This window comes from Protopterus annectens, chromosome 1.part0 (genome assembly GCF_019279795.1).
Source record: "Protopterus annectens isolate FY-2018-M chromosome 1.part0, PAN1.0, whole genome shotgun sequence".
Classification (NCBI taxonomy): Eukaryota; Metazoa; Chordata; order Ceratodontiformes; family Protopteridae; genus Protopterus; species Protopterus annectens.
In genome coordinates this window covers 414,428,856-414,500,944 of record NC_056725.1, presented here as the reverse complement: position 1 = coordinate 414,500,944, position 72,089 = coordinate 414,428,856, and positions in this window count along the sequence as shown.

Sequence of the window (72,089 nt, the reverse complement as noted above, 5' to 3'; positions counted from 1 at the left end):
TGCAGTAACAGAAACCTGGTTCAAGGCTCCCGGGAGCACCCCAGCACTACCAGGTTATACCTCATACCATGCTTTTTGGCCCCAAAACTTGGACAGAACCACAAAAGGAGGGGGAGTATCAATATTCGTCAAAGATACCCACACCTCCAGGTTGGTGGCACAGCACGAAGCATCAGAGACTATCCATGTGCAACTAACAGTGGGTAAAACTGCCTTCCAGTTTATAGCCTGCTACAGACCACCCTCCCAAACCCAGGAACCCCACTCGGCCTTCCTGAGAACAATGGAAAATATGAAGGTCTCTCCAAACACCATTATATTGGGCGACTTCAACTACCCAAACATAGACTGGGAGCATTACTCTAGCTTCAACACCATAGCCCAAAGATTCCTAGAATTTATAAACTCAAATGCTATGGAACAACTTGTTACCACTCCCACAAGAGGAGAAAACCTACTGGACCTGATCATCACCAACATGGGGACTCTATGCTCCAGACCAGAAGTGTATCCCTCATTGGTAAGACCAGACCATAAACTAATCTCACTGGATATTCACATCCCGACTCCACCCCCTGCCCTGAAAACCACAGTGAAAAACTTCTCTAATGCAAATTTCACACTCCTCAAAACCGAGGTGGAATCCTTCAAAGCCCCTGGGCCTGTGGAAAATACGGCCCAGACCGCAGAATCCTTTATAAACGCATTCTATGAACACCTTCAGGAATGCATGGATCATGCAATCCCAAATAAAACCAAGTCCCAATCCTCCAAAGGCAGACGTCCTGTCTGGTGGACCCCAGCCATAAACAAACTACACAATAGAAGGAGGAAGCTACTACATGATAGAGCAAAATCCCAAAAAGGGAAGGCATCACTGATCAGTATTAGCAAAAAACTACGGGCACTCATAAAATCGTCTAAGGCCAGCTTCGAGAGAAAAATTGTACAGGACACTAAGGATAATCACAAGGCTTTCTTTAATTATGTTAGGAACCTGGGTGGGAATTCCCAGATATGCTCAGAATTAGTCCAAAATGACAAAAAATACACCAAACCCACAGACATTGCCAACATCTTAGCTGACAGGTTCAGCGCAAACTACTCCCCCCCTTCCCACCAAAAGGGCAAATATCTATCCCAGCAGAGTGCTGACCCCCTGACATCTCAGATGCTCAGGTAAGAGCTGCCCTCTCCAAAGCAAAAAACACAGCATCAATGGGACCAGACGGTGTCCCAGGCTGCATCCTACATGAACTCCAAGAAGAGCTAAACCCAAACATAAAACTACTGTTCCATCTCAGCCTTACTACAGGATATGTACCCAAAGAGTGGCGTACAGCAACAGTGGTCCCTCTCCACAAAGGTGGTGACTCAACGGATCCTGGAAACTATCGCCCCATAAGCCTGACTAGCTTGGTCTGCAAAGCTATGGAAAGGATCATCATGGACCTCATAAATAAAGATATTGGGGACCTACAGACACTGGATCCTACCCAGTTTGGCTTTGTTAAGGGCAGATCCTGCCTCTTAAACCTGGTTGATTTCTTTGAAACAGTCACTAAGGCCATTGACGAGGGGAAGGTGGTCCACACAGCCTACCTGGACCTCGCAAAAGCCTTTGATACAATACCCCACTTGGGCATTATAGATAAGCTCACCAGCTTAAATATAAACCCCTATGTCACTAGATGGGTTGCAAACTGGCTCAAGGACAGAACCCACATGGTTAGAATTGCTGGAGCCATGTCAGACTCCAAACCAGTTACAAGTGGCATCCCACAAGGCTCAGTCCTGGGACCTCTCTTGTTCGGTATATATTTCTCGGAGGTACAGGCCAACACAGGAGGACTGTGGCTGACCAAGTTTGCAGATGACTGCAAACTGGGCGCCATAATCGACACTCCAGCCAACACAAGCATCTTCCAAAAGGGCCTCATAGAAACAGACAACTGGTGCCAGAGCCATGGCCTCAAGCTAAATGCCAAAAAGTGTATAGTCATCCCCTTTGGCAAAAACAAAGTGCCCCAAATTACCACATAGGTGGTAATCCATTAAGTACAGAAGAAGTAATTAGGGACCTGGGGACCCAAGTTGATAGCAATCTCTCATTTGACAACCACGTGGCCAAAGTGGTTAGAAAAACATTTTATATAGCCCACCTAATCATGAAGGGATTCACATCTAGATCAGGGGAGGTCATCGTGCCTCTTTACTCATCCCTCATCAGGCCCATAATTGAGTACAATGCCCCTTTTGGGGTGTACCTTACCAGACACCTGCAGCAACTGGAAAGACCCCAAAAGTACCTCACCAAGAGGATCAAAGAGCTCAAACAGATGCCATATGCTGCCTGGTTAAAGAAACTCCAGCTCTATTCAGTGGCATACCGCCTGCTCAGAGGCGATCTGTGCCTGACGTATAAAGCCATGTCCAACCCGGAATTAATGGACATGCTGCATCTCAGAAAATCCAAATCCCATCGAGCTACGCGCACGAGAGACTTGAACCTCAGCACTGAAATAAATAGGACATGCTGGAGGGACAGATTCATAACCCAGAGGCTCCCTTCACTCTGGAATAAAATCCCAGTCCAGGTTAGGCAGAGTCCCTCATTGACTCTCTTCAAGAGGAATCTTGATGAGTGGATGGGAGATCGTAGGTTTACCCCGGGTATCACTTCTGTGTCACTGTTAGACAGAGGCACAGTATACTAACCTCGAAAAAGGGTATAGCAAAATTATTTTAAAATGGATGGCGAAAGCCAAACACACTCTGGCTAGGCTTATAAATGCCCTAGGGCAGATAGCCTAGTATGAACCTATGAACCTATGAACAATCGCAACCACCTAACCCTAATCATAGCAATAATCTCAGCTCTAGTATTTGGGACTTGGGTGACATATAGAGACGGGGTTTGACAACATCAAATGCAAGTGTTTCATGGATGCTTGTTACAGTGTGTTATGATGTATGTGAAACAATGCAGTGCTGTATATATTTTGGTCACTTTCGGAAATAGCAGTGCTATCAGTTCAGCATTTATAAACTACTGCACATGACAAATCCTACCACATATTTCAGCTTGCCTTTTCTGAATTTGGATTATTATAATCTTTGTTACATATTAGTTTTATTATTCGCACATTTTTTTTTAAAATTGCACTATTGAATGTTACTGCTGTTTAATTATTGCTGTTTTATTGCAAATGCTTACCTCTTAAGTATTAAATTCTAAATAGATGCATAAATACAAGACAGTGAAATGTGTGCTATTAGGGACAGAATCAGCTTGTCATTTACAGGAACTGCAGTTGTAACTGTCAAATAAATGACATCATCATTATTATTATTATTATGATTATTATGATCATTATTATTATTATCATTATTATTATTATGATTATTATTATCATTATTATTATTATCATTATTATTATTATTATTATTATTATCATTATTATTATGATTATTATGATCATTATTATTATTATCATCATTATTATTATTATGTAAATTTACTAGTGTGCAATTGCTGCACACTGTCAGTCTGTGCATTACACAGGTATGTTGCAGGGCTTGAGTAGTTGAACTTAATTAAAGTGGGTGAAAGTGATTGTTTACAGAGTTACGGGAGTGAAGAGCAGTACAAATATTACCAAATCTTGTAGGAGCAGTATAGTCAGAGAAGCTGTTTGGTCTGGCATTGTGCCTAAAACAGATACTGCTGTGTCTCTCAGTGACAGCAGAATCCTGCCGTTCATTATTAACATTATCATTTATGGTGTAAAATCATTACTCACTACATTGTTATCATTTATAGCCTAAATTATCATTTACAATCTAAAATACACACTACATTATTTATAGTATAAAATGATCATTTACGGTCTAAAATTATTATCCTGTACATTATCATTTATAGTGTAAATTATCATTTCCATTATCATTTACAGTGTAATATTATTATCTTCTGTATTGTTATAATTTACATTGTATAATTGTTGTATAGTGCAGATCACACTCCAATATTGGGGAAAGGATAAACTTATTAAGCACTTATCTAGAGCAACACCTGATCATAACACCACTTAGGGGGGTGAAACAATTGTTCCACACCCCTAAGAGCTGTGATGATTGAGTCTCATGTTAGGGACTGTGACGACCCACCACTGCCACTCAATATGTGACATGGATATCCCACCTCTGGGCCAGTAATCAAAGATCCTCAATTCTCACCACTGGCACCTGGTGGGGGACATTCACTGGGACGATAACAGGTACACACACAATATTTCCAGATGCAGTTTTCTGAATCGAGTGCAATTTCCCCTTAAGAGCATGCAGAGATCACAGTCAGTCCAGGGCTGGTTCCTCTCTCTTTCTCCAGATCCTCAATAAGACTCCTCACTCGTACAGCTATAGAGTTGAGTCCTTAGCCAGGGTTCCAAGCCAAGTCCTCCAACACTCTCTCTGTGCAACCAGTGCTTCGTGTCCTTGCCCAAGTAGCTGATACACACACTGTTTGAAATTTGATTTGCACACACACACACACACACACACACACACACACACACACACACACACACACACACACACACACACACACACACACACACACACACACACACACACACACACACACCTGGGAAGGGCTGGCACAGGTTTACTAGCTATGGCCCCTTTTGCCCAGACTATAAGGTAGTTACCACTGTGACCAGAACCCCCTGACAGCTACTTTAAGGCCCTTAACAAAGGATGTCCAATCTTACTGTTTAATATTAATATTAATACAAATGGTACTTTTACCAAGAGCAAGACTGTTAGGAGAGGCCCACACAATGTTGCCAAATAAATATGCAAGTACTCTCAAAACTTAAATATCCTTACAAGATCAGCCACAATGAGATATTTAAATATATTTAATAATAAATGATAAAAGAACAACACAATACTAGATATATATTCACAGTGAAATCAGAGTTCAGAATTATAGGAAATATTCAAAACAAAATTGCAGGACAGGCTCAGACAAATGAAGAAAAATATCTAAACTAAACTTCAATATTCCTGACTGAATCTAGGAGAATTATACTATTCCCTAGTAATGTACTAATAGAGAAAGGCAGATAATGTGGTGAGTGGTTATTGTTGTCAGGTCCAAGACAGAATACAGAATGCTCTATCTCACTATAAGAGACTTCTCAAAATAATAAAATATTACTGCTGGCATAGCTTGCAGAATGACATTATTTCCATACCTCTCAACTGTACAGGTTTTCGTAGAATGTCCAGATTTTTGCTGCATATTTTTGGTGTGTTCCGCATAAAATCTGCTCCTTTCTGGCAAATAGCTGAGGATTGAAGTAATTAAATAATGACAAACATTTGAGTTTAAGACTCCACCTCCTACAGAAAATTCATGCTAATGCAAAACCTATTATTCTATCAACTTTCCAGTTTGTAAGGGTAATATTGAAAATCTGTCTTATTTGTCCCCCTATCATTTTAGGCTTTGTCCAGATTTTTTGCTCTAAGAGGTTGAGAGGTATGATAATTTCTGATCATCTAACTTCTAGTTCTCATGCAAACCCCCATTGCTGACAGCTGGCAGGACTTGGCACCGGTGGCAGCTGGTGACTTCAAATCAAAGGGGGGCTGCAGGAGATGGCTGAATGGGTGGGGTCAATGGGAAGGGGTGTGGCCAACTAGAAAGGGGAGGAGCTATGCTCAAAACCACAAAAACTAACTAAATACACTGTTGTGGGTGCCAAACCGTCATCATAAGAGTCCAATCAAGACAAAATGAAGTGTAGAAGAATAAAAATATTTCAATGCATTGGCTGCATGACAGCTTACTTAATAACTAGATGGAAACAAAAAAGGTTGTGAGGCATGAAGAAATAAATTTTTAAATACATTAATGGAATGCCAGTCAAAATCAAGTATAAGAAAAACAAGCAGCACTCAACTCAAACCACTTCTTGCACTGCAGTTCTAATTATAATTTATATTCAGCTTTAATAAAGTACCAAGTAACATGCTGAAAGTAGAAATCTCTGATGCCCCCACTTGTAAAAATGTTCCTTATCCAAAAAAAGACCTGCTGCCTGACAACTATCTACTTGTTTCATGGGGAAAACATGATCAAAGTAAAAAATGAAAAGCAAACAAGAAATAAGCTCAAGATATATCGCTTAAAAGGATTACTGTACAGGTTATGGACCACACGATTGGCATTCTGTTTAGTTTACGGGTAAAGCCTGCAGAGATGACTGGAAGTCTCCAAGTGTAATGAGCTTCTTAAAATAATGTAATCCTGTCCTTTATTACAAATACTGTCATATGCATTTCAGCACCCAAGGCTTATACATTATCTAGTTAATTATTCTCTACATGGCAACAACAGAAAGGCTTTCAATGTTGGCAATTCTTTAACAATATGCTTATTAAAGCTTACTTGCATCTTACAATCTCAGCCAAGCTTACCTGATGGTCATTAAAAGTATTGCTACTTAAACACAGAGCAACAGGCACTTTGAGTAATAAACATAAATCAACAGTACAAAAAATATGACAGAAACCAGACCATTCTGCAAAAATCAAGGACAGATGAAAAGCCACTCTAGTACTTGTGTCTAGCTTGGATAGGGGGATACTCTGCACATTTACACTACATAACTACTCCTTGCCTTGCTTTGACACATCCAGAGTCACTACATGGGGGAGTGGGGTGCAACAAGTATGTCACAATTTGAAATGTCTCTGGCTGACTGTGATGACTCTGACACATTTGTCATACCTCTCAATCTCAGAGCAAGAAATCTGGACAAAGCCATACAAAGAAGTGGGACAAAGGCCCAAAAATAAGGACATTTTTTAAAATATTTCTCTTATAAACTTAGAAAGATAATAGAATAGGTCTTGCATTAGTTTGCATTAGTATGCATTTTCTGAATGGTATGAAATCTGAAACTCAAATGTCTGTCATTATTTTCTAACTTCAGTCTTTAATGATTTGTCACTAATTTGCCAAAAAAACACAATTTTATGAAAAATGGACCAAAAATGTGATGTAAAAATATAAAATAGCCACACAATACAGCTGGGAACCTGTCAAAGAAGGGACACTTTAATATTAGTACTGCTAACTTGAGCAGCTGACAAAATAAAAGAATCTACATGCATTTCTGAAATAAAAGTAATCTATAACTCTAATTATTACAGTTATTTCTTAATTGTAAACCCTCCATGTTTTCTTCCAAAATTGCTATTTTGCGGAGGGATTATTAAGGGAAGAGCAGCATTTTGAGTCAAAATCAGGGAAAGTTGAGAGGTTTGGCTATGGAAGTGCACTAAGGTATAGTGCATGAAAGCGCTAACATTAAATTCGTTTGTGGATTGGATTGCGTTTAGCCATCTTTATTTCTTTTCTAGTTTTGGTTCTTGTTTGTTTTTATGAGAGGTTTGGCTATGCCTAATTCTATAAAGCAATGTATTTGCATGTACCTCTCAACCTGTTAATGCAATAAATCTGGACAAGGCCAAATATATCGGGGGAACATATAAACAGTACTAAAAATTGCTCTTGTATAAACTGAGATAGTTGATAGAACAACAGGTCTTACTTTAGCATGCATTTTTCTGAAGGTTATGAAGTAAGCCACCCAGTTTTTACTCTGCAACCAAGTAATACTGCCATCAGTAGGTGTCTGATCAAATCAGAATCATTGAGCTGTCTCTGCTGAAAGAGACATCTGGGTTTTATTAGATTTCCCCATCCATTACCCACAGTCATAAACAGAAATATATGTGTAGGCCCATAGCCAACATTTGGAAAAGAAACAAGATAATGGAGGTAATCACACGAATACCGACACTCCTAGACTAATGAGGCTCATCTGCTTTAGCGCCTGTTTTTGTTTGGTCCAATGAGATCAGTGCACCCAGGTAAACAACCAATATGGCTGCAATGTACTTATGTTATTGTTTTAGTCACATACCAAAGGCAGCCTTTTAAAGTCTGAAATGTCATAAGACTACAGAATAAAATTTTAATAAATGAGAGACTTTACAGGTTAACAAACCAACACGAGAGAAGTGCACTGTAGAAATGTAAGCTAACTGTAAGGTATGTTCTCCAGCTCTGACAGGTTTTATGTACAGGAGGACAGCGTGATGACCTGTTCCCTAGGTATAAGGGGAAGGCGGCAGGTACTGGGGATGATCAATTACCTCAAACATAAAAAAGCAGCTGCTTTATCCTGTTTGAGCTGTGTAGCTTTCCACTCCCCTTGTACCTCATAAAGAATTGTCAGACAGCAAAATGTACAACTTTAGAAGAGTCATTGCAAACAACTATACACAGAAGCAAGTCTTGTCCAAGAGTATTCCAGTACCAATCCAGTTACATACTATAATGCGACACCCATTAATAATTACTTTTATGGTAGTGGTGCAAGCCCCGCACAAACCTCAAAAAGTAGAATAAAATAAGTAGCAGGGGCACAACAGCCCTTGTACATAAGTGAAGGGGGTTCATGCCCTCCAAAACATTTGTTAAAATCTTGTCAATCATCTCATTCATGTCCATTGTGGGAATGACCCCTGGGCCACATCAAAACAAAAGGCTCATGCCTAAACTTGTGCAAACAAGAAATTGCAATGAAAGTATGCCAACCAACCCCAATTACAAAACAACTAGTGGGAGGAGGGACAAATCACAATTTCCATGGTAATTTGGGAATCTGAAACTCCCCTTTTAAATAATTATGCTTTCAAGTGTTTTTATTTTATTTGTATTTGTTAAATGGGATGTATTCCAACAGCCTCAACAACAGATACAGAATAAATAAAAAAATGTTGTTATGAAAGCTTATTCAACTTCACAGCTTCCCAAGCTTGCATAATGATATAATACTTTTCTTCATCACCAAAGGGCAAAATGTATACACAGAATGAAACGTGTCTCCCAACAGGATCGTATATGCTCCACGGTCTAACAGCTGGAAAGCTTAGTACCTGCAATACTTTGTTTTCCAGTTGCAGGCCTTCTTTACTATCGTGCCAAAGCTGTTGTTACATTAACAATGTCTACACTAACAGCCATACGAGGGGTGGAGCAAGCATTAGCAACAGAACACACAAGGCAGATGCTCTTAAAAATTGGATTACAGACTATATTTACAAACTGTAAAATACTTTTGTAGTAGTTACTGACCATACCGCATGTTTTGTCCCTACAAAACGATTTTGCAAACTGCCCGCCAGATACGCCAAGTACTTCAAGTACAACATAGACAGTACATCAACTTTATTACTATTACTACTGCTGTGATCATAGAATATCATTCCAATGTGCAAATGGCCCACAATAAACAGATACATGCATGAAATTGCAGTTTAGTCTTTTCAAAAACATAAAAGTAAACTTTAGAAATGACTTACTGCTCAACACACGAAATAAGCAAATGTGCTCAAATTCTGCAGTAGGGAAAAGCGCTCCATGATCTAATAAAGCCTACACACCCCTCAGAGGTATATGCTTAGTATGTCAAAACACTCTCAAAAAATCTGATGAAAGAAAATAGTTTCCAGTGCTACCATGCATGTTTAATTATGCATCTAAGAAAAACATTAAGGGAAATGTCAGCCATACCTCAAACATTAAATAGAAAATCTTCCACTCCAGGGTACAGGCTGTTCAGTAATAACGCCAAACTGTAACAACACACCAAGTTATCCTGGTGCATTTTTTTGCCCTTGGTACAGTTCTGCTAATGCCGATATAATCTGTGACCAAGCTATAAATGTACACACACAGTCTGACCATGTCTGCACCTACCTGTGAACATATCCGAAGCCAGCGACCGACCTGCAGGGAAGCCACATAATCCAGCCAACAGAACCGATCGCTCTACACGATGCCCGCGCACCAAAATCCCTGCGAGAGCTGAGAGAGAGAGCTCTCAGCTCACTCCTCATTGGCCCTGACTGCAAGGGAAGCAGTCCGGAGCTCCTCTGTTCTGTGCGGTCATCGACCGCACAGATTTCTGGATATCCAACAGCACAGGTTGCTGGGTACCTGTTTCTCTGCATTCGGACTGCCAATAAAGGCAGTCTGAATGGATTTTTTGTTTCACGGATTGTTTTTCTTGTTTTTCTTGTAGGTGGGAGGGCTGCAGACCGGCAGTCCGATAGGACGAGCCGCCCCTGCTTGGCACCTACCTGTAAAAATACACACACAAGGGTTTTTGCTCAGATCTTTGGTAGGTGCTGGAAGTCATAAAACAATTGCATTCCTCCACAATTCCAGAGAGTAATTCTTTCACCCTAAAGACAATACAGAAAGCTTCCTATTACAGTCTTTGTGTCTCTGGCTGCATTGAAACACGTGAGATAGCATCTTTATGGCCTAGCCTTTAAAGTTATTTGATTTCAGATATTTTTCGAAGGTTTGCTGGATTGAGGTTAACCCTCCAATTTCCTCTGTTAAAACATATTCATTTAAACAGTTACAATAGTGCATGTACATTTTTGTTCTCTTCCAGTAGGGCACACTGTGGTTACATTTCAAACATAGCACTTTACAAATACCTTTTCAACATATACGTCTATGCAAAGCAGTTTCATATACACAACATACAGTTGTAAAACATTTGTAACACAAGCATCTTGTATAAATCATTTCGATATTCAAAAATGACATATAATTATTTTTAAAAATTCTAGCTAGCTGTGTTGGCAGTATCACCTTTCATCACAGGGACTAACAACTAACAGTGCTGGTTGGCAAAGAACAGCAGCATAAAGTTTGTCTCATATTTTTGCTATGCCCTTTGTAAATTTGTTTGATTTTCTGGTAAATCACCAAGTATTACAGTCAGTCAAAAATATCTGAATTAGAGTTTTATATTTCTTATTGTTGAAAAAATACATGCTGATGTTCTATAAATGTTTTAAGTGCACCACAGCAACATTTAACAACTGTCCCTGATTCTGATCCTTTGTGCCCCCACAATTTGAAAATAAGCTTACAGGTATGCTGCTGTCTGACAATACTTACTAAATGCATTACTGGTTTTCAAAGCCAGTAAAACACTTTGCATTTTTTTTTCTTTTTTTTTTGTAACCGGTGGTACATGGAGTAGACAGAGCTCCATGGACTACAAAGAATTATGATTGAGTCACCATTTATTACATCTCCCCAATATGGATGCCAAGATTCACCTCTTGAGGTGCATTTCTTGGCTTCCATGTTTCAAACACATAATCGGATTGTTATCATCTAAGACCCACTCACAATTCTCTATATCCTCTACATTGTTATAATTTACAATGTAAAGTCAGGCCATTAGTTAGTTTTTAAATGTGACTTACAGATTTTGAGGATTGCAGCATCTTTACCTTTTTTGTGGAAAGTTATGCCTTTCACGCAACTATGACAGCTCCAACAGCACAAAAACATCTTTTTATATATGTTCTTGCAAGTGGGTTGTTGTACAGATATCTGTCATCTGAACAATAAAAGTACCATAATTACTGCTGATACAGCAATGGTTGCTCATATACTAGGAGACATATGATGGCCTCCCTGCAACCTTTTTTAACACCTTTATTAGCTTTATACATTACACAGCAACATAGGTACACATACAGTAGTAGAAAAGAAAGCAAACCATTACAAATATTTTTCCTTTTCATGCATTGCACATACATAATTTAATTTTTCATAGGATCATAGGAACTTACTAGCCTATTGGCCCTGGGGCCCTTACAAGCCTAGCCAAGAATTTAGCCCATGTTTCTGCAAGTCAGCACCCGATGCCCCTGTCCATCAGGGACACAGGTGGAATCCCAGTGGTGTATTTTCTGCTTCCCATCCAGTTATCCAGGTTATGCTTAAAAAGGGTTAATGAGGTACTCTGCTTGACGTGGAGAGGGAATCTATTCCATAAAAGGGGAAGTCTCTGGGACACAAATCTGTACAGCTAACAAGTCCTATTGATGTCAAAGACCAGGTTGAGGTCACGTGTGCAGGTTACCCGAGTGGAGCTTGACTTGCGGATATGCAGCAGTCCCATCAAGGCGGGGTCTGAGATTACTTTGTATGCCAGACAGAGGTCTCCTCTGAAGAGTCTGTATGAGACTGAGTAGAGGGACAGCACTTTTACCCTGTCTGTGTAGGGTAGATGTTTGAGGCCCTGGATTCTCCTGGTGAGGAACTTCTGTGGTCTCTCCAGCTGCTGCATGTGCTTTGTGAGGTACATGCCGAAAAGGGCATTCTACTCAGTAATGGGTCTTATAAGGGAGGAATACAGGAATGTTATGACATACTTGTCTCTGGATGAGATACCCTTACTAATGAGGTGGGCCATGTAGAATGCTTTCTGTACAAAGAAGGCAATATGGTGGTTAAAAGTCAGTTTGCTATCAACCTGGCTGCCCATGTCTCTCACGAATGATTGCATGCTTAGGGCCTTGTTGTTAATGTGATAATTTGTGGGAACGTCACTCTCCCCAAAGGGGATGATGATGCATTTTTTGGCATTCAGTTTGAGTTTGTTTCTGGCTCCAGTCATTTGTTTGGGTGAGACCCTCTTGGAGGATGTCCACATCATTAGGGGAATTGATTACAGTGCCCAGCTTACAGTTATCTGCAAACTTGGTCAGCCACTACCCACTAGTTTTGACCTGCACCTCAGAAAATTATTTCCTAAACAACAGATCCCTGGGGTATACCACTCATTACAGGTCTACTGCTTGAGGTGGCTTCCCCTATTTTGACTAGGTGGGTTCTATTAGTGAGCCAGTTTGCTACCCATCTGGTAACATATGGATTGATGCCTAGTTGAGAGAGTTTATCTATTATACCAGAGTAGGGAATAGTACTGAAAGGTTTGGCCAGGTCAAGGTAGGCGGTATGCACTGTCTTCCCCTCATCCATGGTTTTGGTGACTGTTTAAAAGAAGTTGACAAATTTAACAGGCATGACCTCCCCTTGATGAAACCAGTCTGTGGGGAATCAAGTGTTAAGAGGCTGCCAATGTCCTTGTTAATGAGGTCCATGATAATTCTTTCCATGGCCTTGCAGCTCAGGCTAGTTAGGCTGATGGGTCTATAATTTCCTGGATCGGTGGACGCTCCACCTTTGTGCAAAGGGATGACAGTGGCTGTCCTCCACTCAGCTGGGATGAAGCTGGTGTTTGGGTTTTGGTTGAATAGGGTGACTAATGGTGCTGCAAGTTCCTGCCTGAGTTCATGTAGGATGCAGCCTGGGATGTTATCAGGTTCCATGGAGGCTGTATTTCTTGCCTTTGAGAGTGCAGTGATGACTTGTTCCCTAGAGATAAGGGGAGGGGGGCAGATGCTGGGGATTTCCTGATTTAATGATAGGGGCAGAGGGGTGAAGTTTTCACTGAACCTGTCTGCCACCAGGTTGGCTATATCTTTGGCGTTTGTGTATATGGTCTCCTTGAACACCAGTTCAGAGAAGATCTGAGTACTTCCTTTGAGATTACGGATATATGTGAAGAAGGTCTTATGGCTGTCTTTAGTAGATATAGCCAGTTTGGACTCAAAGTTTGCTTTGGAGGATTTCTCTAGTGCTCTTATTTGCTTGCAGCAAGATTTTCCTTTTATTATAGAGTTTATTTATTGTAGATGTCCACTAGACAGGTTTACTCTTCCTTGAGGAGGATGATTTTGTCGGGTTTTCCTGATTCCATGCAGTGATATAAATGCTTGTATAGTACTTTGGTGTAAGTTTGGACATATGTGCCACTTCCTATGGAGGAGGAGGGGGCTGTAAAACTGTTTATACCTTCCCTCAGGAGGTTATAATCAGCTTTGGAGAAATGTTTTTGTTTGACCCTAGCTGGAGCGGGGTCGGGGGAGACGATGACTTCAAAAGTGACCGCTTTGCAGTCCGATCTTACCAGGGAGGATGACACTGTAGGGATGCTGCAGTGGTTACTCAAGTTGGTTGATACCATGTCCAAGATATTACCACCTCTTGTGGGAGTGTCGACCAGCTGGGCCAAGGCATTTGCACTGATGAAATCAAGGAATTTCTGGGCATTTGTGTTTTGGCATGAGTAGTTTTTCCAATCTAAGGTTAGATAGTTAAAGTCGTCCAGGATCAGGGTAAAGAGTTGAATCTTGATAAATTTGAAGAGGGCCAGGTAGGTTGAGTGGGCATCTTGAGTCAAATTTGGAGGCCTGTAGCTAGCTATGATTTGGATAGAGATCTTGTCAATGGTTAATTGCACTTGGAGTGTCTCCTGTGCATCATACTGTTTGACCAGCCTGGAGGTGTGTATGTCATTAATATATATTGCAAGTCCACCTCCTTTTGCTTTGCTGCCCATGGTTTGGGGTCTGAATGTATGATAGGATGATTAACCTGGTATGGCTGGGGTGTTCTCCACAGCTTTGAACCAGGTTTCTGTGAGTGCACAAATGTCAGCATCTTCCATGGTTAAGAATGCTTGCAATGAGTGCAGTTTAATGTTTAGACTCCTGGCATTTAGCATCATGACCTTTAATTTTCATTTTGATGTAATTTTCATGCTGGTAGTTTTGACCTCATGGCATTGCCTAAAAAAAGCACTATGGGGGAGGCAAGAGCCTTTGCCAGCAGCCTGAAGCCCAAGGGAGACAGATGCAGGCCACCTCTGGCAAAAGATTATGGTCTGTCGATCATGTCTTTCCAGGCTGTCAGATACTGAATCCCCTTGGAATGACACTACAAACTAAGCCAATTGTTAAAGTCAATCATTTTCTGTTTGTATTGAAGCATCATTCTGGGTGATGGTAGAATGCTGCTTAAGGCTAGAACATACCTGCCTGGGACACATTCAGTGAGTCCGATCATGTTTTTCTTCATACAGTCCAGGGAGGTATGTCTCAAGTCATTCACGCTAAGTGGACTATGACAAAGTCATACCAGTACCTGTTGTTGAGAGATGTGAGTGCATGGGTGATATGGTGTATTCTGGCACCTGACAGACAGCTAACCATGACTTTCTCCTTATCCAGCCTGGTGAGGGGTACATCTGTGTGTCTCACAATGGAGTCTCCAATGACTAATATGTTGAGTTTATGTTTAGGCCTTAGTGGCTGTGAGACATAGGTGTGTGGACTATGTGTTGTGTGGTGGGCAGTGGAGTTTGTGTGTGTTTGTACCTCAGAGATCTCTTTCGTTTGGGTATGTTTTTGTTGAGGACCTCCACATATGTGCGTGTGTGTTGTGTAGGTGTGGGTTGTGTTTGAGGTGTGGTGTTTGTGTTGACAACCTTCTCAGTGCCAGATATACTGGCATGTGAGGGAGAGAGCATAGATTCTAAGTTCTTAATGTAATTACATCTCTCACAAATTGTGTTCCTGGGTGGTAGCAATAGAGGGTTGTCCATGTACATGAGGCAGTTGCTACACTGTCTCAGGATGCTCATATCAACCAGACTGGCAGGAGAAACTGTAGGGAATTGTCCATCTATATTTGTCAGACTCTGTGGGAGAGAGACCAGAGAGAGCTAAGGGGGTAAAGAGTGGAGGGTCTAAGATAAGTACTACTAGGTGATCACGCAAGTGCTACTAAGAGAAAATTTGTGGCTGGAATACCTTGTAATAGGTTAAAAACAGTGCAGCTGTGGTGTGTGATGTACAAACAAGCCCAAACCAGCTCAAACATGGGTTTTAAATACCACAAAAACTAGAAAATTCTGGTAACACAGAAATCTAGCCTCTTTGCCCAGAAATGTGCTAAAGATGAGGCACTACATTGTTGGGATGCACTGTATCTAAGGGAAAAATTGTCAAAATGATCTGTTTGGCTGTGGCAGTCCATGGTGCTGGGTGATGAGCAAACAAGCAGAAGCCCACTCAAGGATTGGACATTAAATATCAGAAGAGTAAAACCTAAAATAACTTAAAAAACGCTCAAAACTACCCAATGAGGTGCTTACTCCAAGCCCTAGACCAGCCAACCATTACCAACCAGGGACGGATAAGCACAATCCTCTCACTAAAGTGCAGAAGGGCCCATCCAAGATGGTGTGGAAAATGTGCACAGAACAAACAGCCACTGCAAACAAACAACCAGGCCCAGAAACAGCAACCATGAGTCTGGACTATGCTACAGCTACTAGCTACACTACTTTAGGCAGGAAACACTACAGAAATGTTTACCACAGCAGAAAAACAGCAGTGAGACACTAAATAAGTTTTAAACAAAAAAAGAGCAAGGAGGCTCTAGAGAATGATTTTAACTACAAACAAATCAGTTGTATGATGCACTTCTTGGCAGGAAAATACTGAACAAACAAACCGATGCTTAACAAATGGTGATAATTTCCAGCGAATGCCTTTCAAACAGTGAAATTGGCTAAAAAACCTTTATAAACAGTGAAAACAGTAACTAAAATGATTTAACAGGTCTGGTAAGGCAGAGAGTTGCAGTACAACAGTGCAGTTTGTTTATAGTAATAAAATGCAGTAAAAAGTTGGTAGCAGACAATAAAAAGTGCAATAAATTGTAAGAATAAGCAATAAATAGTATAATAAGCAAGAAAACTGTCAACTTATGGTTTTTAGGAAGCTCAGAAGCCTGTAGTCATATGAAATCTCAGCACAGAGTTGTGACTGTGTGCCTTTTCTCCGTTCAGCTCAGTATGAACAAGCAGAGACCCACTCAAGGGTAGGGGTTAAACACCAGAAGGTTAAAAACTAAAACAGCTTTAAAAAAAAAGCTCAAAAGAACCAATGAGATGCTTACTCCAAGCCCTAGACCAGCCAACCTTTACCAGCCAGGGACCAATAAGCACAATCCTCTCAGTAGAGTGCAGAACGGCCCTTTCTAATCCAAGATGGTCTGGAAAATGTGCTCATAGCAAACAGCTACTACAAACAAACAACCAGGCTCATAAACAGCAATCCTGAGTCTGGACTATGCTACAGCTACTAGCTACACTATTTTAGACAGAAAACACTACAGAAATGTTTACCACAGCAGAAAAAGAGCAGTGAGACACTAAATAAAGGTTTTAAACAAGAGCGAACAAGGAGACTCTAGAGAATGCTTTTAACTACAACAAATCAGTTGTATGATGCACTACTTGGCATGAAAATACTGAACAAACAAACCGATGCTTAACAAATGGAGAACATTTCCAGTTAATACCTTTCAAACAATGAAACTGTCTGAAAAAGCTTTACAAACAGTGAAACCAGTAACTAAAATGGTTTAATGGGCCCAGTAAGGCAGACAGTAGCAGTACAACAGAGCAGTTTGTTAACAGTAATAAAATACAGTAAAAAGGATGGCAGCAGACAATAAAAAGTGCAATAAATTGTAAGAATAAGAAAAAATTGTAAAAATAAATAAGAAAACAGGCAACGTACATTTTTAGGAAGCTCAGAAGCCTCTAGTCATCTGAAATCTCAGCACAGAGTTGTGCTTGTGGCCCTCCTCCATTCAGCTCAGTTTTAACAACTACTATTCAATTTTACACTAAATAGATAACTCAGGTCTTGCCTTCCCTGATTCTCCATGTAATCTTTGATCATTTTTTCCTTCAGTAACTTCTGGTAGCATAAAATATGTGCTTTTCCAGCTAATACCATCACCTCAAAGTATTCCAGTCATGTCCTGCAGTGGTTTATCACATAGTAATTGCACAATATAATAACAGCAGCTGTGATGCATCATTTATAAGAAAGAACAGTATCAGTGGTGACAGACTTAGCAGCAGCAGCAACAACAACAACAGATCCAGCAAAGTATCATGTGAAGGGTGTATTACCTTTACTGAAGTGCTTATAAAACAACATAGACTAAAACAAATCAAACAAGTACAGTAATGACTACTGGTATAAGTAGCTTATGCCAGTAAAAAAATTGTTTCACTGGGTCATCACTGAAAATCAGGTATAATAGGAAAGGTTCACTGAGCTCTTAATGCAGGGGAAGGTGGAGTGCTATGTAATACACAGTAGTAGGAATTTCTACAAGTGTGGACCATGATAAATGAAGGAGATGACACCAGCTGTCTGAAGGTATGGTAATAGCCACCCTCTGGCAGAGTATAAAGACACATGGGGCAGTAATGGAGATAATTAGTTACTTCAAGTAAGAGGGATCCAGATCATGCAGCCATGTAATACCAGGTCTATATTACCTTACTGAACAATGAAAAGAGAGAACGCTCTTTCATTGATCCAAAAAGGTTGAAACCCCTAAAGAACGAAGACGCAGAACAGTGATTTTTTCCCAGGGAAAAAAATTGCTGCTTTTCAAAAAAAAAAAAAAAAAAAAAAACCCACAAAAACAAAAAAAATCAAACACAAAATGAAGTGGGGGCTTCGCCCCACACACCACCCAATGTGGGGGGCTGTGCCCCCACCCCTACACCCCCCTACTTAAATATACCAACTCTGAGATTGCACCATAGTGGAGGAAATGGCAAAGTCCTGAAGATGGTCCACCGATTTTTTTCCCTGGGAAAAAATTGATGGTCCATGTCTTTGCTGTTTAGAGGTTTCGACCTTTTTGGATCGATGAAAGAGCGTTTGCTCTTTTCATCATTCAATAAGGTAATATAGACCCATAATACCTGTGGGTGGAACCCCCTTCCCGAACAGTACCATATGAATGTTTGCTGCACAGAGATACTAATTACTTCACACTTCATGTAGATGCTTTCTGATTCAGAACTTCCTGATGATAGTCTTGTTCTCTGTGTCATGTAGTGTGAGGAATTTTTTTTGTGCTATCCTTAAAACATTGCTCTAACCAACAAACTAAATAGTATCTACTTTCTGCATGTGCACAGTATTGTGTTCATCCATCAATATTGACATTCATCTCTCTCTGCTAGCAATATAACATGGGTGTATTTTTGTATGGAAGTGTAGGTCAACACACCATAGCTTGGACAGAATTAGCAAAATGAGTGATACGATATTACCACACCTAGAAGTACCAGTACTCGCCACTTTCCCAGTTCATTGTAATTGTTGTAGCATCAAAGTCAGACACTAATGAATGAGATCAATGCTTACATCCCCATTTACAAATGCCATCTTGCACTGCATGCCAATGAACCACTTTCTACTTCTTCTGCTTAAACTGAATCATACAACATGGAAAATTCCAGATGGTGAGAAGTTCCTGTATAATGTGAAACAGTGGATATTTATTATGTGTTTCATTCTGCTGCAAAAAGACTTGTTTTTCACTGAATAGATAAATGATTGTGGAACTTGCCAAAAACAGAAGTCAAGGTTTGCACATATTATGATTCAATATTTTATGTCACCCCCCGCCCCCAATCCAGTGGTGGATAAAGTCCACCTTAAGCTCTGGGTGGTTTTCAAATTATGGCTCCTCCACACACTTTTTTTGACAACACATAAATGCATATAGTCTTTTGAACTCATCTTCCTCCTTTTTTAAAATGCATACTTACTACTGGATTGTTTAAAATTATAGTTATTTTTTCAATAAAGCAAAATTTTTTTATTTTTTTTATTTATTTATTTTACATTTGTTGACCGGGCTAGTCCAACTGGATACATGTCCATTTTCAGTGGAGGCCCGAGGAGAAAAGCTCCACCATCTAATGCATAATAACAAAAATACATTCAAAGTACATAGGTAATTTAAGACACAACTAAAACAGGCATTTAAAATTACATAGGGAATTAAGACACAAGTAAAACAGGCATATAGGATTTCCTTTCAGTAAGTTCAAAAAGGTGAATACAGAGACTATCAAATTTCTACAGTACAGGTCAAAGTACATAGATAATTTGAGATTCAAATAAAACAGGCATTCATAATTACATAGGGAATTTAAGACGCAACTAAAACAGGCATTTAGGCTATCTTTTCAGTAAGTTCAAAAGGTGAAAACAGAGACTATCAAATTTCTTCAGTACAGGTATATAAAATGTGAGACAGAAATAATTAAGTAGTTTAAAAGCAAAAGATAGAGTTACTAGAAAATTTTAGTTTGAAGTTGAGAGTCAATTTCTTAGGTAGAGATGAAAAATAAAATGGAGAAATAGAGTTGGGAGACAGTGCAAAGGATGCAGGAGAAGGTAGGAGGTACGTGATCAGCTAGGGTTATTGCAAGAGCAAAGCCAGTGATTGGTTAGAAAATGTTTCAGTTGAGTTTTAAATAGTGTGTGAGAAGTTTGGGCTAAGAGGTCTGTAGGAAGTTGATTCCAAATTTTACCAACTGAGTTGGAAAATATAGAGTCACCTGCTGTATTCTTTGATAGAGAGGTTTGAATCGGTATTTTATTGGAAGAGCGTAGGGTTTTTAGGTTGTTATAGGGTTTTATCAGGGTGGAGAGCATTGGTATCTTTTCTGGGTGGTGAAGGGCTTTATGGGCAGTTGTAAGCTGATAGTATTGAATTAGGTGAGGTAACTCCAGCCACCCTAGGTTAAGGAGGTTCAGGCAGTGATGTGTTTTATATGGAGAGGCAGTGGCAAATTTGGCAATGTTGTTATAGGCTGTTGTAAGCCTATTGATGTTATGTTTAGAAAGATTAGTATATATGGCGGATGCATATAGTAGAGTAGAGATAAGATATGTTCTGGCTATGGTAGTTCTTGCTTCAGGAGTTAAGAAAGATTTGATTCTGTAGAGAGAACCTAATTTTTTGTTAGTTGCTTTTATGATAGAGTTGATATGAAAATCAAATTTTAGTAGGTTGTCAATAGTAACTCCTAGAAGTTTGGTTGTTTGGTCAGGAGAGATAAGGGTGCCATTGTTAGAAGTAAGTGTGAAACTAATAGGGGGAGACAGGTGTGTGGGTGAGAAGAGGAGAAGTTTAGTTTTCTTAGGGTTTAAGAGAAGGCAGTGATTGGAGAACCATTGTTCTATGGTGGTAAAAGTTTTTTGAGTAAGTGAGTGGATTTGAGTAAATTTGTGTGTTTGTTCAAAATATGCGGTGTTGAACATTTATTGGTAAGAAGTAAAACAAAATTTACCAATCATTAATAAAAAATACCAATTTCAGAACATGTTGTTTATACAAGACAACTCATATTACTGTCATTATAATCCCCCAGTGTTCATACCTGTCAATTACATCCACTTAACTGTGCATACCTCAAATGTCTGTGTGTGATAAAATGGCCAGTTAAGTATTCCAATTTTACACAAATGCACACTAGTCCTAAAAGCCAGACTAATGATGGTTAACTTGATGATGACAGCATCTGCAGATAGCGCTGATATCCAGCAATTATAATCCCAGTATTGATTGTGTATACCTCAGATGCCTGATAGCAGTAAAAATAAATAATAATTATGGGCACAGTAATGAATTTCAAATTTGCTTCACATAAGCATAGAGTAGCTAAAATAAAGTGTTCCAACCTATTTCACACAAATATACACTAGCCCTGCAGATCTCAACCATAGAAACTGAGCAAACAAACAAGAGGGTAGGTTGCTTTCATTCACAGAGAAACCCCACCCTGACCCAGACAATTGAGTCACTTTGTTGTGTGCAGCTTATCTGATTATGACAAAAATAAAACCTTAGTACTGCATAGTGCAAGAATCAGTGGCAATGCCAAAAATAATGAGGTACAAATGCTCAAATCTCAGGGACAATTTTAAATAGTGTTCTTATATACTTAGAAAGTTGCTGGAATAACAGTTGTTGCAATACTATGTTTTTTCTAATGCATATAAAGTCTGAAATTCAAATGTCTGTTATGATTGTGTGACTGCAGTCCTCAATAATTTGTCAGGAAAACATAGTTGTTATAAGAAGCAGATCAAAATTATGAAAAGTCAAAAACGTGAAATCAGGGTCAGTTCCAACTTTATTTCACACAAGAAGTATCAAGAAGGTAAAATATTCCATGTTATTTCACACAAATGAACACTAGTATTGCAAAGCCAGTTAAAGTAAAATATATTTCAACATGAGCAGTAGTCTCCAGATAGGAAAGGTTATTATTTATATTACTAGATAATTTGAAGGTGTTAACCACTCCTTCTTACTCAGTAAACTCAGCAAACTTATTTTTTTGCATCAGTTTAATAATGTGGTTTAAAAGCTACCTTGAATATAGGGCATTTCACATTTATAGGAACAACTAACATGAAGACTGCATAAGGATCAGCACTTTGTCCTTTACTCTTCTATTTATAAATGATTTGACAGAATTTGCCACAAGTTAATTTTACTATGTACAAAGGTGGCCTACTGTTTCTTTTTAAATCTAGCAAAAACCTTTCTCATTTACAATAGTCATTATAATGCAAATTTACACCTCTGTGTAACTAGATAAAGGAAAATAGACTAATAATCAGTTCTCTAAAATCCATTGTTATGCTTTTTTTAACCTCCTAAAACTGACACATATAGTAAAATTTATTCTGAAAGGTAACTCAAACACTGTTATACCAAATGTATCTCAACAGAAATACCTCAAAGTCATACTGGATCCTTATTTGTCATTTGTGAGTCACACAGTAGTAAACAAGGTGATTTTTCAATTAAAACCATGCTACAAAATTTCACACCTCCTGTCCCCAAAGGCAAGGAGCATTATCATTATAATTGTACTAATTCTTAAGTTAGAATATGCTCTTCCCAACTAGTAGCAAGCAAAATATGCCACTTTGTCCTGGTAGCAATCATACACACCACTGCATCCTGCTAAAAGACTTGTAATAGCTATCAGTGCAAAGCAGGACCACACATCTACTCAGCATTCATATATTTAAAATTATCATTCATGGCCAATGTCTTCCCTTAAAGACAACTCTCCCAGTAAAAGCACAAACATACTCCCTTAGTGACAGTCAAGATAATAGTATCATTCATTAGCTGTCTCTACAGCTCCACACTAGGAGTAAAAGCTTTCAGTAAGCTTTGCCCAGCTTCTTGGAACTCTTTCTCATCTGTCATTAGATGTGAACAAACTTTGGAAGGTTTCAAAACAAAGGTGAAAGAACATTGTGAGAAATAGGCTATGTGTATACGCTTTCATGACAAAGGCTAACAAAAATATATTAAATACTAATTTTTATACTGTATGTTATTTTTCAAAGTTTGATTACATGATTTATTAAGTTCTTATGTACTTAAACTATATGATTTGCAGATGGTGTAAATAGCACTTGCTTTATTTGTAACTAAGCTGATCTTCCTATAATGTTTATAATGACTGCCACAAATCTAAACTGCTATGTGAAATATTTATGATGACTGTACAGTGTTTATAACATCTGCAGCAGCTTCTTCATACTGTTGCATACCCTCTTCAGGCCTGTTTATCTTTATTTGATACTGTAACATCTACTAAATGCTTGCCGTTTCTTCCAAAGTCTGCATCCTTGTCTTTTTATCATCATTCTGGTTTTTATGAGCTTGGGAGTCTTTTGACCAGTTCACTTACATAGTTATCAAAGCACAATACAACAAAAAAGTAAGAAAATAAACCGACTCCTTAAACCAAGTGAAAGAAAAGAGCATTAGTTATTTACATCCTCAACCAGACCCTACCCGCCATCCAGCAGTTAATAGACAGTTTCCTGGATGTGTACAACTTAACAACTGATTGTAATAAAAACAACAGCCATATAATATATTTCAGCTTTGTTTCACACAAACAGTGATACCATAGTAAAGTATTTTTTTATAAGTTGTTTCACACACATTGCATTAGTACTGCAAAGCCAGCCCAGAAAAAAAAATGCAGCAGTCAGTCATGTTTTATCAACAGACAGCACCTTGTATCAGGGCCAGCAGTTATGTGTTTTTTATAACACCACCTTCCAGTAGAAGATGGGTAAGCAGCAGTGTAAGCTGGCCAGCCCCCCCCCCCCCCCAGGATGGGCATATGCATCTTCTATGTCTCTGCTGTCAAGTGCCTGAACCACTAATCAACTCAGATTATTCTGGGTTATTCTGAGTCTTTATCCCTTTATGCCACTGGAGCAGTCAAAAAACCTAATACTTTGACACTAGCATCTCACTTAAAGTTTACAAGCAGGAGTTCTGTGTAAAAGAAAATGACTGCATGTGCATAGTTAGCATATTCACAATGACTAGGGTAATATTCTGTGCCTCAGGAATATTTGGCTTATATCTTTGCATCCATTTGAAATGTTGCATGAGAGCTATTTAATGACTTTTTGTTTAGGACAGAAAAGAATTTTTGCAGTAATTGTCCCATATTTCTAAGAGCATTGCTATCAGAAAATATTTCTGGTGGTGATATCACACAGATTCTGCATGATCCAGTAAGACTTGGCTGTGCTTCTCTAGGCTGATGCCATAACTTACAGAGATAAGAAAATAAAACTGCACTTTGGCTTGCAGATGGCACACTGCCAGCAATGCAATGGTCAAGCACTGCATCTCATCTTCCATTCCTCAACATTTCTATCATCACCTACACTACCCTTTCCTATTAATTGGGCAGACCTCATCTCTTTCACCTGCAGTCTAGTGCAAAATGCTATTCTTACTGCTGTATTTGCCACACAGAGATACATGGCATTTAATCATGCCTCATTGTAGAAGTTCCTAGAAGGATGTGTTGTTTTTTGCTGCTTAACTTAATTTTGCAGTAAGTTAGTACTTGCCATGAACAAAGGAATCCATACTGTTGAAATGAATCTTTTGTGGCATCTTCTATTTACTGGAAAGATATATTTTTAGGCAATAATGTTTCTATCTTCCCCAGAGACACTGCTATGGCACACAGCGTTGTTTTCTACCCTAAAGTAACAAACAACTATGAATTTGACTATCCCTGTGTAAGAAAAAACATGAGTTGTTCTTAAGTTTTCTCACTCTTTCATTTAATCTATTAAGTCCATACAAGTAGAATAGTTGTTTCTATTAGCTTTCTAATGTCTGTGATAGAGTGTGTTCATCCTGACCTGGTGTGAAAACTGAAGAATCAAGCTCCACTTTTTCTCATATGGCAAACTTCCCTTCTCTTGCATACAACACCCCCAGCTTGTCTCCGGTGGTCTTTTTTTTTTCTAGACCAAAACCAATAGTACTCTTTTTGTGGATTTTGGACAGAAATTCCAGATCTGTGTTTCAAACTTTAGAACTGCCTTCTTCACCAGTGTTATCAGGATTATGCCATGCCTTCTACTTTTTTAAATCTTCCAGGATTACAGTGCTATGCCCAAGTGTAGTAGCTCTGGGTCTCACTGACTGAGTCCCACTCATGGCTGCTCCAGTGCTTTCTTGTGTCATTACTCCACTGTTTAGTGACTGTACTTCAGACTCAGAGTCCTCAGATTGAGGTGATTTCTATTTCCAAACCCTTTACATCATCCCATTTCTTTGACAAAACTATAGTGCATTATTCCTAAATAATAATGGGGGTTAAGGGAGGGGCAGGGTGACAGGGACTTGTGTGCAATTTTCTAAAGTTTTACAGATCAATGTAGTTGGTTAATTGGCTTACATGTGCACTGCTTACCTTGTAGCTATCTTTTTTACTGCATTTCTCATGTGATGGGGGCCTACATATGGTAGTCTTCTCTACCTCAGAGCAATAATCACCACATCTAGCACACACACACACACACACACACACACACACACACACACACACACACACACACACACACACACACACACACACACACGCACTTGTCCTGTCAATTTTTTTATAAGCTGCCTATCCTTCCTGAAAAGTTTGCACACAGATCAGTATACCTATTTGTACTTTACATATTCATCACCTTCCTTATTCCTGGCACCTTGTTTCAATCACACATTACATGATGGAACCCATCAGTTACTTCACCATGTTCAGTTCCTGAAATGTTGTAATTCTTTTTTTTTCATTTAGTATTAATGATCATACCTATGCATTCCTTGTACTACCCTACTATTGGCACAAGAACTGCTCATAAAGAGGCTGTCCCCCAGGCAGCCACAATCTAGTGCAGTCCTAAAGGGTGATATGCACTTCAATTGGAGTGAGAGATTGCAATGTAATTCTGTGAAGTATGTGCATATCAACACATAATCATTAATAACAACAGTGTATAAGCATGGCTTGGCAGGCCCAAGTACATATCACTGTCTCATTCACAGCATGTTGTAACACACAAGCATGTCAGGTCACCAAAGCCAATTTTATAGGTTCATAGGTTCATAGGTAAGCATTACGCTATCGGCCCTGAGGCCTATATAAGCCTAGCCAAAAAGGATCCCTGGCTTTCGCCACCCAAGAAAATTATTTTCCTATGCTCCTGTCAAGCAGTGCTGCAGAAGTGATCCCCGGGGTGAATTTTTTATTTCCCATCCAGTCATCAAGGTTTTTCTTAAGGAGGGCCAATGAGGAGCTTTGCTTGACAGGAATGGGGAGTTTGTTCTCGAGTATAGGGAGTCTCTGGGACAGGAATCTATCTCTTCAGCATGTTCTGTTTGTTGTGGTGACAAGGTTTAGGTCCATGGAGCGTGTGGTATAGAGAGATTAGTATTTCTTTAAGTGTAGCATGTCCAACAGCTCTGTGTTTGACATAGCTTTGTATGTTAGGCAGAGATTGCCTCTGAGTAGGCGATATGCGATGGAGTAGAGCTGGAGTTTTTTGAGATGGTCTGCGTATGGCATCTGTTTGATGCCAGTAATCCTCTTAGTGAGGTATTTCTGTGGCCTCTCCAATTGTTGTAGGTGTCTTTTGCGATACATGCCAAATGGGGCATTGTACTCTATGACTGGTCTAATGAGAGATGAGTAGAAAGGAACAATGACCTCCTTTTTTCTAGAGGAGAACCCTTTTATGATGAGGTGTGCCACATAGAAGGATTTCCTGACTACTATGGTGATGTGGCTATCAAAGGAGAGACTACTATCCACCTGTGTCCCAAGGTCTCTCATTACACTTTTAGTGTTTAGTGAGCTACCGCTTATGTGGTAGTTCATAGGTACCGAGTTTTTCCCAAAGGGGATGACAATGCACTTCTTAGCATTAAGCTTGCGGCCATGACTTTGACACCAAGCATCTGTCTCTGTGAGGCCCTTTTTTAGAATGTCAGCATCATTTGGTGATTCTATTATGGCTCCCAGTTTGCAGTCATCTGCGAACTTCTGTTTTGGCCTGCACTTCAGAGAAGTAGATGCCAAACCGGAGAGGACCCAGGACCAAACCCTGTGGTACTCCACTTGTTACTGATCTGAAGTCGGACTTGGAGTACTGTGTGGGTTCTGTCAGTGAGCCAGCTGGCCACCCATTTTGTGACATAGGGGTTTATGCCCAGTTTATTGAGTTTATCAATAATTCCAGAGTGGGGGATGGTGTTGAAAGCCTTGGCAAGGTCAAGATAGGCTGTGTGCACTACCTTGCCCTTGTCTACGGCTCTCATGACTGTTTCAAAGAAGTCAGTCAGGTTTAGTAGACATGATCTATCTTTTACAAACCCAAACTAAGTGGGGTCTAGGGTTTGGAGGTTACCTATGTCTTTATTTATAAGCTCCAAGATGATATATTCCATGGTCTTGCAGACCAGGCTCGTCAGGCTAATGGGATGGTAGTTACCGGGGTCTGTGGCAGCACCCCCTTTGTGGACTGGGATAACTGTTACTGTACACCATGCAGTAGGCACATAGCCTGAGGTGAGGCTATGATTCTGCATGGCACTTAGGTGGGGTGCCAGTTTGTTCTGTAGTTCGCGCAGTATGCAGCCTGGGATGTTGTCTGGTCCCATGGATGCTGTGTTTTTGGCTTTGGAGAGGGTGGCCTTTACTTGTCCATCTGTGATTACAGGGGCTTTACATTCTTCCAGTATTAAGATGGGCCCTTTGATGGGTGAGAGGGGGGTAAAGTTAGCACTGAACCTATCTGCCAGGATGTTGGCAATAGCAGTTGGTTTTGTATATTTAGTGCCATTGTGCTGCAGCTAAGAGCAGATCTAAGTGTTGCCATTGAGATTCTTGACATAGCTTCAGAATGCTTTGTGGTTGTCTTAGGAATCAGTGGCAATTTTATTTTCATAACTGGCTTCGGAGGATTTTATGAGAGATCTCAGCTTCTTGCTGAGGATGACCAGTGAGTTCTTCCAATCTTGGGTTTTTACTCTTTTTTGCAACAGCTTCTTCCTTCTGTTGTAGAGTTTGTTTATGGAAGGTGACCACCAGATTGGCTTCCTTTTTTTTTTGAGGATAGCATCTTGGTTATGTTGGGGATGGGATGATCCATGCACTCATGTATGTGCTTATGCAGTGCATTTGCGTAAGATTCAGCAGTCGTACTTCTATTATCCATCTGGGTGGCTGTCGTGAACTTTGCCACTTCTGTCTTAAGTAGCATGAAGTTGGCTTTGGAGTAGTTTTTGACTGTGGTTTCCTTAATGGGTGATGGGGGTGAGATATGGATGTCTAGGGTGATTAGCTTGTGATCAGATCTGACCAATGAGGAGTTGACCCCTGGCATGGAACACCGGTTACCCATATTGGTAATGACCAGGTCCAGGATATTGCTGCCTCTGGTGGGGGTGTGGACAAGCTGATCCAAGGCATTGGAGTTTAAGAATTCCAAAAAACGTTGAGCGAATGAGTTGATACATGAGTAGCTTTCCCACTTGATGGTGGGGTAGTTGAAATCACCCATAGTTAAGGTATTGGGTTGTACCTTAATATTTTCCAGTATCTTAAGAAATGCAGAGTGGGAATCCTATGGCATGGTGGGGGATCTGTAACAAGCTGCAACCTGGATTGCAGTCTTGCCCAGTGATAGTTGCACTTGGATAATTTCGGATGCATTATGTTGAGCAACTAGCCTGGAGGTGTGGATATCCTTGATGAATATTGATACACCTCCGCCTTTAGTGCTTTGGTCCAGGTTAGATGGCTGAAAGGTGTAGTATGAATTATAGCCTGGTAATGCAGGGGTGCTCTCTGGAGCCTTGAACCAGGTCTCTGTTACTGCACAGATGTCAATGCTCTCCATTTTTAGGATCGCCTCAAGTGAGTGCATTTTGAGGTTTAGACTTCTAGCATTGAGTAGCATTAACCTCAGAGTTTGCTTGCTTGTACCTGTTATGGTGATGAATTTAGCATTTGAACCTTGCCTAAAAAAAGGCACTATGGGGTGGCAAGAGCCTTAGCCAGTATCTGGAATCTCAGGGGTGACAGGTGCAGACCATCTATGGCAAAGCATTGTGGTCTGTCGGCCATGTCGTCCCAGGCAGACAGATGCTGGATCTCCTTAGAATGACACCAGAAATAATTGTTGAAGTCAATCATTTTCTCCTTGTACTGTGGTATCATTCTGGGTGACAGCAGGGTGCTACTCAGGGCTAGGGTCTTGCCTGACTGGGCTACCAGATCCAAGAGCTCCTTCATGTCTCATTTCATGTAGTCCAGAGAGGTACATCCTAGGTCATTCACACCAACATGGACAATGACAGAGTCATAATTATACCTGTTGTGGAGTGACCTGAGTGCATGTGTTATGTGGTGAATCCTGGCACCCGACAAGCAGCTGAATGTAATTTTCTCTTTATTCAGCCTGGTGACTGGGACATCAGTGTGTATGACTACAGAGTCACCTATGACTAGTGTGTTAGGTACTTTGTTTTGCCTTATGGGCTGTTGCTGGGTGGCACACTGGTGTTTTGGGCTATGTGTTGCTTTGGTTGTATTGGTGGGTGGTGGTTGTTTGTGTATCTGCTTTGGGGGTCTCTGTTTCTTGTTTAGATTTACATTGAGAACCTCCATGTATGTAGGTGCGTGTTTGGCATTGCTATGTGTGGGTATTGGTGGTAAAGGTTTTGAGGGACTATGTATTGAGTGTGGTATTGTGTGGGTGTTGACCTTCTCCTCTTGACTGACTAGTTCAGTCTTGGTTGGAGAGAGCTTGGCTTCCAGCTTGGCTATATAAGTGCATCTCTTGCAGGTTGCAGTGTCGGGTGGTAGGAGGAGAGGGTTTTCTGTGTACATGAGTCAATTGCTACATTGTCCCAAGATGCCCAGATTCACCAGGTGGACAGGAGAAAACACCGGGAGCTGACCCTTGGATATGCCTTGATAAGATAAGTTTATTTAATTTAAGTACTGGAACTGTTTTCCTGCTTACTAGGCAAGGAAGGTTGAGTGCTGCAGCAATTTAAGGATGATATAGTGCTTACAAGTAGCTCTGAGCTATTTCTGGGTACAAAGAGCCAAGTTAGAGTGCTGATACTTGAGAGACTGACTAGATCTTAGGGAAAATTTGAAGAACAGACTTTGTGTCTCCGGTAATAGATTTAACCATGGCTCAGCGGTGCTGCGCGAAGTGCAAACCCCTGCAAACACGGGTTTTAAAGCAGGAAGTTGAAAGGGATAGAAGCAGCCCAAAACAGCCAATAGTACAACAAAACTAGAGCTGTAAACCACTCCCCTAGCGATAAATAGGCTGTTCAGAGCTTACCACTGCCACTGATAGGCTGCAAGACTTCCCTCTATCTCTGCAAGGTCTGGTCCACTCCCAACACAAAACACAGTCCAGAAATCAGCAAATCTGGGATCTGGACTATACTGGTTTAAGGAAAAAGTGGGAAATGAGGATGCAGATAGGATTTTTGCAGTAGCTAGTTTTTTTTTTCAGAAGTAGGGAAGTAAAAAAAAAGCACAGCAAAATACATTAACAAAGCTCTAAAAGGCTAGCACACTTGAGTGTGTAGCCTGTAACAGTAAATACAATTTGAAACAAACGATCTGGTAAAGTGCAATGTACAAAACCAGCAGAAATGCAGTTAAATAATTTAACACAGTAGTAAAACACTTATGACAAGGTGCAGCAGGTAATAAAAGGCAGACTACAGATCTTTTGAAAAATTTAAGTCTCTCTCTCTCTCCTTTCTGCTGCTGTATTTCTCTGCAGGATGCCCAAATGGATCTGCCAAGGTAAAAACAAGCACAAACCCGCGCAAACACGGGTTTTAAAGCAGGAAGTTGAAAGGGATAGAAAGCCCAAAACGGCCAATAGTACAACAAAACTAGAGCTGGAAACCACTCCCCTAGCGATAGATAGGCTGTTCAAAGCTTACCAATGCCACTGATAGGCTGCAAGACTTCCATCTATCTCTACAAGGTCTGGTCCACTCCCAACTCAAAACACAGTCCAGAAATCAGCAAATCTGGGATCTGGACTATACTGGTTTAAGGAAAAGGCAGGAAATGAAGAGGCAGATAGGATTTTTGTAGTAGCTAGTTTTTTTTTTCAGAAGTAGGAAAGCAAATAAAAGCACAGCAAGATACACTAACAAAGCTATAAAAGGCTAGCACACTTGAGTGTGTAGCCTGTAACAGTAAATACAATTTGAAACAAACGATCTGGTAAAGTGCAATGTACAAAACTGGCAGAAATGCAGTTAAATAATTTAATACAGTAGTAAAACACTTACAACAAGATGCGGCAGGTAATAAAAGGCAGAATACAGATCTTTTGAACAATTTAAGTCTCTCTCTCTCCTTTCTGCTGCTGTAATTCTCCGCAGGATGCCCAAACGGATCCGCCGAGGTAAAAACAAGCACAAACCCATGCAAACAGGGGTTTTAAATCAGGAAGTTGAAAAGGATAGAAGCAGCCCAAAACGGCCAATAGTACAACAAGACTAGAGCTGGAAACCACTCCCCTAGCTATAGATAGGCTGTTCAGAGCTTACCACTGCCACTGATAGGCTGAAAGAGTTCCAACTATCTATGCAAGGTCTGGCCCACTCCCAACACAAAACGCAGTCCAGAAATCATCAAATCTGGGATCTGGACTATACTGGTTTAAGGAAAAAGCGGGAAACGAGGATGCAGATAGGAGTTTTGTAGTAGCTAGTTTTTTTTTTTTTTCAGAAGTAGGGAAGTAAAAAAAAAGCACAGCAAAATACATTAACAAAGCTCTAAAAGGCTAGCACAATGTACAAAACTGGCAGAGATGCAGTTAAATAATTTAACACAGTAGTAAAACACTTACGACAAGATGCGGCAGGTAATAAAAGGCAGAATACAGATCTTTTGAACAATTTAAGTCTCTCTCTCTCTCTCTCTCTCTCTCCTTTCTGCTGCTGTAATTCTCTGCAGGATGCCCAAATGGATCCGCCAAGGTAAAAACAAGTGAATATAAAATGTCTGAAGATAGTTTTTTTTCTGAAAATGCATTTGGTGACAGTGGAATTTGCCTTTTTTCCATTGTTATAAATGTATATATAAGTTTGTGGATGTGAGGGCTATCCTGCAAAATGGGAGGTGGAGAGGGATCTTGCTCCCTGAAAAAAAAATTTTGCTCAGACTGCGCACAGACTTTTCACTGAACATTTTTTTAATGTTTTTTTTTGCTCACTGAAACTACCTTCAGTGACTCAAGATGAATCCCTGTCCTACCTGGTCTCCATACAGGTGTTGGCATAGGAGCAGAATGAGACATTTGCTTTCCACCAGACTCACCTATGTTCTAATTTTGGAAGTTCTTTAATTTATTCATTTTTATGTCCCACCAACTGATAATCTGTTCCTGCCCTTACTGACTATACCCATTCTTTCTACAAAACCCTACTGTTGTGGTGAGAGACAACTACAACATAGATATTACTTATGCAGAAATCATGGTTTTCCTGATATTGGCCTAAGCCTGCCCCTTGGTGGGTTGATGTGCATACCAGTTTTAGCCAGTGGCTGCTGTTTCATTCCTCAAAGGATGTGCATGCCCTCACATACATGCAATGATAACTACAGTATATACTCACTACTTGGCAGAGTGATGTTCTGTCAATGCACTGCATATTATGATACCTAGCACTAACTATTTGTCAAAAAGCAGGGGACTGAGTTACCGACTTCCCAGGTATGAAGCCAAGGTCAGCTGCTCAGTCTGACTCTCTCTGTGACCTGCTTCTCCATGAAATGAGTCACTAGCTGATCCTAGGTCATTTCAGGCACAGTCAGGGCTCTGCTCTTCAGGTCTACATAGCATGCTCAATTTCTGAAAGTCTAAATATCTTTCTCTTTCATAGTGTTTTTTTTTCCTTATCACACACATACTCGCACAGACACACACACACACACACACACACACACACACACACACACACACACACACACACACACACACACACACACACACACTTTTCAAACCCAGCTGATCCCTCAGAATTAAAATGAAACATTGTTTACACAGCTGCTTTTTCACCTTCCACAGCTCTGGAAGCCAACAAACAACTCTCTGTAAAGAAAAAAAAAAGCTTCTCCATTTAACAAGAGGCTTGCATATTACTTTTATTGAGGTTTGCACTGCTTTTCAAAATGAAAGTATAGGGCATTGACTCTGGCAGTCACGTTGTATTCAAGGCAGCTCTTGAACCAACCAAGTTCTATTATTTTTAGAATTTAGGAAATGGTTCTGTGATGACCAAGTAAAGATCACTTTAAAAAGCCAAGCTAGCACTAATTCTAATACTTACATTTCAGACTATCCTTCTTCCACTTCACTTCCCAGTGCTACTATGTTTGAAGAAACAGTAAATAATTTACTAGAAACATGTAACAACTTAGATTAATTTACTCATTTTCTTACTTAGCCTTCCTTTTCTGGTTGATTATTAATAGGACTTCAGAGCCGTGGTCAGCTGATCTAATGGTGGCATTATTGGTATGGGCTGATGAATGTCTAGTTTATTTTCTGTAAAAATAGTATATTTCCTTTACCTCGTTTCATGAACTTCACAAAGATTATATGCATTTGTTAGCAAAATAGTAAGTAGATTAAATGGTCAGTGAAGCTATTCTGGAATTCAAGCAAAAAGTTTCTTGAGGCTACATCTTCTGGATTCTTAGTTCTTTTGCTTCATTGCTTCGGTCTGACTTAAGGGACGGTATACAAAGAAGTTTCAGAAATATTTGCAGGACTGGCACCTTGTCCAGAATGAGGTTCAGTACCTTATGCCCAATGGGTGCCAGGGTAGGCTGTGCTGTCCCTGTGACCCTGAAAAAGAAAATGTAGCTTAATAGAAAATGGATGAATGTATAAATGTTATACAGTCTACATTATGATATCAGTTAATTCACAAACTGATATGATAGCAGGAACTGACAGCAGTTTTGGGGGGAGGATGAAAATCATGCAGTCCAACAGCGAGAACCTTTGGTTACGTACCAGGGTAAGAACAACTCCATCCATTCATCCACAACCAATTTCTCCCATTTTTGTACATGGAGTCAGGGTGTCACATCAACAATGACAATAATCTAGAGCCAATGTTCATACCACTGGGTGTCAACACACATACACACTCACACCTATGGCTAATTTAGCGTGTCCAATCCACCTACTACATGTCTTTGAAATGTGGGAAGAAACCAGAGTACCCAGAGGAAACCCATGCGAACACAGGGAGGACATGCAGACTCTGCACAGAAAGCATCCCAGCTGAGAATCAAACAAGAGAACCTCTTACTGTGAAGTGACACTACTACCTGCTGTACCACTGTGCCATTCCACTACAGCAGGAACATCTGACCATTGTTTTCTTCACACGTGCATGAAAATTAAAAACTATAAATAACAAGCAGGATTCACACATTTGCTGCTTACATTCTTTTTTTTCCAAACACCTTTACTGAATTATAAAAGTAATCAAACTATATTAACATAACAAACATTATACTTCACATATATTGCTATATATCATATAATCTAAGCAACGTTATGTAAAATATTCAATTCCTGCCTTATTTTTTAAGCAAGAGACATCTTTAGTAAACCATTACTTACTACATAGAAAATCATACATTTACATAAATGAAAACAAACCACACCAACATAATCTTCCCATTTTTCCTATGTAGTTTGCTCCTACCCTTTTCTAAAGATCTAAATTCCTGTTGTTTTCTCTCTGTTACTATATTTACTACTTCCAGTATAGTTAGTTTAGATTTTGATTTCCATTTTCTAGTAATTTTTTTTTTTGGCAGCCACCATTATTAGACACAGCAAGGCCTTACCATGTCTAGGCAATTTCGATTCTGTATCATAGCTCAAAAGAATCATCAGACCAATCTGCCTACCCAGCATCTTCGACAGTGCATACCGCTGGGAATCCTAAAAGTCCGCAAACCTACTGCTTACACTGTTAAACTGCCTGCCATTTCATTCCTGCAACCACCAAGACTGCATACCTAATTAACTGATTTTGTAGATATTGTTTTGTAAAATCACGAGTGGTTTAGTTGTTAGTACAAAACTGTTATGCTGTATCTGAACAATGGATCTTTGTTTTACAGTATTGGTATGGGGAAATACATTAATTTAGCAGACAAAGGTTATCTGTTAGGAATGAAATTAAAATCTCTGAGCAGACAATTAGGCGATTAGGTAATAATAAATCAGTAGAAACTGTTTAAAATAATAGCTAACATTGGTAGTACTGAATAACATATTATAGAAATCCATTGTGCACTGTCTGTTTCCCCTAATGAGCATGAGGATTTTCTGACTAAACTCCAGAATGTAAACATCAGTGAAAATATGTTCATTATGAGGAATGGGGCTTTTCTACCCCAAAATGATTAGACAGACTTGTTAATGTCATATACAAATGTCCAAATAGTAATCATGTCAATCAAACAATTTGGAGCAATTACTTTGAAATCCAGTTAGGGATGAGAACATCATAGATAACAAGCTCACAAACATAGGATCGTTCTTTCACCCGCCAATGATTGTAACATTTATAATTATAAGAGACCATAGTATCATCGATTGTAATGTAATGGTGAAATCAGACTACATCAAAAAGAAAACGTTCTTCCGAGACTTCATCAATGGGAATTATAAAGCAATAAATGACATACTTATGAAAACAGAAATGTCTGCTCGGGATACTGTCGGTGAGATTTGTGAGATTATTAACATCTGCATTCATGAACACATACCAGGAGACACAAATATACATATAAACTCAAGAAAAATCTATTTGGTGGAATCAGAAAATTAACAAGATATACAACAGAAAAAGAGGCACTGGTTAGCCTCCGCAAGTTTACCCTGGTCATAAAAAATAAGTTTAGGTTAAAGTATAGAAACTGCTTATTTTAATATCAAATATTTGTTATTTAGCTATGAACTCAACTTGGTCTCATATATTGAAAACAATAATAAGGTATTATTTAATTACATTAGAAAAATGAAAGGTAAAAATCATGAATACAAAATGTTATCAATAAACAATGAAGTGATCACCACATGGTATTATGAATGTGCTTACAGAAAATGTTTGTGCAAACGTCACAACATGCAAAAAATATGTCAAGACTACTACAGAGACAAGGGAAGAAATCCTTTATATAACTACAGGTACATGACTACTGCCAAATGTAAAATTAAAAACTTAAGTTCAGTGGTACTAGACAACGTACGTCATGATTTCCTACATAACATGAAGGAAATCTTTCTTAGGTGTTAACCAATAATGTTAAATTAAAATATCCTGGCCATATTGAGACATGCTGTGATGCTACCATTTCACAAAGGGGACTGAAGATGTAGGTCATATTAGACTTAAATAATTTTAAACCCATCAGCCTGACCAGTATTCAATGTAAAATCAAGGACAGAGAGAGAGAGAGAGAGAGAGAGAGAGAGAGAGAGAGAGAGAGTCATAATGAAGCTTAAGCAAAGTGGCAAAGGGGACTTAACTCCAGTTAGGTATGAAACAATAAGAAGCTTCTGATGAGGACAGTTTGCCTTTTGAATATTGTGGATTTTTGAGGAGGTAACAGCAGCACTTGGGAAGAAGATAACAGTGCATACTGCTTGACCAGTGTGAATCTGCCAAAGTCATAAAACATTTGTAGCCCATGCAGCTTTGAAGAGCATTTATGTAGTTACCTGAGGGTGATCATTATCAAATACACTGCTTCATTTGGTAGTCTGCATAATATGCCTGAAAGAATTTGAAAGGTACAATTCCTTACTAGAAAAAGTAAAAGTTTGACAAAAAAGTATCAATCAAACCTGATACTGTCATTATGTTCTGTTTCTTAAATGTTCCTTAAAGGAAACCTATCCCTTGTCTATAATGTAATGTATGATCCAGTTTTGTTTGAAGCAATATATATGTAATACACAGCTAAGATTCTCAGCTAGAGCGTCTTCTGCGTGGAGACATGAGTGAATGGGCGTACCTTCTTTGAAGGTTGTGCGTCAGGGTTGGCAACTCGGCACGTAAAAATCCACTGCCAATCATTAGCAGACCGGAGTTCCGCTGTGGCGATCCCTAACCGGGAAAAGCCGAAAGACACAAACACAGCTAAGGGAACTAACACCAAACTGAGGAACCTAATACTTAAATGGAAGAAATGTGCCAGATGCATTACACAATGCCTTTCAAGATAATGGAGTAAACTTCCTATCTATCTGTCTGTCTTTACACACACACACACACACACACACACACACACACACACACACACACACACACACACACACACACACACACACACACACACACATATATATGAAGCAGAAAGTATCAGCATAGGGTTACAATAATCAAGCTTTTTGAAAGTTTGTAGGTGATATGCTTAGCAGATGAACCTCAGAGACTATCTATAATGTTAAGAATTGGTACCAGCACAGAGTTGATTGATACCATATCTCTCAACCTTTCAGTGCAAGAAATCTAGACAAAGCAAGAAAGAATGGGGGGACAAAGGCCCAAAATAGGTACAGAATTTAAATATTGCTCCTATAAACTTAGAAAGTTGCTAGAATAACTGATTTTGCATTATTATGTATTTTCTGAAGGATATCAAGTCTGAAACTCAAATATCTGTCATTATTTAGTGACTTCAGTCTTCAATAATTTGCCAGAAAACAACAACTTTTATGAGGAACAGACCAAAAATATGAAGCAAAAATCTGGACATTCTGCAAAAATCTGTACAGTTGAGAGGTATGACCTTAGCCCTAAATTTTGGAAACTATAGCTACATTCTTCAATGCTGAAAGACAAACAACTAAATGATTATGCCAACCCACCCAAAAATATTTGTGAAAATATGCTTAGTTCAAAAAGTGATTAGATCATGTAATCAGCTATCAAAGGAGTTTATTTATTTGTAAGTGCCTTCTAAGGTAGATCATTTTCCACAGGAAGATAATAACATCAGTAATTGCTGTGATTGAACATAGGGATACAAATGTAGTAACTAACCTGTTGTTGCTACAAATCATATTGTGTGGTTTCATAACTATGTAAAAATAATTACTTTTAGTCCAGTAGATTTATATTCGAAATACCACCAATCTCGTATGGAAAAAGACTTGAGCACTCTAAAGATGGCCAAGTTGTTGAACAGCAGAGTACCAAGAAGGTGTTTTGTTTTTTTCAAGGGATACCTAGGAGATGGAGTTTGTACAAGAGAAGAGATAATGGGTGAAAACTATAAGTACTCACCTCACAGTGCAATCTGAAGTAAGTGTGTGTGTGTGTGTGTGTGTGTGTGTGTGTGTGTGGGTGGGTGTGTGTTAGTATGGCATAGACTGGTAGAAAAAGGACTAATGACAGCATAAAACCTGCTGGAGAGACAGGTTTATCTCCCAGAGGCTGCTTGTCTCTGGAACAGACTCCCCATACAAGTCAAACAAAGTACGTTGCTGACCCTCTTCATGCACAACCTTGATGAGTGGATGGGAAACCACAAATTTGTCCCAGGGGTTCCACCTGTGTCCCTCACTGACAGGGGTGACAAGAGCTGATTGAGGTTTCTTTTTTGGGGATAAACTCTTGGCTAGGCTTGTAATGGCCCCAGGGCCATTAGTCTAATAATCTGCTATGATCCTATGATCATTGCACATCCCTTCCTGCATGGGAAGAAAAACAATGATACCATCTTTTATGGGAGGTTTGGAATGACATGTCTTTAATTATGTTCGCTCTTCTGTCCTTTGCCATATTTCTTTATACTTTAGCAATCATTTCTGGATTTCCATTCCCTGTGTGCTATGACTTGATGCCAAAAACTAAGCATATCAACATAAAGTTATTTATTTATTTATTTATTTGTCATTGTTTATCAGGAAGATCTGACTAGATAATGCTCATTTTCAGCAGAGGCCCAGGGCAAGAAGTTCCATTTGCTTACATTGCATTATTGCAAAATCACCTGGCTGGGATGCATTCCAGAAGGTCTGACTGATGATCATATCAGGCAGTAGTTTTGTGGCTTTTAATGGCCATGTGGAGAGAAAGGGGAAGTCTAGTTCATTAAAAAATTAAAGCAGAAAAAGTAGGAAAAGAAGGAAAACATTTCTGAGAAAATATAAGATGGTACGTATTCTCATGGAGGAGAGTAGGGAAGTGGAGCAGTTTGTTAGCAATGTTAGCAATGTTAGTGAGGCGGAACTTATTATAAGATTAATGGATGCATTAAATGGAATAAGAATGGTACAACAGCTTTTAAAGAATATAGTAAAAAGAACGCCAGCAGCGAAGATTAACAGACTACACGCTAACGTAAAAATAAACAAAATGCAAAAATGCATGTAATCCGAAACACGGTCAATCTCTTAATTCAATAACTGCTTTTATTAAAATTTGTTAAACACTTTCGTGAGTATACGCTCACTTCTGCAGACCTTTAATGATATATAAAAACGCTGTCTTATTTAAAAATTCATGATCCAATCAAAATACTTATGTTTCTTAAAGGGACTTCATTCATGTAACAGAAGAATACACGTATATCTAGTGTGCCTCAATGTATCAAATGCTAGCATTAAAATACATAAAAACTAACACCATATCTTACTAACCAAGAACATTATAAAATATTTTATAAACATCATAAAATTCAATGGAGGTTTGGAATGACATCTTCAAAACCTTTTTCAGTAGCATTAAGCCATGAAGCTCTCATAAACTGTCTCTTAACAACATTTGGGGATACATATGGGAGTGCATACTTGTTGCATGTAATAGTTTATTACAATAGCACGATTTTCTATATAGTATTAATATTAGAAATATCACCAACGCACTGGCAAAACATGTGTTTAATACCGGTATAGAACACTGGTTTAAATTTATGGTTATTGAACAAATAAGTACAAGTGAATGGAAAGGAGATCTACGTAATCGCACTGAGGCTAATGAGACCAAATGGATAGCCAGACTATGGGCAGACGGTGCTATGGGTCTAAGTGGACACTTACCATTAAAGCGTATATTAAAAAGAAGATCTCTGCCTAAATAAAGTGGTAAATTCACTCATCCAGTAGCGGAGAAAGTTTGTTTTTTATGTCAATGCTAATTGCAGTAGCATAAATATTGTTTATTTGGCCCAGTGCACCATCTGCCGTTATTTTTATGTTCATAGGTTCATAGGTTCATACTAGGCTATCTGCCCTAGGGCATTTATAAGCCTAGCCTGAGTGTGTTTGGCTTTCGCCACCCATTTTAAATTAATTTTGCTATGCCCTTTTTCGAGGCTAGTATACTGTGCCACTGTCTAACAGTGACACAGAAGTGATACCCAGGGTAAACCTATGATCTCCCATCCACTCATCAAGATTCCTCTTGAAGAGAGTCAATGAGGGACTCTGCCTAACCTGGACTGGGATTTTATTCCAGAGTGAAGGGAGCCTCTGGGTTATGAATCTGTCCCTCCAGCATGTCCTATTTATTTCAGTGCTGAGGTTCAAGTCTCTCGAGCGCATAGCTTGATGGGATTTGGATTTTCTGAGGTGCAGCATGTCCATTAATTCCAGGTTTGACATGGCTTTATACGTCAGGCACAGATCGCCTCTGAGCAGGCGGTATGCCACTGAGTAGAGCTGGAGTTTCTTTAACTGGGCAGCATATGGCATCTGTTTGAGCCCTTTGATCCTCTTGGTGAGGAACTTTTGGGGTCTTTCCAGTTGCTGCAGGTGTCTGGTAAGGTACATCCCAAAAGGGGCATTGTACTCAATTATGGGCCTGATGAGGGATGAGTAAAGAGGCACGATGACCTCACCTGATCTAGATGTGAATCCCTTCATGATTAGGTGGGCTATATAAAATGTTCTTCTAACCACTTTGGCCACGTGGTTGTCAAATGAGAGATTGCTATCAACTTGGGTCCCCAGGTCCCTAATTACTTCTTCTGTACTTAATGGATTACCACCTATGTGGTAATTTGTGGGCACTTTGTTTTTGCCAAAGGGGATGACTATACACTTTTTGGTGTTTAGCTTGAGGCCATGGCTCTGGCACCAGTTGTCTGTTTCTATGAGGCCCTTTTGGAGGATGCTTGTGTTGGCTGGAGAGTCGATTATGGCGCCCAGTTTGCAGTCATCTGTGAACTTGGTCAGCCACAGTCCTTCCATGTTGGCCTGTACCTCCGAGAAATATATACCGAACAAGAGAGGTCCCAGGACTGAGCCTTGTGGGACGCCACTTGTAACTGGTTTGGAGTCTGACATGGCTCCAGCAATTCTAACCATGTGGGCTCTGTCCTTGAGCCAGTTTGCAACCCATCTAGTGACATAGGGATTTATATTTAAGCTGGTGAGCTTATCTATAATGCCCGAGTGGGGTATTGTAGCGAAGGCTTTTGCGAGGTCCAGGTAGGCTGTGTGGACCACCTTCCCCTTGTCAATGGCCTTAGTGACTGTTTCAAAGAAATCGACCAGGTTTAAGAGGCAGAATCTGCCCTTAACAAAGCTGAACTGGGTAGGATCCAGTGTCTGTAGGTCCCCAATATCTTTATTTATGAGGTCCATGACGATCCTTTCCATAGCTTTGCAGACCAAGCTAGTCAGGCTTATGGGGCGATAGTTTCCAGGATCCGTTGAGGCACCACCTTTGTGGAGAGGGACCACTGTTGCTGTACGCCACTCTTTGGGTACATATCCTGTAGTAAGGCTGAGATTGAACAGTAGTTTTATGTTTGGGTTTAGCTCTTCTTGGAGTTCATGTAGGACGCAGCCCGGGACACCGTCTGGTCCCATTGATGCTGTGTTGTTTGCTTTGGAGAGGGCGGCTCTTACCTGAGCATCTGAGATGTCAGGGGGACAGCACTCTGCTGGGATAGATATTTGCCCTTTTGGTGGGGAGGGGGGGGAGAAGTTTGCGCTGAACTTGTCAGCTAGGATGTTGGCAATGTCTGTGGGTTCGGTGTATTTTTTGTCATTTTGGACTAATTCTGAGCATATCTGGGAATTCCCACCTAGGTTCCTAACATAACTAAAGAAAGCCTTGTGATTATCCTTAGTGTCCTGTGCAATTTTTCTCTCGAAGCTGGCCTTAGACGTTTTTATGAGTGCCCGTAGTTTTTTGCTAATACTGAACAGAGATGCCTTCCCTTTTTGGGATTTTGCTCTATCATGTAGTAGCTTCCTCCTTCTATTGTATAGTTTGTTTATGGCTGGGGTCCACCAGACAGGACGTCTGCCTTTGGAGGATTGGGTCTTGGTTTTATTTGGGATTGCAAGATCCATGCATTCCTGAAGGTGTTCATAGAATGCGTTTATAAAGGATTATGCAGTCTGGGCCATATTTTCCACAGGCCTGGGGGCTTTGAAGGATTCCACCTCAGTTTTGAGGAGTGTGAAATTTGCTTTAGAGAAGTTTTTCACTGTGGTTTTCTGGGCAGGGGGTGGGATCGGGATGTGAATATCCAGTGAGATTAGTTTATGGTCTGATCTTACCAGTGAGGGATACACTTCTGGTCTGAAGCATAGAGTCCCCATGTTGGTGATGATCAGGTCCAGTATGTTTTCCCCTCTTGTGGGAGTGGTAACAAGTTGTTCCATAGCATTTGAGTTTATAAATTCTAGGAACCTTTGGGCTAGGGTGTTAGAGCTAGAGTAATGCTCCCAGTCTATGTTTGGGTAGTTGAAGTCGCCCAATATAATGGTGTTTGGAGAGACCTTCATATTTTCCAGTGTTCTCAGGAAGGCTGAGTGGGGTTCCTGGGTTTGGGAGGGTGGTCTGTAGCAAGCTATAAACTGGAAGGCAGTTTTACCCACTGTTAGTTGCACATGGATAGTCTCTGATGCTTCGTGCTGTGCCACCAACCTGGAGGTGTGGGTATCTTTGATGAATATTGATACTCCCCCTCCTTTAGTGGTTCAGTCCAAGTTTTGGGGCCGAGAAGCATGGTATGAGGTATAACCTGGTAGTGCTGGGGTGCTCTCGGGAGCCTTGAACCAGGTTTCTGTTACTGCACAGATATCGATGTTCTCCATGATAAGGAGAGTTTCAAGTGCGTGCATCTTGCGGTTTAGACTTCTGGCGTTGAGTAGCATTACTCTTAGTTTCTTATCCCTTGTGATACCTATGGAGGTGGGTTTGTCTTTTGAGCCTTGCCTAAAAAAAGGCACTATGGGGGTAGCAACAGCCTTTGCCAATATCCGAAAGCCCAGGGGTGACAGGTGCAAGCTGTCCCTAGCGAAGCATCGTGGCTTGTCGAGCATGTCATCCCAGGCTGACAGGCATGGGATCCCCTTTGAATGACACCAATACTTAAGCCAATTGTTGAAATTGATCATCTTGTCTTCATATTATGGCATCATTCTTGGTGAGGGTAAGATGCTGCTCAAGGTCAGGGTCATACCGGCCTGGGCTACATGCTCAGAGAGCTCCTCTATGTCTCTTTTCATGTAGTCCAGGGAGGTATGTCTCAGGTCATTCACACCAGCATGGACAATGACTGAGTCATATTTGTACTTGCCTTGGAGTGACCCGAGTGCTTGTGTTATGTGGCGGATCCTAGCGCCCGACAGGCAGCTCACCATGACCTTCTCCTTGTTCAGCCTGGTGAGCAGGACGTCAGTGTGCCTGATGATAGAGTCACCTATTACAAGTGTATCAGGTGTGTTGTTTAGCCTTAAGGGCTGTGACTGTTCGGCACACTGGCTTTGTGAGCTATGTGTTGCACATGTTTTGTTTTGGGGTAGCGGTTGCTTGGGTGTCTGCTTTGGAGGTCTCTGCTGCTTAGGCAGATTTTTATTTAGAGCCTCAGTATGTTTTGTGTGTTTATGTGTTTGGTTTGCTGTCGTGGTAGGTCTATGTGAGACTGGAATTATAGTGAGTGTGGTTTCCTTCTCCTCCTGACTGGTTACGCCAGTACTGAGTTGAGAGAGCTTAGCATCCAGTTTGGCTATATGGTTGCATCTCTCACATGTGTTGGAATTTGTTGGGAGGAGGAGAGGGTTGTCTGTGTACATGAGGCAGTTGTAACATTGCCTCAAGATTCCCAGATTCAACAGCTGGACCGGAGAGGAGATTGACAACTGACCTTTGGACATGCTAGAATAGTATTGGGAATTCCTTTATAATTGAAAAAAGGGCCAATGGGGAACACGGTACTCAAGGGGAGTTTGTGAGGGTGTAGTGCTTTTAATTTTTTAGTGCTGACTTAGTGAGCAAGTGCCAGGTAACTTAAATGCAATGTGTTACAGGTAACTTAAATGCAAAAACGACAAACAGTAACTTTCTTTCAAGTGAAACAAGGAAATAAGTACAGTAAGCAATGCAGATATCACTAGGGATCCTCAGAAGCTCTGAAAAGCCGCGTTTTAGGTGAAATTAGAGTTTCAGGGAAATAAGCAAACAAACAACAAGCATACAAACAAAGCTAAATTCAGCAGGCCTGGATCTAGTCTATGCTACAGCAAACAAGGTGTACCAATTTCAGTAAGAAACAGTTCAAATATACAGGCACTATAAGCCTTTAACCAGAAATTCCCAGCTCAGAAGGGCAGAGTCCAGCCTCTCCTCCCACAAGAGTGCAGACCACGAACCTTCTTAATGTAAAATAACTGGCCTGAAGCCCAAGTGCTTAAACCAGAACTAATACACTTTTAGAGTAACAGACACTGAGCCCTCAATCAGCAGTTCCCAACTTAGAAGGATGTAAGCTACCTGTTCTGCCATCACAGTGCAGGCCACAAACCTTCTTAATGTAAAACAACTGGTCTGAAGCCCAAGTGCTTAAACTAAAAGGCTTAGAATGAGTTACACCAAGCAGTAATAAATACAATTGAGTACTTTTAAGATGACGCAAAAGCAAAATAAAGTAGGAAGAAACACAAATACAGTAAAAGCAGATAAATTTTTTTTTTTTTTTTTGGTAAGATTAATAGACGGTTAAGAGACTGTATAAGAGAGCATATATATATATAGTATTAATATTAGAAATATTACCAACGCACTGGCAAAACATGTGTTTAATACCGGTATAGAACACTGGTTTAAATTTATGGTTATTGAACAAATAAGTACAAGTGAACGGAAAGGAGATCTACGTAATCGCACTGAGGCTAATGAGACCAAATGGATAGCCAGACTATGGGCAGACGGTGCTATGGGACTAAGTGGACACATACCTTTAAAATGTATATTAAAAAGAAGATCTCTGCATAAATAAAGTTGAGTGGGCAATCCTTCTATATAGTACGTTTAGTAGCACATATTTATATATTTTGAATTTTATGATGTTTATAAAATATTATATAATGCTTTTGGTTAGTAATATATGATGTTAGTTTTTATGTATTCTAATTCTAATATTTGATACATTGAGCCACACTAGATATACATTTATTTTTCTGTTACATGAGTGAAGTCCCTTTAAGAAAGATAAGCATTTTGATTGGATCATTAATTTTTAAATAAGACAGCATTGTTATGTATCATTAAAGGTCTGAAGAAGCGTGCGTATACTCACAAAAGCTCTTACCAAGTTTTAATAGAAGCAGTTATTGAATTAAGAGATTGGCGGTGTTTCAGATTACATGCATTTTTGCATTTTGTTTAGCTTTTAAAGAATACTTGTATCTGTCCAAACACAGTCATACAGGCAGCAGCTTCTTCCCTTCCCCCAGCCTTAGCCTGGACATAAAATCTCAGTGTTGCAGTAATTATCTTTAGTAAAAACAAAGCTATAGAAATCTGTTTAGCTTTTGCCAAGATTGCTGCTTTTTCAAGCCAAAGAAAGTTACTTGCTTACCCTATACTTTTTAAATATTCAGAGAAAATGTGTAGAGCATGTCTGAATATATATATATATATATATATATATATATATATATATATATATATATATATATATATATATATATATATATATATATACACACACACACACACACACACACACACACACACACACACACACACACACACACATGTGTGTCCACATGTGTGTATATGTTTAGATATATTATTATATCATACCTCTCAAATTCTTTGCTCAAGAATTCAGAACAAAGTTTAAAGTAATGCTCAATGTTCAGTATTCACTTATTGGCAATGGACCTCACCAGAGATCATTACTGGTGTCTCTCCGTGTAAATAATGACCAATATACTGTTTTCTCCACCCATAAATCAATTTTGTTTTGAAACATGTTAGTACTACTTACCTCTCTAATTTCCAATGGCAAGGAATTCTATTTTCTTCCAGCTCTATATTGAAAAAAAGTAGCTCCTAATTCTCAATGAATAACTTTGTTATCAACAAAAAGCTAGCTGTTTCATGTACATTTCTCAAGATATAAGAAGTTAATGCCCTTTAAACAACCAATGTTTGAATCACTTAGGCATTTATGAATCCAAATTATATCACCCCTTAAGTATCTATAATAAAAAGAAAATGAATTAAGTCTTTTTAATCTACTTTCATGTGAAAGATCAGCTAAACTTCTTATTTTTTCTTGTGAAGAACCTCTGAACCTTTCCCAACCTACCAATATAAGTTCTAGAGTAAACTCAGAAACAAGCCATATTCCATAATAAGTCTAATAATTGCTTTGTAAATAGGGATCAGAATCAATTCCTCTCTAAAAACAAACATTTTTAATAGAGTTCTTATAAATGTATGCATAAGTCTTAAGATTTTATTTGTCTGCATACATCAACTGGACATAAGCTGATTTAAGTATATTTCCTTCATTTTATTGTGGTTGTTATAACTTGGGGACTGATTTCTCAGATCTAGCTCTGTTGAAACTGTCTTGTGTGTGTGTCTGAAGCTCTGCACTAGTTGTTAAACTGCACTGAAATTCCTTTAAGTGTTAATTAGCTTGGGGGGTTTTCTGATAACTTTAAAACCTGTGTTGGTTACATCTCTGGTAATCATTTTAAGTAGAGTTGCTGCTACTGAGATTTGTCTGCATACATCAACTGGACATAAGCTGATTTAAGTATATTTCCTTCATTTTATTGTGGTTGTTATAACTTGGGGACTGATTTCTCAGATCTAGCTCTGTTGAAACTGTCTTGTGTGTGTGTCTGAAGCTCTGCACTAGTTGTTAAACTGCACTGAAATTCCTTTAAGTGTTAATTAGCTTGGGGGTTTTCTGATAACTTTAAAACCTGTGTTGGTTACATCTCTGGTAATCATTTTAAGTAGAGTTGCTGCTACTGAGATTTGTCTGCATACATCAACTGGACATAAGCTGATTTAAGTATATTTCCTTCATTTTATTGTGGTTGTTATAACTTGGGGACTGATTTCTCAGATCTAGCTCTGTTGAAACTGTCTTGTGTGTGTGTCTGAAGCTCTGCACTAGTTGTTAAACTGCACTGAAATTCCTTTAAGTGTTAATTAGCTTGGGGGTTTTCTGATAACTTTAAAACCTGTGTTGGTTACATCTCTGGTAATCATTTTAAGTAGAGTTGCTGCTACTGAGATTTGTCTGCATACATCAACTGGACATAAGCTGATTTAAGTATATTTCCTTCATTTTATTGTGGTTGTTATAACTTGGGGACTGATTTCTCAGATCTAGCTCTGTTGAAACTGTCTTGTGTGTGTGTCTGAAGCTCTGCACTAGTTGTTAAACTGCACTGAAATTCCTTTAAGTGTTAATTAGCTTGGGGTTTTCTGATAACTTTAAAACCTGTGTTGGTTACATCTCTGGTAATCATTTTAAGTAGAGTTGCTGCTACTGAGATTTGTCTGCATACATCAACTGGACATAAGCTGATTTAAGTATATTTCCTTCATTTTATTGTGGTTGTTATAACTTGGGGACTGATTTCTCAGATCTAGCTCTGTTGAAACTGTCTTGTGTGTGTGTCTGAAGCTCTGCACTAGTTGTTAAACTGCACTGAAATTCCTTTAAGTGTTAATTAGCTTGGGGGTTTTCTGATAACTTTAAAACCTGTGTTGGTTACATCTCTGGTAATCATTTTAAGTAGAGTTGCTGCTACTGAGATTTGTCTGCATACATCAACTGGACATAAGCTGATTTAAGTATATTTCCTTCATTTTATTGTGGTTGTTATAACTTGGGGACTGATTTCTCAGATCTAGCTCTGTTGAAACTGTCTTGTGTGTGTGTCTGAAGCTCTGCACTAGTTGTTAAACTGCACTGAAATTCCTTTAAGTGTTAATTAGCTTGGGGGTTTTCTGATAACTTTAAAACCTGTGTTGGTTACATCTCTGGTAATCATTTTAAGTAGAGTTGCTGCTACTGAGATTTGTCTGCATACATCAACTGGACATAAGCTGATTTAAGTATATTTCCTTCATTTTATTGTGGTTGTTATAACTTGGGGACTGATTTCTCAGATCTAGCTCTGTTGAAACTGTCTTCCCCAACCTCCCTGTTCTTGGATGTAGTTTAAATTTGGTGGCTTTTGCAGTGCCCGCCCCACTGTAGATTTCATCTAGGACACTCCCCCAGTCCCTTCTCTTTACCGCATTCTCTCTAATAAACCCTTTCTGCACTTGCTTTTAGTCCTTTTAATTTAATTACATTTTTTCATACTGTGTGTGGACTAATATTGCTACATACTCAAGTGTGCCAGCTTGCACTGCATGTGAATTGTTTTTATAGCATTTACTGTCTGTTTTTTTCCTTGTCGCTGTAAAAAAAAAAAAAAAAAAAATCTCTTGTTTTCCTGCCTTACTGAACTAGAGTAGTCCAGTTTCAGAGTTGCTGATCCCTGGGCTTTGTTTTTAGTTCCTGTTACTGATCCATTGCCTTATTAGGAAGGAGGGAAGTTTCTTTGCTTACCAGTGGGAGTGGGAAGCACTGAGCGGCCTTTTTGTCCGATTTGGTGAAGTTTCAGCCAGAAACTAGTAGTCCATTGGTCGTTTTGGGCCAGTTCTTAGCTCCTTTCAGCCCCTGCTATAAAACACGCTAAACACGCGTTTTCCAGCTTGTACCAACTCAGCACAGATCCTCGTGGTGGCCTGCAGAGTGATCCAAGCAGCAGAGAGCTAAAAGAGTGACTTTCTACCAGATATAAGTATTTTGTGGCTTTCCCACTGTTATTAAGCTAGCGACTGCATTTCGCCTGTTTTACTGCTACTTTAAGTGATTTCTGCATTTTACACTGTTTATTGCACTTTAAGTTACTAATTGTTGCAAATTGTTTCTGTAGGCTACACACTAAAGTGCGCTAGCCGATTTACAGCATTTATAGCATTTACTGTCTGTTTTTCCTTGTCTCTGTAATAAAACAAAAAATCTCTTGTTTTCCGCCTTACTGAACTAGAGTAGTCCAGTTTCAGAGTTGCTGATCCCTGGGCTTTGTTTTTAGTTCCTGTCACTGATCCATTGCCTTATTAGGGAGGAGGGAAGTTTCTTTGCTTACCAGTGGGAGTGGGAAGCACTGAGCGGCCTTTCTGTCCGATTTGGTGAAGTTTCAGCCGGAAACTAGTAGTCCATTGGTCATTTTGGGCCAATTCCTAGCTCCTTTCAGCCCCCTGCTATAAAACACGCTAAACACGCGTTTTTCCAGCTTGTACCAACTCAGCACAGATCCTCGTGGTGGCCTGCAGAGTGATCCAAGCAGCAGAGAGCTAAAAGAGTGACTTTCTACCAGATATAAGTATTTTTGTGGCTTTCGCGCTGTTATTAAGCTAGCGACTGCATTTCGCCTGTTTTACTGCTACTTTAAGTGATTTCTGCATTTTACACTTTTTATTGCACTTTAAGTTACTAATTGTTGCAAATTGTTTCTGTAGGCTACACACTAAAGTGCTAGCCGATTTACAGCATTTATAGCATTTACTGTCTGTTTTTTTTTTCCTTGTCTCTGTAATAAAACAAAAAAATCTCTTGTTTTCCCGCCTTACTGAACTAGAGTAGTCCAGTTTCAGAGTTGCTGATCCCTGGGCTTTGTTTTTAGTTCCTGTTACTGATCCATTGCCTTATTAGGGAGGAGGGAAGTTTCTTTGCTTACCAGTGGGAGTGGGAAGCACTGAGCAGCCTTTCTGTCCGATTTGGTGAAGTTTCAGCCAGAAACTAGTAGTCCATTGGTCGTTTTGGGCCAATTCCTAGCTCCTTTCAGCCCCTGCTATGAAACACGCTAAACACGTTTTCCAGCTTGTACCAACTCAGCACAGATCCTCGTGGTGGCCTGCAGAGTGATCCAAGCAGCAGAGAGCTAAAAGAGTGACTTTCTACCAGATATAAGTATTTTTGTGGCTTTCCCACTGTTATTTAAGCTAGCGACTGCATTTCGCCTGTTTTACTGCTACTTTAAGTGATTTCTGCATTTTACACTGTTTATTGCACTTTAAGTTACTAATTGTTGCAAATTGTTTCTGTAGGCTACACACTAAAGTGCTAGCCGATTTACAGCATTTATAGCATTTACTGTCTGTTTTTTCCTTGTCTCTGTAATAAAACAAAAAAAAAATCTCTTGTTTTCCTGCCTTACTGAACTAGAGTAGTCCAGTTTCAGAGTTGCTGATCCCTGGGCTTTGTTTTTAGTTCCTGTTACTGATTCATTGCCTTATTAGGGAGGAGGGAAGTTTCTTTGCTTACCAGTGGGAGTGGGAAGCACTGAGCAGCCTTTCTGTCCGATTTGGTGAAGTTTCAGCCAGAAACTAGTAGTCCATTGGTTGTTTTGGGCCAATTCCTAGCTCCTTTCAGCCCCTGCTATAAAACACGCTAAACACGCGTTTTCCAGCTTGTACCAACTCAGCACAGATCCTCGTGGTGGCCTGCAGGGTGATCCAAGCAGCAGAGAGCTAAAAGAGTGACTTTCTACCAGATATAAGTATTTTTGTGGCTTTCCCACTGTTATTTAAGCTAGCAACTGCATTTCGCCTGTTTTATTGCTACTTTAAGTGATTTCTGCATTTTACACTGTTTATTGCACTTTAAGTTACTAATTGTTGCAAATTGTTTCTGTAGGCTACACACTAAAGTCGCTAGCCGATTTACAGCAATTACTGTCTGTTTTTTCCTTGTCTCTGTAATAAAACAAAAAATCTCTTGTTTTCCGCCTTACTGAACTAGAGTAGTCCAGTTTCAGAGTTGCTGATCCCTGGGCTTTGTTTTTAGTTCCTGTTACTGATCCATTGCCTTATTAGGAAGGAGGGAAGTTTCTTTGCTTACCAGTGGGAGTGGGAAGCACTGAGCGGCCTTTTGTCTGATTTGGTGAAGTTTCAGCCAGAAACTAGTAGTCCATTGGTCGTTTTGGGCCAATTCCTAGCTCCCTTCAGCCCCTGTTATAAAACACGCTAAACGTGTAAGCTGATGAAGCGGAGTTACCACTGTTGCACACAAGAGCAGCGGTTAAACAAGGTTAAACTATTTGGGCCATCTAAATTCCACTCTTCCAATTTTCCTTAAAACTACCTTCCTCGAGCTGTACTGCTGATCTAACCAGCATATCCTATAACTGAAAAGTTCATCTCTACTTGATTCCCAAGTAGACTATTCTCTATCTGTAAAGCCTAGCACTTACTCCTACAGTACTTGCACCTTGATAAAGCACTCTTATTATAGATAGTACCCCACCAGCCTAAAACCCACTTCCCCGGAGTCCTTTGAAAGTCTCTTTATCTACTACTTCTAGTATGTCGAGGGATCAGTTGCTAGTGTCCTCTCCAGCTCAACTGGTGAACCTGGGAATATTGAGGCAATGTTACAACTGCCTCATGTACACAGACAATCCTCTCCTTCTCCCACAAAACACAAATACATGCGAGAGATGCAACTATACGGCCAAACTGGAGGCTGAGCTCTCTCAACATAGGACTGGCAAGACCAGACAGGAGGAGAAGGTAACCACACACAATACATACCCAGTCACACATGGTACCATCACAACTTCAAATCATACACATACTCACACAAAGACATACTGGAGGCTCTGATCAAAAATTTACCAAAACAGCAGAGGCCACCAAAGCAGACACCCAAACAACTACCACCTCACGACCCAACACATGCAACACATAGACCACACAGTCAGAGTGTCAAACAGTCACAGCCCTTAAGGCCAAACAAAATGCCAGACACACTTGTCATTGGTGATTCCATAGTCAGACACACTGACGTCCCGCTCACCAGACTGAGTAAAGAGAAGGTCACAGTAAGCTGCCTGTCAGGCGCTAGAATCCGCCACATAACGCAAGCACTCAGGTCTCTCAACAGCAGGTACAAGTACGACTCAGTCATTGTCCACGCTGGTGTCAACGACCTGAGACGGACCTCCTTGGACTACATGAAAAGGGACATCGAGGAGCTCTCTGATTATGTAGCCCAGGCAGGTATGACCCTGACCTTGAGCAGTATCCTACCTTCACCTAGAATGATGCCGCAATACAGTGATAAGATGATCAGCTTTAATAATTGGCTTAAATTCTGGTGTCATTCAAAGGGGATCCAATGTCTGTCTGCCTGGGATGACATGCTGGACAAGCCACGCTGCTTCGCAAGGGACGGCTTGCACCTGTCACCCTGGGCTTCGGATATTGGCAAAGGCTCTTGCCACCCCATAGTGCCTTTTTAGGCAAGGCTCAAATTCTAAACCTACCACCCTAGAACACCAAAAGGAAAAAAACTAAGGGTAATGCTGCTCAATGCCAGAAGTCTCAATCTCAAGATGCACGCACTCGAGGCCCTTCTCAATATGGAGAACATCGATGTCTGTGCTGTGACAGAAACCTGGTTCAAGGCTCCTGAGAGCACCCCAGCACTAACAGGTTTCACCTCATATCATGCGTTCCGCCCCAAAATCCGGACAACACCAAGAAAGGAGGGGTGTCCATATTCATAAAGGACACCCACACCTCAAGGTTGGTGGCAACGCATGATGCATCGGAGACCATCCAGGTGCAATTAACCATAGGCAAGACTGCTCTGCAATTTGTAGCATGTTACAGGCCACCCTCTCAAACTCAGGAACCTCACATGGCCTTCCTGAAAACATTGGAGGGGATAAATGTATCTCCAAACACCATCATACTAGGTGACTTTAACTACCCTAATATAGACTGGGAACACTACTCAAGCCCGAACACTCTAACCCAAAGATTCCTGGAGTTCATAAACTCAAATGCCATGGAACAACTAGTCACCATCCCCACAAGAGGAGAAAACATACTTGATCTCATCATCACGAACATGGGATCAAAATGTTCAACACCGAAGTATACCCCTCACTGGTGAGATCAGATCATAAACTAATCTCGCTGGAGGTCCTCACCCCGCCCCCACCTGAAACAAAAAGACCACAGTGAAAAACTTCTCAAAAGCCGATTTCACACTTCTAAAAACTAGTGTGGTCTCCTTTAAGGCCCCTGAGCCAGTGGTAAACATTACTCAAACCGCTGAATCACTTACAAATGCCTTCTACCAGCACCTACAGGACTGCATGGATCAGGCAATCCCAAACAAAACTAAGACTCTCTGTACCAAAGGCAAGCGTCCAGTCTGGTGGACCCCAGCCATAAACAATCTCTACAACAAAAGGAGGAAGCTACTACAAGATAGAGCAAAATCCTTGAAAGGTAAGACACCTTTGATCATTATAAGTAAAAACTAAGAGCTCTCATAAAATCATCCAAGGCAAATTTTGAGAGAAAAATCGCCAAGGACTCTAAAGAGAATCATAAGGCCTTCTTTAGCTATGTTAGAAACCTAGGAGGAAACTCCCAGATATGCTCAGAATTAGTTCAAAATGATGTGAAAATTACTGAACCTACACACATTGCCAACATACTGGCTGACAGGTTCAGTGCAAACTTCTCCCCTCCCCAAAAGGAGAGATATCTATTCCAGAGGATTGTAGCCCCCAAACATCTCCAACGCCCAGGTGAGAACTGCCTCACTAAGGCAAAAACACAGCATCCATGGGACCGGATGGTGTCCCCGGCTGTGTGCTTCATGAACTCAATGAGGAATTAAACCCACAGTTAGGACAGCTGTTTAATCTTAGCCTCACCTCAGGATACGTACCCAAGGAGTGGCGCACGGCGACTGTGGTCCCACTTCATAAGGGCGGTGCCTCCACAGACCCTGGAAATTACCGCCCCATTAGCTTGACAAGCCTTATCTGCAAAGCCATGGAGAGGATCATAATGGAACTCATAAATAAAGACATAGGGAACTTGCAGACTTTGGATCCAACTCAGTTTGGCTTTGTCAAAGGCAGATCCTGCCTCTTAAACTTGGTTGACTTTTTCGAGACAGTCACCAAGGCCATTGATGAGGGAAAGGCAGTCCATACAGCCTACCTCGACCTGGCAAAGGCCTTCGACACAATACCCCACTCAGGTATCATCGAAAAACTCATCAGCTTGAATGTAAACCCATACATCACAAGATGGGTTGCAAACTGGCTAAGTGACAGAACCCACAGGGTCAGAGTTGCTGGAGCCATGTCAGACTCAAAGCCTGTCACAAGTGGTGTCCCACAGGGCTCAGTCCTGGGTCCACTCTTGTTCGGCATCTACTTTTCTGAAGTACAAGCAAACACAGGAGGGTTATGGCTGACAAAGTTTGCAGATGACTGCAAACTGGGCCATAGTCGAAAACACATCTGACACAGATATCCTCCAGAAGGGCCTCACAGAAATGGATAACTGGTGCCAGAGCCATGGCCTGAAGTTAAACGCCAAAAATGCATAGTCATACCCTTTGGGAAAAACAAGGCTACCCCTAGCTACCATATAGGTGGGAATCCACTGAGCACAGAAAAAGTCATCAGAGATCTGGGGACCCAGGTTGACAGTAGCCTTCGCTTGACACTCATGTTGCTAAAGTAGTTAGGAAAACCTTCTATATCACCCACCTGATCATGAAGGGATTCACATCTAGATCAAGGGAGGTCATCGTCCCCTGTACTCATCACTTATTAGCCCTATGAGTGAGTACAATGACCCGCTCGGAATGTATCTGACCAGACACCTGCCGCAGCTTGAAAGGCCCCAAAAGTTCCTCACCAAAAGGATAAAGGGTCTCAAAAATATGTCTTATGCTGCCCGACTGAAAGAACTCCAGCTCTATTCAGTCTCATACCGCTTGCTCAGAGGTGACCTGTGCCTGACATATAAGGCCATGCCAAACCCAGATTTGATGAATAGGGTTCACGTGAAAAAATCTAGATCCCTCAGAACCACAAGGGCGGGAGACTTAAACCTTGACACGGTTATAAATAGAACGTGCTGGAGGGACAGATTCATCACCCAGAGACTCCCTATGCTGTGGAACAAAATCCCGGTACATGTGAGGCAGAGCACCTCTCTGGTCTTGTTCAAGAGGAATCTTGACCAATGGATGGGAGATTGCAGATATACCCCAGGGATTACTTCAGCGTCACTGCTTGACAGAGGCACAGCAAAATGATAGGCATAGTTTTTATTCAAACTAAAGGGGTGGCGAAAGCCACATAACTATGGGCTAGGCTTATAAATGCCCTTGGGCAGATAGCCTAGTATGAACCTATGAACCTATGAACCTATGCTCTTCGAAAGTCAATTGATTGTTAATGGGTCTATATTATGTCACTGAAATGCAATTTCAGTGAACACTTATACATCGACAACTAATCAGTAAAGCAATTCGCTAAAGTTAATCGGGGCAAAGACGTAGTTAGCCAACAACAGAACTTTGCCCTTTTCTCCACTGTAGTGTGATCTCGGAGTTGGTATATATAGTTGGGGGTGTGGGGGGCAAAGCCACTCACTTAGGTGGGTTTGATTCCATGGAAATATTGGTATGTTGTGGTGTGGCCAAGTATTTCCTTGCCCTGATTAAATTCAGTGAATCACTTCACTGATTAGTTGTCAATGTATACGTTTTTGCTGAAATTGCATTTTGGCGATGTAATATAGACCCTTGTTAATGATGATTCCTAAATCTTCATAATGTAGGCATTCCTTAATAATAGTACTATTCATACTGTAAGGGTACACTAAATTTTGACTACCCTTATGCAGCACCTTATACATAGATTTGTTAAAGTACATACCATTAGGCTGAGCCCATCCAGGTAGTACATTTAAGTAAAGTTGAAATTCTATTGGTCCTTAACTGAGGTGACCACTCTAGTGATCTTGACATCATTGACAAATTTTCTGACCCAACATTTATCTTAAGGTGGAAAAGAGGACATGAGAATATGAAAAAGAAAAATGGCCTAGAATTGAACCTTGAGGGACTCCCCTAGTTATAATAAATTATTTGGATTTACACCTTTGGACAGTCACTCTTGCTGTCCTATTGAATAACTAGTTAACTATCCATTTGATAACATAATAGTTAAACTTCTTTTTCTCCAAGGCTTTGATAATTTGCTGATGAGAAATCATACCAAAGGTCTTGGATAAGTCCAAATACATTACAACAATTCCATATCCAGGGCCTCAACTACATCAAAGTAGAAACTAATTAAATTAGCTGTGATAGATCTTCCTGAAGAGAAACTGTGTTGATGTATATTTATGAATCATCAAATTCTGCATTGCCAATAAGGCCTAAGGTTTTCAATACCAAATGCACTTCCACATTTATTATTTGGAATAATTATGACACAATTCCATTGAGTTGAAACAATCCTACAGTTCAAGTGTAGGTGAACTAAATATAATAAGATTTCCTGAATACTGTTTTTAATAGAAGATACGATAAAACAAGTAAGCAAACCATTTATCTCATCTGACCCTGAAACTATATCAGTTCATATTTTAGACAAAACCCTCTCTATTATCTGCACTGTGATATGAGGGTATTGACCATCAGCCAAGTTAATTTCTAAAATAATATTATCCAGTGAACAGTTCCCCCTACAAATTCCCCAAAGAATTTAACTAATCAATTAACACACTCTTGGATGTTTTTCTATTCTATCTTTGCATATCAGGTACATATTTAAATTCCCAACATTATTACATTTATAAAATGATTTTTTATTGGCTACCACACTTCATCCTCATTTCAATTCATAATGATACTTTGCCTTTCTGATCATCTGCTTGAGGTCTGTTGTCACCTTTGTATATATGATCTTATTAAACTTTGTAGGGGATTGCCTTAACTTAACTTTTCCTAGCACCTCCTTGTTTTCCTCAACCACTTTTCTATTTTCGAATTAAACTATGGAGCACTATTTAATTTTGAGATATGCACCTTTGTCTTTTTGGAACAAATTTTCTATTGAGAGGATTGCTTCCTCATAAAATCTGGCCCACATCTCTTCAGCTGAGAGGCCATTAAACTCATTGTTTCCATGTTCAACTATATATAAAGTCATTAATAGATAGAAAGTTAGCTCTATAATTTTTTTACCAAGATAACGTACTCAGTCTCTTAAGAAAGATCATCCATCTACATATCTTTTGACAATGTAGTGTTCTGCAGCACCTATAGGATACAAAGTAATAACATCAAAATACCAGAACAGCACAAACCTAGTAAAATATGAACACCTGCCAGTCAGACAGAAAACAAAAGTGTTTAATAGGGAATAAAAACTTCATACACTGTAAAGCGATAAAATAACAATAAAACAATTAGCAATTTCATGTTAACCAAAGTTAAAACTTCATCAGATTAATTATCAGTTTTAATTTAATCCTTTTAAACTACCCCCTCAAGATCATATGATTAACTGAAGCCACTGCTCAACCTGTCACATTACCATCCCCCTGTCAAAAACATACATGAACAAATTATATGCCATGATTGAAATGAAATTAAAAATCAGAAACTAAAAACTTTACACCCTCCCAGATATAATTAACTCTTGTTCATATTATAAAACAACTCATGTAGATATCATCACCTTCTCAGTGCTTTTAGCTTTAAGATTGTTGCAGTGATGGCTTGTTCATTAATGCCCGGACAGCTGTATGCATTCCAATAAACCAGTCAATAGATTTCTCTAACTTCCAAGTTGATCTTCCGTGGATCTCCCCTTGGATCCAGGTAAATCTGCTCCAAAACCTCAAATTTAAAAGTATGCTCAGGATGGTCGCTAATGTGCTTATACAGGGAACTAGTCATTTTACCTTTTTTATGTCCTGAAAATGTTCATAAATCCATTTACGGATTCTCCTTTCATTTCCTATATAAAAACCATTGGAACATTGACACCGTGTGATATAAACCAAGAACTTACTCTCATAGTCAGTCCTCACCAACATTTTAAAAGATTTATCCCTAATGGTGAACCTATCACCTATGTGAATGAATTTACAAGAAGAGCATCTCCACAACTTAAGGTGAGCCACCAGTGTTTAGCAAATGGGTTCAAAACAACTTTACTTTTGCTCAACCTCTGCATCCCCCACCCATACAGGATATATATAATTCATTGGATGAACCTGATTAGAAGTTACTGAAACTAAAGAAGCATCAATTAAAAAAATGCTTATTTTTTTTGAATCCGAGTCCAACATGTTCTGAAAGGCTTAAGGATGTTGGGTTTTCCTCCTGGAATGGAAGCTAGTGCAGTATTGCACGATGAACTTTTACATTTTTTTGATTGAATGGGGCGTGAGTACATGGAGATAGTGATGAGACATAACTCCAGGCTGATTGAGCAATTGACAATAGAGGTGAATGCACTTGATAATATCATTGCCACCAATTCCCAGTGCGACAGGCATAGGTATGAGCACACTAGAGTGTTCACGTGTATCAAGCATAAGATAGAAACCATCCAGAATATAAGAAAACAATTGGAGAGAGACAGAATGGCATACAAATGCCAACAAGCTTACCTTCCACCCCTCCCAAGGCACAAATGTGGGGCACTAGGAAATTTACTAAATAAACCATGAATGTACCACTCAGTAATGTCAATATGAATGTGCAAAATGACAACAATAATGTGAATTCCAATATTCCTATGGCTGATTTAATCCCTTTACAAGAGCCCTCTCTCCAAAGGTCATACAGGATCAGAAACAGAAATCAAACAAATCCTCAGGGGGTGTACAGAATGGCAATACACCCTCATGGAGGAACCACTGTCATCAAACAACTTGGAACCTGTAGATCGCAGCATGTGTATGTACCTTTAAGAAGCATTTCTAGATATAACATGTGCATATAAATAATGAGCACTTGCAGGCACCAGTACCATTTTGAGAGAACAGCCAGAGTATTAAGTATGAGTGCAGTAGTCAGTCTGTTAATAAGTTTATTTAAGTTAAGATATAAAGCCTCATTTCTGTTGTGATTTTGTGTAATAAAGCTGCTTGAACAGTACCCATGAATGTTCATCTGTTTTATCCTGACCAGACAAGTGACATGGTGTCAGAACCAGGATTAACAGAGCTTCTTCTATGAGCCATGAGTTGCAGAGTTGAAGGTGAAGGCAGACTAAGCAGGATGAGTGAAATGGAGTACAGACAAATGAAAAAGGGCCAGAAACAAGCTAAAGGTACAGAAAACTGCACAAATTATTTATTTGGCAAAGAAAATGAAACAGTGCATTTATGAGGCACAAAACATATTATTAATGAAATGAGTAGCACAAAATGTATTATTAAGCAAACAAAAGGCACAAACTGCATTATTAATTAAATTAAATGTTTGAAACCATGATATTTGATAAAACCAGCAAACTATTCATATGGGGCTCAGAATTACCTTTGGTTTGCATAATGAGCATTTTTAAAGTAAAAGGAGCAAGCATATTGATCATGATAAGAGATCAAAAGGGCATAACAAATACAATAAAAAGGGCAAACTAAGCTTAAAGAGTAAGGCAACTGCATGTTTTTAGTAAAAGACCATGTTTAGACTGAAGCCATTCAAAGCATAACTAGAGTTGTTCAAAGTATCTTAGAGTGTGCAAAGTGTTTGCAGAGTGTGTGCTTTATTACTGTGCAAGTATTTCATAGTTTGCTGTGTGCAAAGTATAGTTATATTGCAAAGTGCAGTCAAAGTCCAGCCATTTCAAAAAGTTTCTGTGTACATTTATTCGGAGAGTGCCGCCATTTCAGAGTGTTTGTTACACTATACAGAGTTATTCAAAAAGTACAGTAATTTCAAAGTATTTCTTACACTGATAAGGAGTGGTTTCATAAAGTACAATGATTTTAAAGTGTTCTTGTGCTACAGAGACTTATTTGGCAAAGTGCAGTTATTTCAAAGAGATTACTGTGCTATTGGGCATAATTACAAGTACTGGCATAAAGTTCTGGCATATATTTACGTGTGTTTGCTTGTACATGATTTCAAGCACCTTCACTACTGTGTGTTGATATGGCAGAGGCATTTTGTAGACCAGGCCCACTTGTGTTTGATCATAATATCGCAGAGAACTGGACAGTATTTGAGCATGCATATGATATTTTCATACAAGCAACGTTTTCTGACAAAGATGCAATATACAATATCATTCATTTTGCTTAACTTAGCTGGGTCAGATGCCATTGAAAGAGAGCATTAATTTGTATATGCAGCAGATGTATACGCAGGAGAAGGGGCAAACCATCACATTGTGGTACCGGCTGAATAAAGGGAAGATCCTGAGTGCTTAAAATGTAAACTTAGAGAAATGTGCAACCCCCAGACAAATATTACATTAGAGAAGCACTTATTTTATACAAGAGACCAAAAGCAAGGTGAAACATTTGCAGCTTAGAGCACTGACTTGAGAAACAAAGCTACAACTTGCAGATTTGGTGACTTGAAAGATGACTTAATAAAGGACAGGCATGTGTGTAGTGTTAATAGTGCTGCAGTGAGAAAGAATTTGCTTCATGACAATGATTTAACATTGAGCAAAGCCATAGAAATTTCTCAAATCCATGATCTCACAGAAAGGCACACAAGTATGCTTACAAGTGATAAGAGCATGGTTTCAGCAGCCTCTAGAGCAAACACAGACAGCATGCAACATGTGGCAAGCAGAAACAGGCCTAAGCACATGGCAGCTGCAAACACTGTAGATGTGGCAGGGAGACCCCAGAGCTTTCTAGCAAGTTCCAAGACTAGCTCAGCAAAATGGACATTCTCAGTACAATATAAGAATGATTCAGCAAAACCCAAGTCAAGTGTCATTGTTAACTGTTGTAATTGTGGTGAGAATCATGAATCTAAAACAGAGGTGTTTAGCATTTGGTCAGCAATGCCACAAGTGTAAAAAATGGAATCATTTTCAAAAGTGTTGTAAGTCAAGCGAGCCTCATTCAGTTATTAAGAAAGGTCACTCAAAAAGGCAGCTTGATCATATACGGAGCTGCAACCATACTTTCTATGTAGATGGTGTATCCGTGGTCAGTGAAAAGGTTAATGCAGTAGATTTATTGGCAAAGAATGAAGTATTTTGTACTATACTGATCAATGGCAAACCCAGAGAGCTCAAAGTACACACTGGTTCAAAGTGTTATGTAATGTCAGCAGATACATTTGCTAAGGTGAGTGCTGGTGAGCAACTTAATTTGGTCAATTGTGCGAAGCTTGTTGCTTATGGAGGTGAAGAGATTCAAACTGAAAGCTCAGTAGTGCTTTCATGCTATTTGGGTGGGAAAAGTTACAGCTTGCAATTTTATGTAGTCAGAAGACATTTGCAATCATTATTAAATCTCAGAGACAGTTTGAGAATGAAACTGCTTTCTTTTACCATAGACGTACATCATGTAAGCACATGTCCCAGTTCCAGCATCAATTCAGAGATTTGCTAAAGATTGGGTCTTTATTCAAGTTACTAGCAGTCCTGAATATCCACAGCCAAATGGCCTTGCTGAACGTACAGTACAGAGTGCAAAGCAATTACTAGAGAGGTCAAAGCATGACAATACCAATATCTTCTTGAATTTACTTAATCTCAGAAATATACCCCGTGACAACCTACTTGGCTCGCTTGCTCAGAGACGTCTATCTGGGCAAACCAGAACAACCTTGCCTATCACTTCTAGTTTGTTGGTGCCTAATGCTAAAAACAGCAGAGCAAGCAAAGCCCAACTTTCCAAAAAGCATTATTCTCAGAAGTTATGCTATGATAAAATGTGCAGATTTCTTCATCTGTTAAAAGAAGGAGAGATGGTGTGGATGCAAATAATGAAAGGTTTTGATTGAACTGGTCAAGTGAGAGGTATATGTATCAAGCCAAGATTCTACTTAGTGGAATCTGAGGGTATAGAGTACAAGAGAAACCGCAGACATATTCTACCTGTATCAGAAATTATATCACAGCATTATACCTGTGATACAGACTCTCAATCTCAGAGCAACCATGATAATGTTCATACCAAAGAACATGCCACAGTATCCATTCCTGTTTCTGATGATGTCCCAGATGTCCCCAAGTTGAACATTCTTTGAAGACAGTCCCCATTGCTAGATCCAATTCTGATTTTTATGTTACATGGTCAGGTCGTATTTCAAGACCTGGTGCAAACTGCACAGCAACTTGGTCATAATTGCTTTATATGTGTCTTAATTTCTGTAAATTGCATCTCATTGAATACTGTCATTTTGTATATGGACTATTTCTCAGAGGGAGGATGTAGATCAGAATGTGTGTATGTACCTTTAAGAAGCATTTCCAGATGTACCATGTGCATATAAATAGTGAGCATGTGCAGGCAGTAATGCCATTTTGAGAGAACAGCCAGAGTTTTAACATGTATGAGTGCAGTCAGTTTGTTTATAAGTTTATTTAAATTAAGTTGCAAAGCCTCATTTCTGATGTGTTTGTAATAAAGCTGCTTCAACAGAACCCACAAATGTTTGTCTGTTTTATCCTGACCAGACGAGCGACAGAACCCACCTCACCACCCCAGTCAATCACGATCTAACTAGAACTGGAGGAGGAAATTACCAGAGAGGAAGGCTTGGGGCATGAAAATATGAACAAACCTCGAATTATAGTCAGCAATGAGGGTGATTTCAAGATTTTTAATTATTCAAGGTTGTCAATTGATGTAGGATGAGCTAATTTATTTGCTAAAGGCTTCCCTTTTGTTCCTAGTAATGGAACATCTCTTACAGAGTGTATTATCAATTTGAAGCTGTATTTAAGGAAGCTGAATCTGTCCTTCATTCTAAATGATGTGCCTGATGTTTCAAGCACTTTTAAAGTGGCGAGTACTTTTAATCCACCCTTGCAACCTGTTTTGTCATTGTATGAGAAAATTTGTGAGTTGGATCTAAGAAATTATTTTCAATTTCAACATAAACCCAGATGGAATAATCTATCTGAGCAAGAAATGAAGTTGATTAAATATCTTAAAAGTCAAAATGTGCAGGTAATGGCACCTGATAAAGGAGGAGGTGCAATTGTTATGGATTTGGCAGACTATAATGATAGACTAATGGACATTTTAAAGGGGTGGGCATATTCTTTGTCCAGCTTGAATGAACTTAATGGGGCATATAAGCTAATCCATATCCAAATTAAGGATATGTATATTGATAAATGTATCACACTGGAGGAATATATTTACATTAGTATTTCATCATCTGGGATACCCATGATGTTCAGGGTCCCAAAATTCATAAAAATGTTTGGAGCCCCCCTTTATGTCCAATAGTGGATAGCAGGAGTTCGATCACCTATACTTGTGCATGCTTCCTGAACATTAGGCTGAAATCATTACTGAAAGATGAGGTGAATTTGTGCATTGACTCTTGGCACTTTCTGAGAAAGATCAATGAGCTTGTGTATGATGATACTGATTTATTCATCACTGTGGATGTGAAGGATTTGCACACGGTAATCCCTCATGACTTGAGGGTTACATGGTTTATGGATTACTTAAACAAAAAAGGATTGAATCAGGATCAAGTGAACATTTATGAAGAAATTATGGAGATGATGCTAAAAATAACTTTATTTGGTTTAATGGTGAATATTTTTTACAACAGAAAGAGGTGGCTATAGGTTTGCGGGTTGGTTCCTTATTCGCCAATATTGTGATGCTGGAGTGGGAGTGTCGATACATCACAGGATGCCTCTTCCAAGAGCATTTTAAGCTCTATTTATGCTACTTAGATGACATATTTATTGTTTGGAAGGGGGAGGAAGGGATGAAAGGATCATTCATATCAATAGCACTACAATATTTTTGAGGTTTACAAGTGATTATAATCATATTAGTCTCTCATATTTGGATGTTTTTCTCATCAAGGACAGTGCAAATAGGCACTATCTGTCACCGATCCATCAGAAAGATACTTATTCTAATACTCTTTTGCACTTTACCAGCTTCCATCCCTTCTTTCAAAAGAAAGCTATGGTGAGGGGCCAATTGGTCCATGTGGCCCAGATGACAACATTGGACAGTCAATTCATGGAGGAGTGTATGCTTATGAAATGGATGTTTCTTGATAGGGCTTATCCAGCTCCACTGACAGATGAAATGATCCATGAGGTTATGTATAAAAGAAATACTGGGCATTTTGCACCATTACTTAGTGCAACGATGCAAGAGCAGGAACCATCCAATGGGGTACATGGCTCAGGACCACCTATCAAAACTTCCCTCGTAATGATATTCAGTATGGACAGTACAAATGTAAGTGCTATCCTGAATAAGAACTAGTCATTATTGAGGGAGGATAGATCACTTCAGGACATAGTGGGTATGGCACCCACCCTGTATACAGGGGGTCCCAACCAATCAGGTGATCTAAACCAAGGATGGTATGTTGTGAGAGATGCTCTTCTTCTAAATTCATTCACAGAGCTGATAGGTTTACCATTAAGGGTAAGTCCTTTAAAATGTTGGTGAGGGCTGACTGTGAGAGTAAGTCTTTGGTTTATGTCACACTATGTCAACAGTGCAATGGTTTTTACATAGGAAAAACTGAAAGGAGAATCTGTGAACAGATTTATGAGCATTTCCAGGACATTAAAAAAGGTAAAATAACTAATGCCCTGTGTAAGCACATTAGTGACCATCCTCGGCATACTTTTACATTTGCAGATTTACATGGATCTGAGGGGAGGTCAATGAAGGATCAACTTGGAAGTTAGAGAAATCTATCAGCGGGTTTATTGGAATGCATACAGCTGACTAGGCATTAATGAATAAAGCCAGCATTGCACCAATCTTAAAGCCAAAAGCACTGAGGAGGTGATGTTATCTACACAAGTTGTTTTATATTATGAACATGAATTAATTATATCTAGGAGGGTGAAAAGTTTTTAATTTCTGATTTTTAATTTAATTTCAGTCATGGCATGTAATTTGATCATGTAATTTTTGGACGGGGGTGAAGATGTGACAGGTTGAGGATTCACTGCGGTTAATCATGTGATCTTGAGGGGGTAGTTTAAAAGGACTAAATTAAAACTGAAAATTTATCTGATGAAGTTTTAACTTTGGTTAAAGTGAAAGCGCTAATTGTTTCATTGTTATTTTATCACTTTACAGTGTGTGAATATTTTTATTCCTTATTAAACACTTTGGTTTTCTGTCTCACTGCTGGGTGTTCATTTTTCACTATGTACAAACTAATAACATCCTTGACATCAGCCTCTTGTGAAGACAAAACAACATCTAAGATATTATTTTCCATTATTGACTGATGTACATGTTGTATTGCACCCACCTCCAATAAAAGAGATAGATCATTGTTTTTTACCCACCCACTTCCTGTAACATACTTCCAGTTAATTCCAGGGAGACTGAGGTCCCATCCCCAAGTATAACATTGGACCCTAATACAAATCTTTTAACTTCATTTACCCATAACTTATGATGATCCTCCTTATTCAGGGAAGTGTTCTATAAAAACCTAAAATATTATTATTATTATTATTATTATTATTATTATTATATTTTTCCTTGATCATGAAAGACTATCACTATAATTTCACAAGCTTTGCTGTTAAATGGGTGGCAGTCACCAACTATTTTCTTTGTATAAATTGATACCCCATCACCCCTAGTCTCATTTCTAAGATTATGAAACCCTTGATTTTCAGGGAAATGTAGTGTAGGAAACATCATTACACCACATTTCAGTTACTGAACCTACATCTAAATGTTCCTGATCTAACAGCAGATTTAGTTCATCATACTTATTTAAACCTTTAGCAATTAATACTACAAGTACGGTACTGCCACAGATTTTTCTGTCTTCCCTAGAGGCACATCATTTCTTCTTCTAACACATTTTGAATAGTTTCACTGGGTTATGATTCAAGATCTTATTTGCTGAGTGACTGAGATGAAGCCCTTATATTGCAAAGTAATCATTCCTATCTACCATATGTTTCCAAACACAAATATGGTGATTTTTCAATTCAAACATCTGTCTTCTAATACTTCTAATCATCATCTCCTTTCGGCTGTTCGTATTAGGGGTCGCCACAGCAGATCACCTGTTTCCATTTCTTCTTGTCCTCTGCATCTTGTTCTGTCACACCAACCACCTGCATGTCCTCTCTCACCACATCCATAAAACTTATCTTAGGCCTTCCTCTTTTCCTGTTACCTGGTAGCTTCATCCTTAGCATCTTTTTCCCAATATACTCAGCATCCCTCCTCAGCAAATGTCCAAACCAACGTAATCGTGCCTCTCTGGCTTTGTGTCCAAACCTTCCAAACTGGGCTGACCCTCTAATATACTAATTCCTAATCCTGTCCACCCTCGTCACACCCAGTGCAAATCTAAACATCTTTAATTCTGCCACATCCAGCTCAAACTCCTGCCTTTTTGTCAATGGCACTGTCTCCAACCCATATAACATAGCTGGTCTCACTACCCTCTTGTAGACCTTCCCTTTCTCTCTTACAGGTACTCGTCTGTCACAAATCACTCCTGACACTCTTCTTCACCCACTCCATCCTGCCTGTACTCTCTTCTTCACCTCTCTTCCACACTCACCGTTACTCTGAACTACTGACCCTAAGTATTTAAACTCATCGACCTTTACCACCTCTACTCCTTGCATCCTCACCATTCCTCTATCCCCCCTCTCATTCACACACATATATTCTGTCTTAGTCCTGCTAACCTTCATTCCTCTTCTCTCTAGAGCATATCTCCATCTCTCCAGGGTCTCCTCCACCTGTTTCCTACTCTCACTACAGATCACAATGTCATCTGCAAACATCATAGTCCACGGGGACTCCTGTCTGATCTCATCTGTCAACCTGTCTATCACCAATGCAAATAAGAAAGTGCTCAGAGCTGATCCTTGATGTAACCCCACCTCCACCTTAAACACATCCATCACTCCCACCGCAGACCTCACCACTGTCACACTACTCTTGTACATATCCTGTACCACTCTTACATACTTTTCTGACACTCCTGACTTCCTCATACAATACCACAACTCCTCTCTAGGCACCCTGTCATATGCTTTCTCTAAGTCTACAAAAACACAATGCAACTCCTTCCGACATTCTCTGTACTTCTCCAGCAACACTCTCAGAGCAAAGATCGCATCTGTAGTGCTCTTTCCTGGCATGAAACCATACTGCTGATCACTAATCATCATGTCCCTTCTTAACCTAGCTTCCACTACTCTTTCTTATAACTTCATGCTATGACTGATCAATTTAATCCCTCTGTAGTTACTACAGCTCTGCACATCACCCTTATTCTTAAAAATCGGTACCAAAACACTTTTTCTCCATTCCTCAGGCATTCTCTCACTTTCCAAGATTTCATTAAACAATCTGGTTAAAAACTCCACTGCCATTTCACCTAAACACCTCCATGCTTCCACAGGTATGTCATCTGGGCCAACAGCCTTTCCATTCTTCATTCTCTTCATAGCTATCCTTACTTCCTCCTTGCTAATCCATTGTACTTCATGATTCACTATCCGCACATCATCCAACCTTCTCTTCATCTCATTCTCTTCAGTCATCAACCCCTCAAAGTACTCTTTCCATCTGCTCAACACACTCTCCTCACTTGTGAGTATGTTTCCCTCATTATCCTTTACCACCTTTACCTGCTGCACTTCTAATAATAATTTTAAATAATAGGAGAAGAAATAACCAGAATCAGGGAGATTTTTTTAAAAATATTACAATAACTGATTAAATATGGTAACACAACATGTTTTGCATTAACATAAATGTTCTGAATATATTTCAAGATGGCTGCCGACTAGACTAGTCCTATTCTTTGAGCTCCTCACAGATTTGTAACATCTCTATTTTTTTACAACTTTGTAATATTTTTCCTCAGTTTTTTTCATAAAAGGATTCTACAAATCTTTCTACATACATTTGGATTATTTTTATCTTCGGAAATTTTATTTTGAGATATATTTTACCTCAGAACAGTTTGTGGTGTTATCTGATTTGGTCACCTGCTGCTTCAGAATCTTCCTGGAACTTGTCACTCTGGCATCAGCATCTAATCTCTGGGCATGGCTACTAAATCTGACTCCATGGAGACTCAGTCTACGAAGGCCAAATTTTCTTCAGTGCACTCACCTGAAAAAGATACCACTTCCAAAAGATTGAGAACATCTAAAAATTCTCCTGAATCTTCCAAAGTAAGTAACAAAGACTTGAATGACTCAAACTTTTATTTAGATGAACTAAAGCTAGCATTAAAGCCTATACAAAGTGCTATTCAAAACTTTTCAGAACAATTTGCTGACTTTGGTAATACTTTAAAGCAAATAAATGACAGAATGAGTACTATTGAAAACAGTAATTCAGCTTTAGAGATAAAAATTGAGTCATTGGAAAGTGATCTAAAGTCTAAAGATAAAGCTATCTCTGAAATACAAGCTAAATTGATAGACTTAGAAGCCAGGAGTCGCAGAAACAACATTATTATTCGTGGTTTGCCAGAATCTTATGATAATAATAATCTGCTGTCTGTGTCTAACAGTATCTTTGAGGCATTATTAAACTGTGAAGCATCCTCAAAAAATATAACTGTAGAGAGAGCACACAGAGCATTACGTGCAAGTCAAGATGCTTCTTCACCAAGGATTATATATACAAAGTTATTAAACTTCCAAGATGCTTTTCAAATTTTGCAAGCAGCTAAAAGTAAAAAACAGTTTGTATGGAAATCTCACAAATTGCCATTCTCACAGGATTTTCCTTCTCAAATAAAACTAAATAGACAAAAACTTTCTCCCTATTGTGCAGAATTGATAAAAAGAGGGATAAGATTTCGTATGTCTTATCCAAATACCTTGTCCTTTACATTTAATGAAAAAAGGTTTATGTGTTCTGATCCTAAGGGAGCAAAAGATGTTTTTTTTAAAGCATTTAAAAAGCTTCTGGATTCAGTCTCCTAATACTTCATTTATTTGTTGGGTACAAATGTGATGATTATATTTTTTTTTCCTATAAATGATATGTTCCTACAGACAGTATGTGTAATTTACTGTTAAATCTATTCTTACCAAGGTTGTATACAGTGTTTGTATATGCACAGTATATTCTTTTCCTTTCTTTTGAAAACAGGAAGAGATACTGTTTTTATTGTGAACAAATATATTCCTTCAGGAATATAGACTCAGTTTTTAGCTTTTAAATAAGCCTTGTGGTTCCTTTATGCTTTGCGATGTAGTTTTTCATGTTTTTTTTTAGTTATAACAAGTACAATGCTTTATTTCAATTACGAGCGTTTTGGAGGGAGATTTTAGAGACTCTCGAGGCTATACAGAGCGAAAATCTTCTGTTTTCTCCATCAGCTGTTGTTTCACTATGCCACGCACCTTCTATGAAGCTACGGAGTTCAGCAGTGACGTCATCACTCGCAGAAGACACTCGCTGGTTTCGTTTCAGATCAGGCTGTTGAAAGAAACGCTTGTTTGCTCATATACATTAAAATATGTGTTTTTTTTTCTGTTTCTTTTGTTATATTTGGCATATGGGCTTATATAATTGATCTATTCTTCAGTCAGAAAGCACACTTCGCTTTAATCAACTGCTGTCAGCTGAATACTTCCTCATTTTAGTGAGGCTTTGCTTTTATGGAAGAAATGATGGAAAGTGTCTTCATAGGTCCAGATATAGCTCTGCTACATCTATTTTTAAGGTACAATTCTTATTTAATATATATAATAGCTTATGTTCAAGTCATTATGTACTGTTTTACATATCAGATAAAATATTTTATTCTTTTAAGTAAAAGTGTGCATAGTTTGAAGCAACATAAGGGTATTTTAGATAAACTGATTTTCACATCTGAATACTCAGATAATACGCTTAACAAATATACTCTGGGTTATATGTTGTAATAGAAACATGATATAAATGTATATATTTGTACAGTATAATAATTTTGTTTTCCTATTCAGATCTAAATGTTTTGTTTAAATAATTTTTTATGTCCATACAGGAGAATTGTAGACTACATTTCTTCCTAGTTTTAAAATTAATTTGTTATATTTAGGTTTGTAAGTAAAGCATATGTATATAGACACATTCCTCCAAATGATTAACTTGTTACATTCCAGCACAAACAACAGACAATGGAAATGTATGCTGAATTTGTTTTGTAGAATGTCTTCATTGACAAATCCATACATGTTTGATTAAAATTCAGGTACAATGCAATTGGCTAAATGCATGTAACATGTAACATGATAAATAGAAGCTACTGTGTAAGATTCCAGTAATTTTTCTTTACATTTTTTTTTTTTTTTGGTTTCACCAATAGATGCTTATTAGTAAAGTGTGTTTGCTTATGATGTTACAATATGGATGCAAACACATTTTTAAGGTGGTTAGTAGTCCAGCAGCTCTAAGCTTTTATTTTGCTGGCTAGGGAGGGAGACTTCTCACTTTTTACCTGTTTTAATTTTTAGTTGTTAATCATATTTCATATATTTATGCTGTGAGTTAGATTTTAATGTCATAGTTATTCATAATATCACTATAGTCAAACATGATTTTTTACATAACTAAAACATTAATGTTAAATTTATCTTTCTTATACTTTTTATATACGGTAATTTATATATATTTGATTCATTTTAATATTTAGAATGTGATGCTGAGGAAATTCTTTAAATTGTTGTATATCTTACTTAAAATTGGAGCTCGTATACTAAATACATGAGTAGGGACTGAGTATGTTGGACATCTTGTATTTAGGTAGTTATGTAAATATGTTTGATATTAAAATAATGTTTTCTTGTTTAGTTAGGTTTTTATATAAAGTTTACTATGCTAATTTGATACAAATGTTTTTGGCAGTGTTAACCAATATCACTTACTTGATTCACTTATATTTTTCTTCTCTCGCAGGGGGTGGGTGGTTAGGCACCGGGGTACTTGGGAAGGAATATTACAGGATCTTTAAAATAATCTTTTTGGGAGATATCAAGTTACATTATAATAAGTATAAGGAACTGAGGTTTATAGTTATCAACACATCCTATCAAGCCCTAGATATATGTTATATATCTATTTTTATTTAATTATATGACCTTAAATATTGACTCATGGAATGTGAGAGGGCTACAAAATAAAAATAAGAGATCCCTACTATTTCATCTTCTATTTAAATCACAGGCTAATATTTGCTTCCTACAAGAGACACACCTAAATAGAGAAGACTTTGATAAAGAAAAAAGCAAGAAATGGATTAAAATGATAGTAGCAGCTGGTAATAGTACAAATTCAAGTGGGGTAGCCATTATAGTTAAAAATAATTTTCAGGGAACTATTTCTGATGTGAAATATGATGAGAATGGAAGATGGTGTTACATTATCTCCTGTTTCCATGATATTGATAAACCAATTATATTTTTTAATCTTTATGGCCCTTGTGAACAACAACATATCTTCTTTATACAAATTTATAATATTTTCTCCTCTTTTAAAGATCATTACTTTATTTTGGGGGGGGACTGGAATGCTATCATTAATCCTGACATTGACCGTACTAGTAAATCTTCCTCGTATAATTTCCAAGCATCCATCGCCTTGGAAGAAATAATAATGAACCTCAACCTCACAGACCCTATTT